This window comes from Stegostoma tigrinum, chromosome 43 (assembly GCF_030684315.1).
Source record: "Stegostoma tigrinum isolate sSteTig4 chromosome 43, sSteTig4.hap1, whole genome shotgun sequence".
Taxonomy (NCBI): domain Eukaryota; kingdom Metazoa; phylum Chordata; class Chondrichthyes; order Orectolobiformes; family Stegostomatidae; genus Stegostoma; species Stegostoma tigrinum.
In genome coordinates, this window is record NC_081396.1 from 111,619 (window position 1) to 180,860 (window position 69,242).

Below are 69,242 nucleotides of genomic sequence, written 5' to 3' on the forward strand. Positions count from 1 at the left end.
AGCTCAGAAGGGGGTTGGGAAACTGAGGTGTAGTCCTAGTACACAGGAGGATGAGCATAGGGACGACATGGTCAGGACCTCACCTCCAAAGGAGTGTGCTGGCAGACAGCAAGCTGGATTGAAGTGAGTCTACTTTAATGCCGGGAGTATCCGGAATAAGGTAGGTGAGCTTGCAGCATGGATAGGTACCTGGGACTTCAATGTGGTGGCCATTTTGGAGACATGGATAGAGCAGGGTCAGGGTTTAGATCTTTCATTGAGGTCTGGGAAGGTGGTAAAAGAGGGGGAGGTGTGGCTTTGTTGGTCAAGGACAGTATAACGGCGGCTGAAAGAACCTTTGAGGACTCGTCTACTGTGGTGGTATGGACTGAGGTTGCCGAGGAAGGTTTGTCGACTGAGTCAGTATGGGTGGAAGTTAGGAACAGCAAGGGAGCAGTCACCTCACTGGGGGTTTTCTACAGACCCCCAAATAGCAGGAGGGAGATTGAAAAACTCACTGGCCGGCAGATTGTTGAAAAGTGCAAACGTAGCAGGGTTATTGTTATGGGTGACTTCAACTTTCCCAACATAGATTGGAACCTCCTTAGTGCAGATGGTTTGGATGGAGCCGTTTTTGTCAGGTGTGTTCAGGAGGGTTTCCTTACTCAGTATGTGGACAGGCCGAGGGGGGAGGCCATTTTGGATTTGGTGCTCGGCGATGAGCCAGGACAGGTGTCAGATCTCGTGGTGGGAGAACACTTTGGCGACAGTGACCACAACAGCCTCACATTTACCATAGCCATGGAAAGGGAAAGGAGCAGTTACCAGGGGAAGATATTTAACTGGGGAAAAGGAAACTATGATGCTATCAGACAGGAGTTGGGAAGTAGAGATTGGGAGCAATTGTTCCACAGAAAGGGCACAGACATGTGGAGGCTGTTTAAGGAGCATTTGTTGTGAGTGATGTATAAATTTGTTCCTCTGAGACAGGTAAGAAGGGGTAAGATTAAGGAGCCTTGGATGACAGGTACAGAGGTGCTTCCTGTCAAAACGAAAAAGGCAGCGTTCGTAAGGTGGAGGAAGCAAGGGTCTAGCACAGCTTTAGAGGATTACAGCCTGGCTCGGAAGGAGCTCAAAAGTGGACTGAGGAGGGCCAGGAGGGGGCAGGAAAAAGGCTTGGTAGGAAGGATTAGGGAGAACCCGAAGGCATTTTACTCATATGTGAGGAATAAGAGAATGATCAGGGAGAAGGTAGGGCCAATCAGGGATAGCGTAGGGAACTTGTGCGTGGAGTCTGAGCAGATAGGGGAAGCCCTAAATGAGTTTTTTGCTTTGTTTTTCACTCAGGAAAGGGACCTTGTTGTGAATGAGAACTTTGAGAAGCAGGTAAACAGGCTTGAACAGATCAAGATTGAGGAAGTTGATGTGCTGGAAATTTTGGCGAACATTAAGATTGATAAGTCCCCAGGGCCAGATCAGATTTATCCTGGGTTGCTCCGGAAGCGAGAAAGGTTACAAAGCTGCTGGTGAAGATCTTTGCTTCATCACTCTCCACGGGAGTCGTACCAGAAGATTGGACGGAGGCAAATGTTGTTCCTCTTTTCAAGAAAGGGAATAGAGAAATCCCTGGAAATTACAGACCAGTCAGTCTTACGTCGGTGGTCAGCAAGGTTTTGGAAAGAATTCTGAGGGATAGGATTCATGACTATTTGGAAAAGCATAGCGTGATTAAAGGGAGTCAGCATGGCTTTGTGAGTGGCAGGTCATGCCTTACAAATCTTGTTGAGTTCTTCGAGGAAGTCACGAGACAGGTTGACGAGGGTCGAGCAGTGGATGTGGTGTACGTGGACTTCAGCAAAGTATTTGATAAGGTTCCCCATGGCAGGCTCATTGATAAAGTCAGGAGGTACCGGATACAGGGTGATTTGGCTGTCTGGATTCAGGATTGGTTGGCTGACAGGAGGCAGAGAGTGCTTGTAGATGGTAAGTATTCTGCCTGGAGGTCAGTGCTGAGTGGTGTCTCACAGGGCTCTGCTCTTTGTCATTTTTATAAATGACTTGGATGAGGAGGTTGAAGGGTGGGTTAGTATGTTTGTTGATGACACAAAGGTTGGAGGTGCTGTTGATAGTATCGAGGGCTATTGCAGGCTTCAGCGAGACATTGACAGAATGCAGAGCTGGGCTGAGCAATGGCAGATGGAGTTCAACCTAGATAAATGCGAAGTGATGCATTTTGGAAGATCGAACTTAAATGCTGAATATAGGATTAAAGGCAGGATTCTTGGCAGTGTGGAGATACAGCGGGATCTTGGTGTTCAAGTGCATAGCTCCCTCAAAGCTGTCACCCAGGTGCATAAGGTTGTCAGAAGCCATATGGCGTTTTGGCTTTCATTAACAGGGGGATCGAGTTTAAGAGCCGCGAGGTTATGCTGCAGCTCTACAAAACCCTGGTGAGGCCACACTTGGAATATTGTGTCCAGTTCTGGTCGCCCTATTATAGGAAAGATATGGAGGCTTTGGAGAGGGTGCAAAGGAGGTTTACCAGGATGCTGCCTGGACTGGAGGGCTTGCCTTATGAGGAGAGGTTGGCTGAGCTCGAACTTTTCTCTCTGGACAGAAGGAGGAAGAGAGGTGACCTGATTGAGATGTACAAGGTAATGAGAGGCATGGATAGAGTGGATAGCCAGAGACTTTTCCCCAGGGCAGGATTGACTGCCACGAGGGGTCATAGTTTTAAGGTGTTAGGAGGAAGGTATAAAGGAGACGTCAGAGGGAGGTTCTTCACCCAGAGAGTTGTGAGCGCATGGAATAGTTTACCAGTGGTAGTCGTGGAAGTGGAGTCATTAGTGACATTTAAGCGACTGCTGGACATGCACATGGACAGCAGTGAATTGAGGGGAATGTAGGTTAGGTTATTTTAGTTTTGGATTAGGATTATTCCATGGCACAACATCATGGGCCGAAGGGCCTGTACTGTGCTGTATTTTTCTATGTTCTGCATGTGAGTTTGCTCGCTGAGCTGGAAGGTTAGTTTTCAGATGTTTCGTCACCATTCTAGTAACATCATCAGTGAGCCTCCGATGAAGTGCTGGTGTTATGTCCCGCTTTCTATTTATCTGTTTAGGTTTCCTTGGGTTGGTGATGTCATTTCTATGTTCTATAAGGCTGTAAAGTGCTTAGTCTGAAGATGAGATGTTGCTTCTCCAGTTCGTGCTGTGATTCACTGGAACACTGCAGCATGCCAAGGACAGGCAAGTGGGCTTGCGAGCAGGACGCTGTATTAAAACGATCAGTTATGGGAAGGTGGGGGTCACGCTTGCACACAGATTGGAGGCGTTCCGCAAGCAGTCTCTCCAATGGATTCTCCACTGTAGAGAAAGCCACATTGGGTGCAGCGAATACAATGCACAAGATTGGAGGAGGTACAGGCGAAACGCTGCTTCACCATAAAAGACTATTTAGACCCTTGGATGGTGAACACAGAGGAGGTAAAGGGGCAGGCAACCCACCTTCTGCGGTTCCATAGGAAGGTGCTGTGGGAAGGGGGGGGGATGGTGGATGAATAGACTAGAGTGTCCAGGAGGGAATTAGCGTGTGTGTGTATATATAAGTTATATAACAGAGATAACTAAGTGCTAAGTGCATCTCCCTTTCCACAGAAACATTAGTTCTCACACATATTGTCCTTATTATCTCCCTGATGATAACAAGAGCTCCCCCTCTGGCCGCAGGCAGAATATACCACATCCCTGCCTCCAGGCACCGCCTCTTCACGCCCTCCCATTGCTGGAAGTGCGCGCGCGTTCCACGCTCTCCCCACCGCTGGAGGCCGAAGCCCTACGCTCTCCCATTGCCTGGAGGACTTCCCGGTCCTCCGAGGACTGCCCTCCAATTGGTTGGAGGACTCCTGTGGTCCTCCAGAAGCCGCCCCCCTCGCTCACGGCAATCCCATTGGATGGAAGACCGGCGGACCTCCGAGGCGGGTCCGCCTCCTGGTTGGTCGGTGGCCGCTGTCAATCAGAGACGGGTCACGTGGGCTCGGGGGGGGCTGTTGGTGGTCAGGAGGGGCTGGGGGGTGGGGAGGAGGGGTAGAGGAGACACAAGGCGCCGCCCGCCCCAGCGAAAGCGATCGGACATTCGCCGGTTTGTATTTCACCGCGATCGTACCTCCCTCAACCCGCTGACGTCCACTCACAGTATTCAGCCTTCATTGGCGGCTGCCCGATGAGCGGTTTCGGGGCCTGGGGGAACTGATTGGGGGCGTTTGCAGACGGGGTCCGTTACCGATCGAAGGAGGGAGGGGGGGAGGGGGAGATAACCGTCGCTTGGTGAGGGTCTGCACTGCGCCCGCGCAGATGTGAGGCCAGCCACGGGGGGGCTGACGATGCCTACTGAGCATGCACGGCTGCCGGCGCCTGCGCGCGTGTGCATTCCCACGGCCGCCCTGGTACAACGCGTGCGTGATTTGTCGCTGCCGCCTCGCCGGTGTTGCGCATGCGCACCGGATATATCACACCGTCTGTGCCGCGACTGCGCATGCGACTTTGTCCCCTTCGACCACCCCTCGCGATGGTGCTGGCAACGCACCTGCGCGCCTGGCCTCGCATCAACAATCCCCCCCCGCCTCCTCCACTACGCGCGCGGAGCTGTTGAGACCGCGTCTGCGCGATTGAACCCTTTAACCGCCTTTGGGGACAATGGAGCGGTCCCACCCGCGCGGGGCGGTCTGGGTAGAGGCGGCCGCCATTGTGGTTGGGGTCCTATCGACCGGGGAGGGAGAAGGTGGTGGGGAAGTAGTGCTATCGGGGAGTTTGAACCTGGAAAATAGTGTTTTCTGTGGCGAGTCAGTCCAGAATTTTGGAGAAGTGGTGGGAAAGTAAGACTTTGGAGGAGCAGGAGTCCATTCAGCCCATCAAGTCTGCCCCACTGTTCGTAAGAATGAGGTGTACGTCATTCATCCTCTCTCATCTGCTCCACCTTTTGATTCATTGAGATCACAGCCAATCTGATCTCCCTTGGCTCCACTTCTCCTGCCTTTTACCCCTCAGATTAAAAATCTGACCCTCTCATCCTTGACTACGCTTAATGACCCAGCCTGGACAGCCTAAGGGCATAGTCCCCTGTTTCGTGAAGACTTTGCAATAAGATGTAGGCGTAGAAGTCTGTTGCACTGATCTTGACTGATCTGATTGTCCTGAAGTCTACTTCCCTCCCTTTCCCCATAACCTTTTAATCTGATTAAAAACCTATCTCAGCGTTGAATATATGTCATGACCCAGCCTTGACAGCCCTCTGCAGTAAAGGATCACACATTTACTCCCTTTGGAGTGAAGAAATACCTCCCCATCTCTGTCTTCAATGGACAACCCCCTAGATGCCTGTCTGGTCCTAGACTCTCCCACACAAGGGGGAACAACCTCTCCTCATCTGCCTTGTCAAATCCAATCTAAGGATCTTGTACATTTCAATCGGGTGGTCAACCTAAACTCTAATGAATACAGGTCCAACCGACTCAACCTCTCTCCCCATGAGACAGTCCCTCCATCCCCGGGATCAGCCGAGTGAACCGTCTCTGTACTGCCTCTGATGCCCAGTCTATCATTCCTTAGATAAGGAGCGCACTTGCTGCTCTGCTCACGCCTTCTCTCTCTCTCACTCTCTCTCTCTCTCTCTCTCTCTCTGTGCGTCTATCAGGACCCAGGCTCTGCTCCCAATTCTGCAGGACGATCAGCGATGGAGGATCCACAGATGCCAACCCCAGAGGAAGCATCCGGCCCGGGGCTGGCAGCGGTAACCAATCCGGATGCCCCGGCTCCCACCCCCGAGGCCAAGGGCGGGGCTGAGAAGCCCTTCTCGTGCCCGGGCTGCGGCCTGGGTTTCCGTCGGGCATCCAACATGGCGCGGCACCGGTGCCGGCGGGATGGGGAGCGTCCATATCCGTGCGGGGACTGCACCAGGGCCTTCAACTACCCGTCAGAGCTGGCCATCCACCGGCGCAGCCACACACGGGAGAGGCCCTTCATCTGTTCGGCCTGCGGGAAGGGCTTCCTGTACTCATCCAACCTGCTGACCCACCAGCGGGTCCACACGGGTGAGCGCCCATTCGCCTGCCCGTTGTGCGGCAAGGGTTTCACCCGTTCCTCCAGCCTGGCGGCCCATCAGCGGGTCCACTCAGACGAGCGCCCTTACCCATGCGACGGCTGTGAGCGTCGCTTCAAGAGCGAGAAGGAGCTGAAGATTCACCGGCGCCTGCATCAGGGCGAGCGGCCGTTCCCCTGCGGTGTCTGCGGCAAGGGCTTCACCCAGCTGGCAGTGCTGCTGGCACACCAAAGGGGCCACACGGGCGAGCGCCCCTTTGCCTGCTCGCTGTGCGGCAAGGCGTTTGCCCGATCTTCCAGCCTAACGGCCCACGCTGGTGTCCACTCTGATGTGCGGCCCTTTCCCTGCGAAAGCTGCCACAAGCGCTTCAAGAGTGCCAAGGAGCTTAAGGTGCACCGTCAGGTTCATTCCGAGGAGCGGCCCTACCCATGTGGCGTCTGCGGTGAGCGTTTCCGCCAGGCTCGTAACCTCCAGGCTCACCGCCGTACCCATACCGGCGAGCGCCCCTTCGCCTGCTCCCTGTGCACCAAACGCTTTGCCCGCTCCTCCAGCCTGCTGGCCCACCAGCGGGTCCACTCTGATGACCGCCCCTTCCCTTGCCCGGAATGCCCCAAGCGCTTCAAGAGCGCCCGAGAGCTGGCCACCCACCGGCGGGTGCACAGCGGCGAGAGACCTTACGCCTGCCCAGTCTGCCCGCGCCGCTTCACCCAGCCCTCCATCCTTCAGACCCACCGGCGTGTCCATACCGGCGAGAGGCCTTACGCCTGCCCGGTTTGCCCGCGTCGCTTCATCTGTGCCTCCTCGCTGCTCAACCACCGGAGGGTGCACACCCGCGAGCGTCCCTTCCCCTGCCCGGTCTGCGGAAAGTGCTTCCGACAGTCAGCCAACCTGCAGACCCATCGTCGGCTCCACCTCTGACTTGGGGGGGCACTGTGCCACCTCTTCACCCAGCCCTCCCTCCCACAGACCCATCGCTGATCTTGGGGGGGGGGTTGGGGGGGCACTGTGGCACCTCTTCACCCAGCCCTCCATCCCACAGACCCATCTCTGACCTGTGGGAGGGGTTTGGTGGGGGGGGCACTGTGCCACATCTTCACCCATCCCTCCATCCCACAGACCCATTTCTGACCTGTGGGGGGGGGGGGGGTTGGGGGGCACTGTGCCTCGTCTTCACCCAGCCCTCCATCCCACAAACCCACCAGCAGCTCCATATCTGACCCATGCGGGCGCACTGTGCCAGGCTTCCAGCTTTACTGTCAGCCCCCCGCTGTTGGCTCTCATTGCTCAGCTCAGCTCTCGCCCAGTGACTCAGCAGATATGGTTGATGGGAGAGGAGGGGAAAATCTGGAGAAGGGGACTGACAGGGAAGGATGCAGAGGCTGGAGTTATTGTGGGCTCCAGGGGTTATAGCACAGCGAGCAACTCAGTCAGCAAGGTCAGAGTGGTGGAACAAAGGGGGCTGTTCCATTTGCGTAGGGGAGTGTGGTTTCAAGGCAGGAAGGTGGGGAACGTGCAGGAGCTGGGTGGGGAGGGTGTGTGGGGTGAAAATTGAGGGTTTCATATTCTCAGTGGAATGTAGGAAACTTGCCTCTCTCCCCTCCTTGAGCCTGTTACAGAGGAGCAGGAGGCCATTCAGCACCCCCCTTCTCAAGCCTGTTACACAGGAAGAAGAGGCCATTCAGCCTCACTCCTTGAGCCTGCCATTCTGTGCGGAGCATAAGTTAATGTTTGAATGAGTTGATGAATAATGAGGTAGCCATCAGTGAGCATGTGGCTGATGCAGCTGGTTTCTGGGTGCTGAACAAAAAGCCGGGAAGATAGGGTAAATTAAACATTTATAAATAACAAAGAGTGGTTAATGACCCCCTGGGGCAGAAACTGGCCAGAACTGCGGTGAAGACAATTTGCGTGTTTTCAGTGATGAGTGATTCTGCAGGCTCCTTGCCTGAACGTTGAGGGGTGGGATGACACTGGATGAGTCTGTCAAAGAGCCAGCATGGACAATGTGGGATAAATGGCCTCCTCTGCAGATGCTACAGAGGTTAGACAGTCACAGCAATGTACACCATCTACAAGATGTCCTGCAGAGACTCACCGAGGCTCCTTAGACAGCACCTTCCAAACCCCAGGGCCAATTCCATCCAGAAGGACAAGGAGCAGCAGGTACATGGGAACACCACCCCCTACAAGTTCCCCGTCTCTGAGCCACTCCCCATCCCAACTTGGAAATATATCGGCCATTCTTTCAGTGTGGCTGGGTCCAAGTCATTGGAATTCCTCCCTAAGGGACATTGTGTGTCTACCCTACAGCACATGGACTGCAGCGGCTCAAGGAGGCAGCTCCCCCCCCATTTTCTCAAGGGGGCAGCTAGGGACGGGGTGATAAATGTTGGGCCCAGCCAATGACCCATGCACCTGGTCTGTCTGGTACAAGCAGCAACGCGTGACCAAACAATTTTTAACACAAAAATGAAGAACTGGAGCCTTGAACTGAACCCATTGAATCTGGGAGATTGGGAACCGCTGACATAAAGTGTGGAGAAGCGACCAGCAGCTTGCGTCGGACAATGTGATTTTTTTTCAAAAGAAATGTATTACTGAGCATTAAATTGATCATTTAGTCTCGTGTCTCTATCCAATTATGATTGTGCTGTGTTTTCTGACTGTAGAGCACCATCTGGAAAGCCTATTAAACGTGAGATAAAGAGAAAACGTTTTGTGTCTTGTAGGAGGTTGATACATAGGCTGTGATGTTTTCATGATGCTTTTTCTCCACTGTCCCCTCATTTGTGAGGCTGCTTGGAACTCTTCTCTGATAGAATCTCGAGGGGGTTTTAAACAAAATTCTTCTGTTGGTTGTATGCCTGTCCCTAATTGGCCTTTGGACTGAGTGACCTGTTGTGGCCATTTCAGAGGCAGTCAAGAGTCAACCACATCGCTGTGAGACTGGAGACATGTTTAGGCCAGACTGGATTAAGGTGACAAGATTTCATCAGTGATAGTTGCTTGGCCTGCTGTGTTCATCCAGCTGTACACCTTGTTACCTAAGATTTCATCAGTGATGGGTTTTTACAATTACAATGGACTATAATGTTCGCCAGTCCTGAAACTGAGTTGAAACTTCTTTAAATCCAGAAGCCTTCCCTCATTACCCAGTCACTGTGTCCCAGCGCCCCCTCCTGCCATTTAGGACAATTGGCAACGACATCATTGATATTGATATCATTCAGCCTCACATTTTATTATCATTGATATTACAGCCAGGTTTTAATTGAATTGAAATTTGACCATCTGCTGTGGTGGGACTTAAACTCTAGTGCAGGACTCTGTGTTGCTAGTCTGGCGATATTACTCTTACACTGACATTACCCAGAGTGAACTAACTGGGTTTTGTAAAAAAAAATCAAAACAAATCATGATCTCTAAGACTAGTCTTACTTTTGGGATTTATTAATCGAATTTAATTGCAACCAAGTACAGATTATGAATTCATGTCTCCCAGGAGTGACATGACAACCAGTGCTCATGACTTTAATTGTATGCTGGTGATTTTTAAAGTTATTGATCCAATTAACTTTATGTTATTAGAGATAATGGGAACTGCAGATGCTGGAGAATCCAAGATAATAAAATGTGAGGCTGGATGAACACAGCAGGCCAAGCAGCATCTCAGGAGCACAAAAGCTGACGTTTCGGGCCTGGACCCTTCATCGGAGAGGACTTTATGTTATTGACAGCTCCTGGAAGTTCCTTTTGAATCTCTGTACATGCTCCTTCTGGCAGCATGTTCCTGGATCACAACAAATGGCAGTCCACATGAAAAGTGACCCATGTGTCCTTTGTTGGTCATTAAATATACATCTCATCTAATCCTATTTTCCAGCAAGTTGCACATGGTCTTGTATGCCTGTTTCAAGTGTCCATCTGAATACTTTCTCAATGTCTTGATGTTGCTGCTTCTGACACCCTTGCAGTCAGTTCCTTCCAGATAGCCACCTCCCTCTGGGCTCGAAACCTCAAATGCCCTCTAAACCTCCTCTGCCCTGACTTTAAAATTGTATTTATTGTTTGTTGACCTCTATACTAAGGGGAGATGTCCCTCCCTAACAAACACAGTCTGTGCCCCTCCGAACTCTGCACACCTCAATCAGATTGGCTTTAGCCTTCTCTGCTCTAAGGAAAGTAATCCCAGCCTGTGATCTCTTGCCATTGGCTGACTCTCTCCAGCCCTTTAAATAATCACTGAATCCAGCTCCACTATACACTCAGGGGAATGCACTGCAGACCCTGATCACACATGAGACGATAGCTTTCTTTGCCATTCGCTTTGAACTTCCTGCAATGGCAGATCTGCACACCTGAAATGCCACTAAATATTGAGAACAAAGGGCCTGAAATTGGAAAGCTATGGTGAATCAAACACCGAGAGAATATGTAGAGGAAGAGATCAAATGATAAACAGAATGCAGATCAAAGAGCAAATCAAATACAATCAGAGATTACAAATTTAATAAAAGGTACTGCACTTGAATGAAACAAAACATGAACTAGCCATAAAAAGTATAAATTGAGATAAACAAGCACAATCTAACGACTACAAATGAGACGGGCTTGCAGCATGATTTTGATAGTGACCTAAATATTCAAGGGTATGACGTATTTAGGAAGCAAGGAAAGGATGGAGGAGGAGCACTGTCAATTAATGATGATGCTAGCACAATAGAGAGGGATGAACTTAATTTGGAAACCTAAGACACAGAAGCAGCCTGGGAAGAGAGGAAGAATGATAAAGGCAAGAGGTCACTTCACAGAATCCCTACAATGCAGAAGCAGGCCATTTGGCCAATCAAGTTCATACCACCCCTCCACTCCCCTATATTTCCCCAAGGTCAATCCACCTAACCTGCACCTCTTTGGACTGTGGGATGAAACTAAAACAGACCCATACAGATGCAGAGAGAACATGCAAACTCCACACAATCACCCAAGCCTGGAATTGAACCCATGTCCCCGGTGCTGTGGGGTAGTAGGGATAATCATTGAGCTGCTGCGACACCATATCATTGGAGTTGTACGCAGGCCCTGACAGTAACCATATGGTACGTCAGGGTATTCAGGAAGATGTAATAGGACCTTATCAAAAATGTAAATCAATGATCGCGGGGGACTTGAACCCACATACAGACTGGAGGAATTCATTGATATCACAGTGTGGAGTGGGAGGAACACAACAGACCAGACAGCATCAGAGGAGCAGGAAGGCTGACGTTTCAGGCCTTTATTTCTGAAGAAGGGCCTAGGCCCGAAACGTCAGCTTTCCTGCTCCTCTGATGCTGCTTGGCCTGCTGTGTTCATCCGGCTCTACACCTTGTTATCTCAGATTCTCCAGCATCTGCAGTTCCTACTATCTCTCAGATAAAAGTAAGCATTGGTCTGATAGAAAATGAGTCTGTGGAATTAGTAATGGAAGATAAAGAGATGGCAGATGAATTGCACAGATATTTTCAAACCATTCACGTGAGACTCGATGCAAGTAACATCCCAGAAATAGCTATAAACCATGAATTGAAAAGGAGGGAGGAACTCAAACATTTATAATGGCAGGGAAGTAATTCTGAGTAAATTCTTGGAACTGCAAATTGACAGGTCCAGATGGTTTCCATCCTAGGGTTTTAGAAGAAATAGCCAGCAAAATATTTCATGCATTGTCTTCAATTCATTAGATTCAGGGAAGGTTCCATTAGATCGGGCAATAGCGAACGTAATTTCTCTATTCAAATAAAGGAGACAGAAAGCCAGCAAGGTTTATATTTTTCAAAAAGAAAATGTTAGAAGTTAATATTAAAGGTAGTATAACAAGGCACTTGGATTAGGGGAGGTGATGGCTGAGTGGGATTATCATGAAACTGTTAATCCTGAGACCTAGTTAATATTCTGGGGACCTGGGTTCGAATTCTGCCATGGCAGATGGTGGAATTTGAATTCAATAAATACCTGGAATTAAGAATCTAATGATGACTGTGAATCCACTGTTGATTGTCAGGAAAACCCATCTGGTTCACTCATGCCCTTCAGGAAGGGAACCTGCTGTCCTTACCTGGTCTGGTCTATATATGACACACAACAATGTGGTTGACTCTTAACTGCCCTCCAGGCAATTAGGGATGATCAATCGACAACCAGTTGGGTGTGAGGATTAGGGAAGCGTTGAGGAAGGAAGGCTGTGGAGAAACAATTGTTCACTGTCTTCCCAGGCAAGTTCCAGATACGTGATGCTGAAGAGCAGAATTAGAATAGACAGATGTTTGATTACAGACACAGAAATGATGGGCTGAAGGGCATGTTTCTGTGCTGCAAATAAAGAACTGTGACTCCGTCAGAACAGAACAGAATGATGCTCAGCCATTTTATTTTCTTTATGCAATCATGAAGCCTGGGTGTTGCTGGCTGAGCCCAGTATTTATCACCCCGGCCCTGGTTGTCACCTTGAGAAGGTAGGGGTGAGCTTCCTTCTTGAACCGCTGCAGCCCACGTGCTGGAGGGTAGACCCACATGTCCATTAGGGAGGAAATTCCAGGGGTTCGGACCCAGCCGCACTGAAGGAATGGCCGATATTTTTCCAAGTTGGGATGGAGAGTTGCTCGGAGGGGGATCATGCAGGGCTCTGGTGCTCCCATGTATGGGCTGCCCCTGTCCTTCTAGGTGGAAGTGGTTGTGGATTTAGAAGGTACAGTGTAAACAGCCTTGGTAGTTTTCTGCAGTGCATCTTGTAGATGGAGCAAACTGCTGCAACTGAGCGTCGGTGGTGGAAAGAGTAGATGTTGGTGGATGTGGTGCCGGGGGCTGTTTTGTCCTGCATAGAGTCGAACTTATTGACTGTTTTTGGAGCTGCACCCATCCAGGACAAGTGGGGAATATTGCCACACCCTCCTGACTTGTGCTGTGTTGATGGTGGACAGGCTCTGGGGAGTCAGGATGTGATGACCTGTTGCAGTCCTCTTGACTTTCTGGTCAAAGGTAATCCCCAGGATCTTGACGGTGGGGGAGTGAGTGATGGTGATGCAATTGAATGTCAAGGGGCAGAGGTTAGATCGCCTTTTATCAGAGGCTTTCATTGTCTGACATTTGTGAATGTTACTTGCTATTTCTTCCCCCGAGCCTGCACATTGACCAGATCTTGTTGCATTCGAACACAGGCTGCTTCAGCACCTGGGGAGTTGTGAATGGAGCTGAACATTGTGCAATCATTGGCAAACATCCCAACTTCTGGCCTCATGATGGCGGGAAGTCATTAATGAGATGACTGGCCTCCAACAACCACGACCATCTTCCTATCTGTCAAGTCTGATTCCAACCAGTGGAGAATTTGCTGCCTGATTCCAGTTTTGCTCAGGCTCCTTGATGCCACACACAGTCAAATACAGTCTTGATGTCAAGCGCTGTCACTCTGAGTTTTGCAAAAAGTCAAGATTTGTTGTTTGTTAAAGAGACCTGATGGCAGTTTATTTATTGCAAAACAGATAATCCACACACATAATAGGTCATATCATGAACACAGAACAAAGACTGCAGATAGAGCAGTGACAGAAGTGGAGAATGACAATGTCATGTTACATGGGGCCTTTAATGTAAAGAAACATCCCAGGGAGACATATGGCCAGATCACCAGTGCCTTGCTGAAACAGTCTTGTTTGAGCCCGAGAGATGGATTTTAACAAGGGCAGAGGGGGAGGTAACACCAGAGTTTAGGCCTCTTGTGTAGTTGAAGGCATGGCCACTTATGGAAGAGTGATCAGGAATCAGTGGATGTTCACACTGGGTGGAATTAGAATCATAGAGCTATACAGCACGGAAACAGGCCCTTCAGCCCAACTCATCAATGCTGACTAGGTTTCCAAAACTGAACAAGAATTAGGAAGAGCGCAGAGATCATAGAGGGTGATAGCAGATCACAAATGGAATGACTTCAAACTTGAAATGTCACTGGGCTGGAAGCCAATATAAGTCAGTGAGCTCCAGCTGTCTTGGGGAAGGTGATAGGGGAACAGAACCCACTTTGGATGACCTCAGATTTAGGGAGGTTGGGATGTAGAAGATCAGCTGGCAGCGATTGGAAGTTAGGCTGGTGGGAATGACAGTGTCATTGAGGAAAGCAACACCAGTGGGTAGCCAGGAGGGATTAACCTACCACCTGTTGACTCCTTTGGTAGCTTCTCTACGACCAACCCTCTCCCTTGAAGCCACCCCCAAATGGGTCCCACCAGATTATTAGGGTCATTCCTAACAGCACCTGAACCTCTCTTCTGAGCCGTTCACAAGCATCATACTGGTCTGACACTGAGACAATGCCTTCTTTGGTTGTATTTTCTACGAAAATAGATAATGCAGGAGAGTCCCAGCAGGACTAGCAGCATCTACGGAAAGGAAAACGTAGGGTTGTTCTTTTGAGTTCAGCATGACTACTCTTTGGGAAGCGAAGAAGTTCCGGAGTTCTGTGGAGGAGTCATACCAGACTTGAAGTGTTAACTCTGTTCCTGTCTCTAGCTGGGTTCTGCTGGACCCGTTGAGTTTCTCCAGCACATTTCCGATCTGCTTTCCAGTTCAGTTGTTCCTACCAAAACAACACAACAGAATGGGAAGTTCTGGTGGGCACACTATAGGAGGCTCTGGAGAGGGTCCAAAAGAGGTTTATCAGGATGTTGCCGGGATTGGAGTGCATTAGCTACAACAACAGTTTCGACACTGAAGTGCAAACCTCACAGAAGTGTATACAGTTATGAGAGGGATGGATAGGGTGGATTGTTTCGAGGTGAGAGACGGAAAATTTAAAAGAGAACTGTGAGCAGTCTTTTTTTAAAACAAAGGCAGTGGTTAAGTGCCTGGGATGCACTGTCAAATAAGGTGGCAGAAGCACACGCGACAGCAAAGTTTAAGAGGCATTTTCACAGAAAATGTGAACAGGCAAAGAACAGAGGAATATGGACCATGTGTAGGCAGATGGGATTACTTTTGAATAGCTTTACTGACAGCACAGACATGGTCGGCAAAAAGGCCTGTTCCTGTGCTGTACTGTTCTAGGGCCATGACCCAATCCAGGCACTTTTCAGGTCCTACCTGGAGATTTGCACTCTACACTTTCACACCAGCCTAGTCTTGTGCCTGTAAAATCCCAGCCACACTTCTCCTGGCACAGTCGCTGCCACCAGCAATCAGGAACTTTCCTTGTCCTTTGTCTGAGGCCGTTGGATGCTTTGCAGATTGGGTGTTCAGTAGCAAACATTGGCAAAAGCATGCAATGCAGGATCGACAAGCTCCTAACAGTAAAGGTGCATTGTGATAGAATGACACCAGATTTCCCTCAGCACTGACCCTCCGACAGTGCATTGCTCCCTCGGAGCTGACCCTCCGACAGTGCATTGCTCCCTCAGCACTGACCCTCTGACAGTGCATTGCTCCCTCAGCGCTGACCCTCTGACAGTGCATTGCTCCCCCAGCGCTGACCCTCCAACAGTGCATTGCTCCCTCAGCGCTGACCCTCTGACAGTGCATTGCTCCCCCAGTGCAGACCCTCCAACAGTGCATTGCTCCCTCAGCGCTGACCCTCTGACAGTGCATTGCTCCCTCAGTGCAGACCCTCCAACAGTGCATTGCTCCCTCGGTGCTGACCCTCCGACAGTACATTGCTCCCACAGCGCAGACCCTCCAACAGTGCATTGCTCCCTCAGCGCTGACCCTCTGACAGTGCATTGCTCCCTCAGCGCAGACCCTCCAACAGTGCATTGCTCCCTCGGTGCTGACCCTCCGACAGTGCATTGCTCCATCGGCACGGACCCTCCGACAGTGCATTGCTCCCCCGGCGCTGACCCTCCGACAGTGCATTGCTCCCCCAGCGCAGACCCTCCGACAGTGCATTGCTCCCTCAGCGCTGACCCTCTGACCGTGTGGTTTTCTGATTAAGGTGAAATGTGGACTCTAATGTCAGTCTCTGCAACGGTACAATTAACACAACAGCCTAACCGGCACACCCGTGCCCTCCTGGGAAGGAATTCTGCCGGACCTAACTGTGCCTGGCCTACATATGTGATTCAGACCCACAGCGAAGGTGGTTGCCCCTTAACTGTGGGCCTGGTGAGCCAATTGGTTGCTGGGGTGGGGGGGGGGGGGTGTGGTTTGGTAGTAGGCAGAAGCCTTGCCTTGCAACATACACTTTTCTCAACTGAATAACAAAAATACTTGACAAAATGCAGCAGAGGAACTTTTGCATACCTAAAACAGACAGACGTCACAGATACTGACGGGCAGTGGCACATTGTAGAATTTACCCAGGGCTAGCTATCCTGGGGCCTAAACTGAGTCTTCCGTCAGAGCTTTGTTGACATCACAGTTAGACATCAATGTTTGACCGAGCATTTTACTTGTTTGTAAATCACAGTTGGGGTTTAATGGTGTGAGAGTGAACAGAGGAAATCTTTTTGTTTTAACCTCACTGATGCTGAAGTGTAGATACTGACTGCAAGATATATTACTAACATTCAGCTAATTTATTCCAGACCAGCTGGCAGAGGGGGTCTCTCAGTTTGAATTTTCATCCGTAAGAAGGCAAATGACAATGTTGACTCCACGTCAAGGCAATCTGAGTTAACTGTGATTATATATGTACATTATATATAGAGACAGTGCTGTGTGCAGTACCTGTGGCAAGGTGGCAGCACCTGTGGCAAGGTGGCAGCCTGTCAGATTGGAGAGAGAAAGAGCAGGGAAAGCTAATGCTGGAACTGGATTGAAAATAAAAACAATCAGGGAACGTGGTTGTCACTGGTTAGGCCAGCATTTACTGTTCATCCCTAATTGCCCAGGGGGCAATTAAGGGATGTCCACATTCCCGTGAGTCTGGTGTCATGTGTAGGCCAGGCTAGACCATGTAAAGATACAATTCCCAAAAGGACATTGAATGAACTGGATGGGTTTTTCCAACAACCGATTCATAGTCATCATTGGCCGTGCGTTTCCATTTCTTTTTACTGAATTCCAATTCCCTCATCAGCCGTGGCAAAATTTGAACCCAGGTCCCCTAGAGCATCACCTGAGTATCTGGGTTAACACTCCAGCAACAATACCACTAAGCTATCGCCTCCCCAGTTATTAAGGGACTCAAAGTTCGGAGGGGCACAGACAGGGTAGTTTACTTTTGTTAAATTCATTTGTGGGATGTGGGGGCCACTGGCTGGCCAGCATTTATCATCCATCCCGAATTGCCCTTGAGAAGGTGGTGATGAGCTGCTTTCTTGAACCGCTGCAGTCCACCTGAGTGCATTGACCGATAATGCCATTAGAGAGGGAATGCCAGGATTTTGACCTGGCGACAGTGAAGGAACGGTGGTATATTTCCAAGTCAGTAAGTGGAGTGGCTTGGATGGGAACCTGAAGGTGGTGGTATTCCCATGTATCTGCTGGCCTGGATGGGGTGAGGGCTGGAGGTTGAGGGCTACATCTAAGTGGCTCAGTTTAGGGTAAAGGCCATTCGGCATTGAGTTGAGGAGGAATTTCTTCATACAGAGAGTGGGGAATCTCTGGAAGTCTGTGCCACAGACAGCTGTGAAGCTCAGTCACTGGGTGCATTCAAGAATGGTTGAACCCCAGACATTAAAAGCAGTGATGGACACGAGATAGCCTGGGAACTCATCCTCAACGGGATTGTGGGCTTGGCTATGGCAACAAGACAGCTTCAAAAAGGGAAGGAAAATACACTCTGGGCCAGCCAGCAGAACCCACATCCTGTGATTGCACCAACAAAAAACGAAAATGTTACTGAAGTGAATCAGCCATGTTCTCATTAGATGGCAGGACACATCCTGTTCCTAATTATTACCATAAGAATCAGGAACAGGATGAGGCAGTTCGGCCCCTTGAGCCTGTTCCACAGTTCAATAGGGCCATGGCTGATCTGAAACTCTCATGTCCACTTTCCTGCATTTTCTCTTTATCCTGCAATTCCCCAACTGATCAAGAATCTATTGATCTCAGCTTTAAATATCCACTAGGTTACTGTTCCCTTACCGCACAACTCATCTCAAGATGATGCCCCTAAATTCTGGGACTATTTCCTCTCTTCCTACACTCTCCCATGAGGGAACATCCTCTCTGAATTTACCCTGTCATGCCCCTTAAGACCCAAAGTTTCAATGAGATCACCTCTCATTCTTCCAACAGGTCCCAATCTGCTTAATCTGTGCTCAGAAGACAATCTCTCTAGGCCAGGGATCAGCCTCAAGAACATTGACTGAATTGCCTCCAATAAAATTAGATCTTTGCTCTTAAATAAGGGGTCAAAACTGCTCACATTACTCCAAATGTGGGCTCACCAGCACCTTGTATATTAGCAATGAATCTTCTGACTCTTACACTGCAACCCAGTAACGTGCTGGAGATTTTTGGGTAAATAACAAAGAGGATTGATGAGGGCAGAGCAGCAGAAATGATCTATATGGACTTCAGTAAGGCATTCGATAAGCTTCTGCATCGTAGACTGGTTAGCGAGGTTAGATCTCGCTGAATACAGGGAGAAGTAGCTATTTCGATACAGAACTGGCTCAAAGGTAGAAGATGGAGGGTGCAGTGGAGGGCTGCTTTCCAGACTAGAAGCTCGTGACCAGAGGTGTACCGCAAATATCGGTGCTGGGTCCCATTGCTTTTTGTCATTTAATTACTTAGATGTGACCGTAGGAGATATGGTTACTTCGTTTGCAGACGACACTAGTATTGGAGATGTAGTGGACAGCGAAGAAAGTTGACTCAGAATACAATGAGATCTTGATCAGATGAGCTACCAGGCTTAGAAGTGGCAGATGGAGTTTAATTTAGATAAATGTGGGGTGCTACATTTTGGGAAAGGCAAACCAGGGGCATGACTTATACACTGAATGGTAAGGTCCTGGGGAGTGTTTCCGAACAAAGAGGCCTTAGAGTGAGCTTCATAGTTCATTCAAAGGTGAATAGGACAGTGAAGGAGGGGTTCGGTTTGCTGGCCTTTATGGGTCAGTTCATTGAGTACAGGGAGCTGGGAGGGTCATGTTGTGGCTGTACAGGGACATTGGTTAGGGCCACTTTGGGAATACTGCATTCAATCCCGGTCTCCCTGCTACAGGAAGGATGTTGTGAAATTTGAAAGGACCCAGGAAAGGTTTACAAGGATGTTGGAGGGTTTGAGCGATAGGGAGAGACTGGGTATATTTTCCCAAAACCGTCAGAGGGTTTATAAAATCATGAGGGGCATGGAAAGGGGAAATAAGCAAAGCCTTGTCCCCAGGGTGGGAGAATCCAAAACCAGAGGGCATAGATCTAAGATGAGATGGGAAAGATATAAAAGTGGCTTAAGGGGAAATGTTTTCGTGCAGAGGATGGTGTGTGTGTGGAACAATCTGCCAGAGGAAGTGGTGGAGGCTGGGACAACATTTAAAAGGCAGATGGATGGGTACATGGATAGGAACGGTTTTGAAGGATATGGGCCAAATGCTGGCAAGTGGGACTAGATTTATATAGGATATCTAGTTAGCAAGGGCGACTTGGACCTAAGGATCTGTTTCCATGCTGTATACCTCTATGACACTATAAATGAGGGAAATATTCCATAAGCCTTCCTGGTTACCTGCTGCATCCAGTCTGCTAGTTTTCTGGGCTTCATGTACAAGTCACCCATGCCATTTCCAAATCTCTTGTGTTCATCTTTCATAAGTTCCTATCTACCTTAACAGTGCAACATTCCCTCAATACAAGCCCTGCGATAGTGCAATGCTCCCTCAGCACTGACCCTCCGACAGTCCCTGCTCCCACAGCGCTGATCCTCCAACAGTGCAGCACTCCCTCAGCACAGACCCTCCGACAGTGCGGTGCTGCCTCAACACTGACCCTCCAACAGTGCGGTGCTCCCTCAGCGCTAACCCTCCGACAGTATAGCGCTCCCTCAGGACTGACCCTCCGACAGTGCGGTGCTCCCTCTAAAACACGCTGCTGTGTCAGCCCACAGTTTTTAATTGCTGCTGGAGTGGGATCTAAAACAGGCTACACTGTCGCACTGGGCTGCAAGTGATGGCAACTGAGGCACACCTGAAGCTGGGAATGATGAGCCTGGAAAGTTGAGCTCAAATCCACCTGGAATGGTGGGCAATGTAGATGCAGTTCAGTAACTGAGAACTAAAATGGATTTAATCATATTTAAAAAATATTGGCCAAAGTGATGATGGCTGTGAGGTTTCCTGGAGGAGGCGATGGCCTAGTGGCATTATTGCTGGACTGTTAATCCAGCAGCCAGACAATATTCTGGGATCCAGGTTCGAATCCTGTCACGGCAGATGGTAGAATTTGAATTCAATAAATATCTGGAATTAAAAATCCAATGATGACCATGAATCCATTGTCAATTGTCAGGAAAACCCGTCTGGTTCACTAATATCCTTTAGGGAAGGAAACTGCCATCCTTACCTGGTCTGGCCTACATGTGACTCCAGACCCACAGCAACGTGGCTGACTCTTAGCTGCTCTCTGGGCAATTAGGGATGGACAATAAATGCTGCCTAACAAGCAACACCCTCATCCAATCAATGAGTAAAGGGGAAAACAAGCCACAGAACGGCCTGACACGTTAACATACACAAGCAAACCTGCTGTCCTTACCCTTTACGGGAACTCTGGAGCCACATTGATGGGGTGAATGCTGAACTGCCCTCTGAAATGGCTGAGTGTGACTCCCAATTCGGGGGAGCAAATGTGGGCAGGCAACCATTGCTGAACACATCCAAGTGAGGTTCAGCATTAGGCCACTCGAGACTTCCCCCGCCATTCCGAGGAGGGGTGGCTGATCTGACTGAGGTCATGGCTCCAGTTTTCTGTTACACCCCTCCCCAAAACTCCGTCTTTTTTCAAGGACGCACCCAGGCGAGGGATATTAAAGACGGATAGACGGACACACATACACACAGATATACAATATCGCTTCTGCTAATGCTTCCTTCATACAGATTGATTAGACAAGTTCAGTGTGTCTATTTTGTTCTCTCCTACTCTGACAAGTGTATCAAGTGCAGAAAAAGGCCATTCAATCCATCTGTCCTGTACCTGGTGCACCTGCACCACACGGGCCTCCTCCCACCCGATCCCTCCATCTACCCCCCAGTCCCTCATGTGTTCATCCAGCTTCTCCCTTCAGAACTTTGTTAGTTTTCACTTTGACCACTCCCTGCCAGGGCGAGGCGCACAATGTCACCCCTCTCGAGGTGAGGGCACCTCTCTCTGGAATTTCCGGCCGGTTTCACTTGGCCCCCACCACTATCCTGGCCCTTCTGAGCACCGGTGGGACAGAAACACCGTCTCCTCAACTCTCGAGTCTAGAGTTGTTTGAAGGTCTCCAAGTCGTCCCTTGCCTGGGAATAACATCACTTCGAAACACCCCGCCCCCAACCCTCTGCCGTTTTAAACGTGTGAAGTGCGAGGCAGACCCTGCGGACGCTGGAAGTTAGAAACGAGAACAGAAAAGTGATGGGGGGACTCGGCAGCATCTGCGCGCAGAGAGACAGAAACAGAGACAACCTCTCAAGTCCAGCGCCGCTCTCCTTCAGAAGTGAGGGGTGCTGAGCTGGAGCCTCCATAGGTTCCTAACAGTCCGCACTTCTGGGCAAGACTCAAACTGGACACAGGATGCTAACGAAAATCATCCAAAGTGGGAAAGGCTTCAGAAATCTGAAGCACAAAGGGACTCGGGAGCCCTGGCTGGCCCAGGTTTCTCTGAAGGTTAAGATGCAGGTTAGGAAGGCAAATGGAATGTTAGCATTCATTTCAAGAGGGGCTGGAATATAACAGTGGAGATGCACTGCTGAGGCTGTGTAAGGCCCTGGTCAGGCCCCATTTCGAATACCGTGAGCAGTTTTGGGCCCCGTATCGAAGGACAGATTGTGCTGTCCTTGGGGGGGGTCCAAGGAAGACACGAGAATGATCCCAGGGATTAATCGCTTGTCATATGAGGAGCGGTTAAGGACTCTTGATAGAGTTTAGAAGGATGGGGGGGGGGGGGTGTACGATCTGATTGAAACTTACAGAACACCGAGAGGCCTGAGTAGAGTGGATGTGGAGAAGATGTTTCAACCAGTAGGAGGGACTAGGACCCGAGGGCACAGCCTCAGAGTGAAGGGCCGAACCTTGGAGTAATTTGTTCAGCCCGAGAGTGGGGAATGTGTGAGACTTATTGCTGCCGAGGGCTGTGGAGGCCCAGTCACTGAGTGTCTTTAAGTCAGAATTAGACAGGGTCATGATTTGCAAAGGGGGTCAAGGGTTATGGACAGAAGGCAGGACAATGATAGTTGAGAAACGTACCATGAACGAATTGTGCAGCAATGAGCTGCATGACCTAATTTTGCTTCTGTATCTAATGGTCTAACTCTGCTTTTCTCTCCTCAGGAATCGTTGATACAGCGGTTCTCTCTCCCCACTTCCCGGTCAGCCGAGTTATATCTCCACAAATCCTCAGGTTCTATGATAGTGACGCAGGATCAATTCCCGACCACCGTCAGAGGATCAGCAGTTAAGGAATGAAAGTGCTTGGGGAAGGGGAGGGGGAAGGTGGGTTGGTTCGGGGGTGGGGGGGGTGGTTAGCATTCAGGACGCTGGTTCCCCGGCCGCTTCCTTGGCAAGGTGCACCCGCTGGTGCTTGAGGCGGGCGGAGGACTGGGAGAAGCCCTTGCCGCAGACGGTGCAGGTGAAGGGCCTCTCGCCTGTGTGGCGGCGTTGGTGTATGGCAAGGGTGGAGGAGAGGGCAAAGCCGCAGCCACAGACAGGGCAGATGTAGGGCCGCTCGCCAGTATGCACCCGGTGGTGAACCAGGAGCGCCGCCTGCTGCACAAAGGCCTTGCCGCACACAGTGCAGGAGAAGTCCCTGGCGCCGGTGTGCAGCCGGCGGTGGGCCTGCAGGTTGCCCGAGTCCACGAAGCGCTTGCCACACAGTGGGCAGGGAAAGGGGCGCTCGCCGGTGTGGGTGCGCCGGTGGGTGCGAAGGTTACAGAGCCAGCGGAAGCGTTTGCCACAGACCGGGCAGGCGAAGGGGCGCTCATCAGTGTGAACCCGCTGGTGGGTGAGCAGCGAGGAGGACTGGGCGAAGGCTCGGCCGCACATGGCACAGATATAGGGTCGCTCGTCCGTGTGCAGGCGGCGATGAGCCACCAGCACCGAGGACTGGGTGAAGGCCTTGCCACAGTCTGGGCAGACATAGGGCCTTTCGCCGGTGTGTACCCGCTGGTGGGCCAGCAGGGTGGAAGAGTGGGCGAAGGCTTTGCCGCATTCGGCGCAGACGTACGGCCGCTCGCCAGTGTGGCCCCGCTGGTGGACGCTGAGGCTTGATGGGTCGGTGAAGCCATTGCCGCAAATGGTGCAGGTGTAGGGTCTCTCTCCAGTGTGCACCCACTGGTGGGTCAGCAGGCCCGACATGCGGGAGAAGGCCTTGCCGCATTGGGGGCAGGAGTGGGGCTTCTCACCGCTGTGGCCCAGCATGTGAGTCTTCAGCTGTGAGGGGTATAGGAAGCCCTTACCGCACACCTCGCAGGTGCACGGCCGCTCAGCGCTGTGGCTCCGCTTGTGCCGTGACAAGTTGGATGACTGGGTGAAACCCCGGCCGCACAACTGGCAGGTGTAGGCCTTGCCCGTGCCTTCGGCACCTCCTCCTCCTCCTCCGGTGGCCATGTTGCCTCCCCCTGGCACGTCCAGCCTTCCCCCTGGCTCCTCATGCTCTGCCATGCTCCGCTCCCGCTCTGGGCTCCCTGTCTGCCCCGGGCCGTTAATTGCAGGATCCCCTGAAAGCCGGAAAGCAGCACATCAGATCGGTAACAGGGTGCCATCTATGGGGTTGGGGGGGGGGGATGGCAGAGGGACAATGTGAATCGGTACCAGAAGCCCAGGGATTTACCAGAGGTTAAGTGGAGATCCTCACACAACCATCAAGGAATCTAGCAGAAACCCGAGGCCAGCCCTCGCACTGACACCACCATCTCTAAATTTTAAATGGGTTCTGGCAGTTAACTGTCGATCAGCATCAGCATGCACCCTGCGTCCACATTACCCCCACCCAAAACTAACAATGCACTCCTCTCTCACAGTGCGAAGCACTGCAGTGCCACCACGCAGCAAATACCACCTCCCTCCCGTCCCACAGACACACAAGCCTAAAGTTCCTCCACGAACTGGCCATCTGATTTTGGCAATCTTGCCAAAGGGTCCTGACTCGCATTCCGCGCATGCGCCACACGGCACGGCCGGCCACGCCCATTGCCGTCGGTGCCCCAGCGCGCGCGCGCGCCAGCCGTTACCCCTCCCCCACTTCGCCCCTTAAGGGAGGCGGGTCCGCGGCGCCTCGGCGGGGAGAGAGGGAATTTGCAGAGAATTTTATTTTTATTTTCCAAAAAACAGATACCGGGCGAATTGCCGCCCGAGGCGGTAAAAGGAAGCCGTACCTGAAGCAGAGCCTGTGACAGAGAGACGGTGCCCAACGATCGGCGGCCGCGGCGGCGGGCGACACGTGACCACCCGCCCGCTGATGGACGGGCGGCCGCGGCCAATGGGGTGAGGGCGGAGTTCGGAGGACCGGTCTGGTCCTCCAACCAATCGGGCGGACACTGGCGGGGTGGGGCGATGTCTTGCCTGCCCAGCATGAGTGATCGACGGGGAGCCCAGCGAATGGGATGAGCGGGTATCGGGAGGGCCGGCCTGTTCCTCTAACCAATGGGAGACGCTCTGGAGTGGAGGGCGGGACTGGCTTCCCTTTGTGAGGTCAGCTTTCAGATGTTCCCACAGTCTTCAACGTTCCGGGGAGCTGTCATGTGACTCTCCAACATGTGTGTCTCCTCCTGTGGGTTCCCTGACCCCCATATGACACTCCCACCTATGTCTTCCCCAATGGGTGCTCCTCCCTGTCCCTATCCCCCATGTGTGTCACTTCTCCACTCTCTACCCCTTTTGTGTGTCTCTCCTCAATGTTTGTCTTTGCTCGCTCCCATTTCAGGATCCCTCTTCCCCTTTATGGCCAAAATTGGTGATTACTGCAGAGAGGCGACATTAAAACGTTTTCAGCGATAATGGGAACTGCAGATGCTGGAGAATTCCATGATAATAAAATGTGAGGCTGGATGAACACAGCAGGCCCAGCAGCATCTCAGGAGCACAAAAGCTGACGTTTCGGGCCTAGACCCTTCATCAGAGAGGGGGATGGGGTGAGGGTTCTGGAATAAATAGGGAGAGAGGGGGAGGCGGACCAAAGATGGAAAGAAAAGAAGATAGGTGGAGAGCAGACTGACCTATCCCCTCCCTACCTCCCCACCTATACTCTCCACTCCACCTATCTTCTTTTCTCTCCATCTTTGGTCCACCTCCCCCTCTCTCCCTATTTATTCCAGAACCGTCACCCCATCCCCCTCTCTGATGAAGGGTCTAGGCCCAAAACGTCAGCTTTTGTGCTCCTGAGATGCTGCCGGGCCTGCTGTGTTCATCCAGCCTCACATTTTATTATCTTATAACGTTTTCACTGCATTCAATTGAGCCCGTGTCAATAATGTCTGCTCCATTCTTGAGTCCAAAACATAGATATTCCCACTTCTGCTGAGTTTGTTCCTCCCTTCCTTTTCCTGCTTTCTCTAGCAAGGGCATTGGACGATGGTTCGGATAAAAACAGAGTTTACGGATGTGTTGGGAACTGGGGAGCAAGAGGTTGGTTGGCCCTCAGTAATGACACTCATTTCACAAGGTGGTGCAGATATGATGAGCTGAATAGTCTCCTTTCGAGCTGCATCACTTCTGTAACAGACAGCAATTCTGAGGAAGGGTCAGCAGACCCAAAATGTTAGCAGATTTTTAACTTCACAGATGCTGCCAGCTAAGTTTTTTCCAGCAACTTCTGTTTTTGTTGCAGTTCTGGGACACCACTTTACTCTCCACAATGATAACCAATGTGAGATGTGGAATGCTCCCCTCTTGCCTTGGATCATGCTGTAAAAGCTCAACACCATCCAGAACAAGGCAGCCCCCATTTGATTGGCACTCCCTCCACCACTGACAGTCAGTCGCAGCAGTGTGTACTGCCTTCAAGATGAACTGCAGAAATTCATCATCAGAAGGGATGGTCAACAGGTTAAATACAGGAATGATGGAGGGTGGCAGAACTGCGTGGCGGGGGGGGGGGGGGTGGATATGGGGTAGGCCATTTAGGACTGAGATGAGAATTTGCCTTACCCAAAGAGCAACGAGCTTCTGGAGGTCCCTGCCACAGAGATCGGTTGATGCCAAAATATTGCTTGTTTTCAAGGAGTTAGGTATCATTTTGAGTCCTAAAGGGCTCATCTTGTTCAATGCTACTGTTGGAAAGGACCCATGAGACAGAGCACAGTCTCAGGAAACAAAGCTGAGCCAGGTGGAGGAAGGGGTAGTGGATGAATATATTGGAAATAGTGATCATAATCATTACATTCAGCATCATTATCAAAAGGGATAAAGAGCAGGAGTAAGAATTCTAAATTGGGGGAAGACTTTTTTTTAAAACAAAGCTGAGAGGTAATCTGGCATAAATGGATTGGAAACAGTTCACTGTAAGAAGCTCAGTGACATATCAATGGGAGGCATCCCAAAGTGAGAAACTATGGGCAGATTCAATCACACAAAGCAAAACTGTAATGCTAACAAATCTGGAGCTCCCTGGCTATCTGTCTCTTTTCCAAATCGCTTTAAATCTACATCCCCTCAATCTTGTTCTTCTTAAGAGCGGGAGCAGCTTCTCCCTATTCCCACAGCCCCCAGCCCTGCTCATGATTTTGAAAATGTCTCTCAGATCTCACCTCAGCCTTCTTCCTAACTGAATTCCCACATCCCTGAAACCATCCTTGTACATCACTTCTGCACACTGTCTCCAATGTGTTCCTGTTTTTCCTGTATTTCAAGTGTTCACAGCTGTGCTCAGTATTGCAGCGAAGGTTTAACAAGTTCAATATGACCTCCTTGCTCTGGTACTCTATGCCTCGACTGTACAGCCAAGGACACTGTCTGCTTTATGAACTGCTCTCTCCACCTGTCCTGTCACATTTATTGACTTATGTACATACAGATCCAGTTCTACCTTCTCCTGCAGCTGGTATATTCACCTTGTACAGGCCTGATGAATCGAATGGTTTCCTGTGCTGTTATCTTTCTGTTGTTCTACACAGAGTGCCTGCTGTGTCAGATTAAGCGAAGGGACAACTGGTTGCCACATGAAGTATAGTCTGGGAGAATGAGATATTGTCCACACTTTAGACATAGAAACTGTTATTAGGCCATTTGATCATGGCTGATGTGTTTCCCAACCCAAAACTCCTGCCTTCTTTCCATAATCCTTGATCTCCTTACCAATCAAGAACCTATTTATCCTGGTCTTAGAGACACACTCAATGACTTGGCCTTCACAATCCTCTACAGAAATGAGTCCCGCAGATTCCCTCCTCATCTCAGTTCTAAAGAGTTGCCCCTTCACTCTGAGGCTGTGCCCTCAGGTCCTGGTCTGTCCTACTCGTGGCAATGTCTTCTCCATATCCATCCTATCCAGGCCTCTCAGCATTCTGTAAGTTTCAGTCAGATTCATACTTCTAAACTCCATCGAATACTGACCCAAAGTCATCAACCGCTCCTGATACAACAAGCCCTTCATCCCCGGGATCGTTCTTGTAAACCTTCACTGGATCCTCCCCCAACAACAACCTTGACCAGCACATCCTTCCACATATAGGGTCCAGAACGGCTCACAATATCCCAAATGCTGTCTGACAAGAGCCTTACACAGCTTCAGCAGTACATCCCTGCTTTTTCACTCTAGCCTGCTTTGGTCTGAAGTAGAAAACTCAGGTATTTCCCAAAGGCGTGAACATTGTAAGTGTTCGTATCCGATGTGACTTTGGGAGGGGGAAATGGAGGGTATTCTTTGTGTGCATGAAAATGCAGCAAGTCAGTACACAGGTACAGTGAGAAATTAGGAAGGCAAATGCCACGTCAGGCTTTATTGCAAGAGGTTTGGAGCACAGACATACAGAAATTGTGTGCAGGTCTGCTCTCCATAAGTTAGGAACGACAGTTGTCTATTGGAGGCAATACCAGGAACTTCACCAGATTGGTCCCTCAAGTGAGGGGTTTATCTGGAGGACAAAGAGCTGATAGCCTCTGGAGTGTAAAGGAGCAAGAGGGATCTCACTAAGCCATGCCTGGGAGGAATGCATTGGGCAGGGGAGACAGTTTAAGGGTGACCTGGCAGCCATTTTAAACTGAGATGAGAAGAAATTTTTTCACTTGACGCTGGTGAATCTGCGGAATTCTCACTGACAGAAGGCTCAGACGATAAATGGTTTGGGGGGGAGGGGCTAAATAGGACCTCCTTCTGCCCCTGTGTAACAGGCTCATGGAGGTGGCTGAATGGGCTCACGTTCCTGTGTAACACGCTCCACTCAGACTCCCACCTCCTGGCCCTGTTTCCTGTTGCAGGGATTAAAGAGACCCCGAGCTCCAGGTCTCTGTGGCGCCAGCTACCTCCCCGTCCCGAGCACCTACTCCCCCGCGGTGGCTTTCCTGGTGCCGGCGCAGGTACTTGGCTAGCTTGAAGCTCTTGCCGCAGGCCAGGCAGCTGAAAGGTCGCTCGTCGGTGTGGATCCGCCGGTGCGCCCGCAGTGCGGAGGGCAGCGTGAAGGCCTTGCCACACACTGGGCAGGCACAAGGCCTCCCCCCATCCATGTCATGGCCGGCCTGGTGCTGGCGCAGGTACTTGGCCAGCTTGAAGCTCTTGCCGCAGGCCAGGCAGCTGAAAGGTCGCTCGTCGGTGTGGGTCCGCCGGTGCGCCCGCAGGTTGGAGGAGCGGGCAAAGGCCTTGCCGCACACAGAGCAGCCAAACGGCCGCTCGCCATCCTTCTCCTGCAGGTGCCGCTTCAGCTCCTGGCCGCTCTTGAAGGCCTTGCCACATTCGAAGCACTCAAAGGGCGTCTCGTCGGTGTGCACGAGCTGGTGCCGCAGCAGGTGGGAGGAGCGGGCAAAGGTACGGCCGCAGACGGTGCAGGCAAAGGGCCGCTCGCCCGTGTGAACCCGTTGGTGGGCCAGCAGGTTGGAGGACTGGGCAAAGCCCTTACTGCACACTGAGCAGGTGTAGGGCCTCCTCCCTGAGTGGAGCCGGCTGTGTCGGCGCAGCTCCTGGGGGCTCTTGAAGCTCTTGCCACAGTCGGTGCAGCGGCATGGCCTCTCCTCGGTGTGTGCCAGCTGGTGGACCCGCAGGCATGAGGGGTAGGCAAAGACTTTGCCACACACGAGGCAGGGAAACGGGGATCTGGGCACCTGTCCTGTGTTCCGCAGGTACACATGGCTCTCCAGGGTAGTCTGGGAGTAGATGGATGCTTTGTCCACGCTGTTGTTATCATCGCTGCTGCTTCCACCTTCCATGCCCAAAGGTCGACCAGTGTCAGTTTCCAATGATATGGAAAAGTCCCAGCGTGTGTCTGCTCAGAGCTCGACTACAGTTCCTCCACACCGACATCCCCTGCAAGACAAGTTCAGAACCAATCAACCCATATCCAAACCAGAATGCCTGATCAATAGGATTCAGCTGAACAAATCCAAGCATGCGTGTAACATTCACGCCACCCAAATGCAAGGCAAAAACCATCCCCCACCCGCCCCTAGACATTCAATGGTGTTACCATCACTGAATCCTCCCACTATCAACATCCTGGGGCTTACCATTGGTCATAATCTCAACTGGTTTTGCCACCCAAAGTAGCTACAAGAGCAAAGCAGAAGCTCACACTCCTGCAGCAAGTAACTTACCTCCTGATTCCCCCCAAAGCCCGGCCCTCCATTATGTCAAGTAATGGAATACTCCTCACTTGTCCTGGATGGGTGTAGCTCCAACAACTCTCAAGAAGCTTGACACCATTCAGCACAAAGCAACCCCCACTTGACTGGCACCACATCTATAAACATGCAGTCTCTTCACCACCGATGCTTAGTAGCAGCAGTGTGTATCATCTGCGAGATGCACTGCACAAATTCACCAAAGATCCTCAGACAGCACGTTCCAAACACATGACCTCTTTCATTAAGTGGACAAGGGTAGCAAATACTTGGTAACTCCACCCCCTGCAAGATCCCCTCTGAGCCACTCACCATCCTGACTTGGAAACATATCACTATTCCTTTTCCTTTGCCGGGTCAGAATCTTGGAATTCTCTCCCTAAGGGACACTGTGGGTCAACCTACAGCATGTGGACTGCAGCAGTTCAAGTAGGCAGCTCACCACTGTCTTAAGTGGACAACGAGGGATAGGGCAATAAATGCTGGTCAATCTGTGATGCCCGTATGCCAACAGTAATTTTTATTAAAAGCTGCACCAACAAACAAATGAATGTATTCAGTCATTACATGGCTCATTTTTGCTCCCAGGTGATGGTACTGTCTGAATAGGATCTGCTCCTGTTATTATAGTCTAATGATGATGCAATCTGAACGGGCCTCCTGTTCCTGTAGTGTTGGGATGGTCTAATGGTGGTGCAGTCCTGGGGAGGTCAGCTTTTGTGGTAATATAATGGTTTAATGGCGGCATACGTTACCCAGACTGCCCCGCGGCTTGGAATGTGCTCTTAGGCATCGAAATGGGATGGCTCTGACGCATGCGCTGAAGGCACTGCATGCTGCTGAACACCGAGCCCGGACTTTCCCTTTTCCCGACTACACCGCCTGTGTGTCTGTGTGATTGCATCTAACGGATAATATCACCGAAATAAAACACGTACCCGAACATACCGGTGTCGAACGAGAGCCTTCTCCAAGCGCCGCACCCCGAACACACGTGACCCTGGGAACCGACCAATCAGAGAGGCGGCACCCTGGAGGGCCGGCAAGTCCTCCATCCAATGGGAGAGTGCCGGGGCATCCTCCAATCAAGGATAGGGTAAGCCGATTTATCCAATCAAAGGGAGGATGTCTCGTGGTCTCCCCAGCCAATGGGGATGGATTGATATATGCAGCCAATGAGCGAGTGTGGCGACTCCTCCAGCCATTAGGAGAATTGTTCGATTTGTCTAGCCAATGGGGGAGTGGAGCCGTGTCTTCCCGCCAATGGCAGAGTGACCTAGAGGGCTCCCGCCAATGGGAGAGTGGTGCGGTGCCCACCCGCCAATGGGAGAGTGGTGCGGTATCCTCCCGCCAATGGGAAGGCGACGTGGGTGGCTCCCGCCAATGGGAGCGTGGTGCGGGACACTCCCGCCAATGGGAGAGATGGAAATAGGGAGGGGAGATGATGGGAACTGCAGATGCTGGAGAATCCGAGATGTGGGGCTGGATGGACGCATCAGGCCTAGACCTCTTTGTATTCTGCCCGCGGCAGGAGGGGAAGCTCTGGTCACCAACAGGGAGCAGAGTCTGCCCAGCGCCATGTAAAAGCGTAGGGGGGAGATCCACTCAGCAGCTTATATATCAGAGATAATGGGAACTGCAGATGCTGGGGAATCCAAGATGATAAAGTGTGGGAGAGATAATGGGAACTGCAGATGCTGGAGATTCCAAGATAATAATAAAGTGTGGAGCTGGATGGATACAGCAGGCTCAGGAGCACAAAAGCTCCTGTGCTCATCCAGCTTCACACTTTATTAGCCTTTATATTATCCATGTTAACGTATACGTACCGAGAGGGGCATCAGTCATCGTCATTTATATTAGCTTTATTAACGTAGATGTAATAGAAGGTGCTTCAGTCAATGCTATTTATAAGAGTGTGAATATAAATTTTAAGGGGAGCTTTACTCTGCATCTAACCCCTTGCTGTCCTTGTCCCTGGGAGTGTTTGGTGGGTGATAGTGCAGAGGAGGCTTTACTCTGTATCTAACCCCATGCCGTCCTGGGAGTGTTTCATGGGGGCACAGTGTACGGAAAGTTTTCCCCTGTATCTAACTCCATGCTATCCATGTCCCTGGGAGTGTCTGATGGGGGCGGGGGGAGAAACGGACGGACAGTGTAGAGGAAGCTTTAGCCTGTATCTAACCCCGTGATGTCCCTGTTCCTGGGAATGTTTGATGGAGGGATCAGTGTAGACGAAGCTTTACTCTGTATCTAACCCCGTGCTGTCCCGGTCCCTGGGAGTGTTGATGGGGCGGGGGCGGGGGCGGGGGGGGGGGCACAGTGTGGAGAGAACTTTACTTGACCCACGAAGAAAGACTGAGGGACTTGGGTGTGTTCTCATTGAAGAGAAGGAGGCTAAGAGGGAATATAATAGAGATATACAAGATAATGAGAGGATTAGACAGGGTGGACAGTGACAGTCTTTTTCTGAGGATGAGGACTTCAGCTTGTACAAGGGGGCATAGCTACAATTTGAGGGGTGATAGATTTAAGACAGATGTCAGAGGCAGGTTCTTTACTCAGAGAGTGGTAAGGGGGTGGGATGCCCTGCCTGCCAATGTAGTTAACTCAGCCACATTAAGGACATTTAAACAGTCCTTGCATAAGCATATGGATGATGATGGGATAATGTAGGGGAGAGGCTTAGATTAGCTCACAGGTCGGCGCAACATCAAGGGCCGAAGGGCCTGTTCTGCGCTGTATTGTTCTTTGAAAGTCAAAAGGGGGTGAGCAGAAAGGTGGGGTTAGCGCCACAATCACATTAGCTACGACGGTGTCAAATGGAAAAGCAGGCATCAAAGGGACAAATGACCTCCTCCTGATACCCACTCCCCATGTCCTCCACCAGTGCATTTTGGAAAGAATGACTGAAAATTTGCTGTGTTTAAAACAGATAGTTTATTGACAGAGGATGTTAATATCCAGCACAGCTCGTGAAGTTAGCTGTCCAGCTGGGATCGAACTTTCCACAGACACAACGTAGACACTGTAAGATGGCAGCAGCTGGGTCATGCCAGAGAAACACTTTCCACAAGCTGTGAAGCTGAGGTGAATGATTTAGAGTCCCAGTAAATCTCACAGGAACACATGTCATCTCTCCAGGATTCAGTGACATTAACTGTTCGCTGCAGAGATTGAACAGTGGCTTCAGCAGTTTGGAGACGGTCATACAGCAGCTTGCAGGAAAGCATATTGAGAGCTTCTCCAATTGACAACAGTTGTCTGCACTGCAAGTGAGTGTCATTAACTGGGCCCAGCATTTATCGCCATTTCCTAGTTGTTCACCCCTTGAGACGGTGGGGGTGAGCTGCCGCCTTGAAGTACTGCAGTCCATGTGCTGTAGGGTCGTCCCACAATGTCCCTGGGGGAGTGAATTCCAGGAATTTGATCAAGCGACACTGAAGGACCGGTCAATATATTTCCAAGTCAGGATGGGAAGTGGCCCAGAGGGGGAACTTGCAGACGGCTGGTGTTCCCATGGACCTGCTGCCCCTTGTCCTTCCAGATTGAAGTGGCTGGGTTTTGGAAGGTGCTGTCTAAGGAGCCTTTGTGAATTTCTGCAGGGCATCGTGTAGCTGGTACATGCTGCTGCGACTGGTGGTGGAGGGAGTGGATGTGGTGCCAATCAAGCGGGGGATGATGTCGAGCTTCTTGAGTGTTGTTGGAGCTGACCCCATCCAGGGCAAGTGGGGAGCATTCTCTCACACTCCTGACTTGTGCCTTGTCGATGGTGGGACAGGCTGTGTGGAGGGGGATCAGGAGGGGAGTTACTGTGTTGAAATTGCTGAAATCCTTGTGCCATAATTGAGACAGACCTTCAAGATGGAAGGTGCCCTGAATTTACTCTGGTTTAATGGGGTCTGAGAGGAGCTGCTATGCCAGATAGTGTGATCCTCAGACTCTGCTCCACATGGGACTGGGATCGAGGGGTCGTGGCGCTCGAAGGGCCAGGTAGACGGGTTACTTGGACTGCATGCACTCCCCCTCCTGTATCTCACTCCAGTCCATACATTCCCTGCACCGTGTACAGAGATGGAAGAATTTCTTCTCTCCGAGGGTAGTGAATCCATTGGAATTCTTTACCGCAGAAGGCCTGTTGATGATGGGGCATTAAGTGTATTCACAACTGAGAGAGAGGGAGAGGAATCGAGAGGAAAAGGCAGGAAAGTGGCCTTCAGGATGATCAGATCAGCCTCCACAAATGGCAGTGAGTTATATGTGCGAAGCAGCCACTTCGGTTGCAAAGACAGATTGAAGAAGTTGGGGACTGTTCTCCTGGAGAGAAGGCGCTGAGAGGGAGATCTGACAGAGGCTTTCAAATTGATGAGAGGGACATCGACAGAGTAGACAGATTGAAGCTGTTCCTGATCATAAAGTATCAAGAATGAGAGGGACAGAGGTTTAAGGTGAAGTGGAAACAAAGTAAAGGTGATGGGGGAAAGAAACCCCTCCACCCAGCGAGTAGTTAGGGTGTGGAATGAATTGCCTGGAAATATGCAGGAGACAGGTTCCATTGAGGCATTGTAGAGGGTCACGGGATGGTTATTTGAATAGAAATGGAGTACAGGGATTGGGGGGAAAAGGTGCAGGAGATTGGACCTTATGGGGATAGAATTGGTGCAGGCATGATTGGATGATTCTGTGACTGCATCTGACCCAGTGACAATGGGTTTGGGAGGGGGCTGCTGACTTTCTGAAAGGTGGCAGTGATTGGAAAGTTGAGGGAGGTGAGAGCTCGTGGTTTGGGATCTCTGACCGGCTCCTCGGCAGGAGCAGCACCCCCTACCCCTTGGGAGGGAGCGGGGCAGGAGGTGCCGTCGGCCTGTCCCCAGAGTGGAGCCGGCGATGAGCTTGCAGGTTGGACAGGTAGGTGAAACCCTTCCCGCAGAGCGGGCAGGTGAAGGGGCGCTCGCCTGTGTGTACCCGCCGGTGCCCCAGCAGGCTGGATGAGTAGGTGAAGCCCTTACCGCACTCCGGGCAGGTGAAGGGGCGCTCCCTGGTGTGTACCCGCTGGTGGGTGCGCAGGCTGAAGGACTGGGTGAAGCCCTTACCGCACAGTGAGCAGGTGAAGGGGCGCTCGCCGGTGTGTACCCGCTGGTGGGTGCGCAGGCTGAAGGCATGGGCGAAGCTCTTGCCACAGAGCGAGCAGGCGAAGGGGCGCTCGCCTGTGTGTACCCGCTGGTGGGTCAGCAGGCCCCCGGCGCTGACAAAGCGCTTCAGGCACAGTCGGCAGCCGAATGGCCTCTCGCCGGTGTGTAGCCGCTGGTGTTTCATCAGGCACTGGGCACTCTTAAATCTCTTCCCGCACTCGCTGCAGCCATAGGGGCGCTCCTCGCTGTGTACCCGGCGGTGAGAGCACAGGGCAGAGGACTGGGTAAAGCCCTTACCGCAAACCGGGCAGGTAAAGGGCCTCTCGCCAGTGTGGGAGCGTCGGTGGGCCTCTAGCACCGAGGGGTGCAGGTAACCCTTCCCGCAGTCAGCGCAGGCGTACAGCCGGGCTTTGTCATGGGTACGTCGGTGCGTGTTGAGCTTGGCCAGGTAGACAAACCCCTTGCCGCAGTCCTCGCACTCGTACCACGTGCCGCCCACGTGGCTGCTCTTGTGCCTGGACAGCGAGGAGGTGTAGGCAAACTGCTTCCCGCACACATCACACTCGTGCCGGCTCTCCCCCGGGCTGGGGCCACGGTGGCTAGCTTCCCCTTCCATCCAGCGTGCTGCCCTCAACCCGAAGGCGGTCTCGAGCTTCCTGCCTCCACCCGCTACAACCCTGTAATGAGGAAGACGAGACCGGCTAAGAGGGAGCTTGTTTTAAAAAAAAACAACATTTGCTAAAGAGGACAGGCTCGCTGTGGCAGGTTTTGCACCTCGCACCCGTGAGGACAAAGACTGTCAGGACTTCGAAAGGAGCGACAATTTACACTGCATGGGAAGCGGTGCTGATTTTCGGGGAAAGCAGGCGCCACCTGTTTCTAAAACACAAAGTATCGAGCAGCATCGAACACAGCGTCCAATACTGGCCACGAATCCTGGTTCGGACAGCACTTATCCAACAATCCCAGGTACACTAAGCATCAGGCTAACAACCATCTTAAGCAACGTACTGGGCAGATCTGAAATAAAGAGTGAACAGGAAGTGTCAGAGAAACTCAGCAGCTCCAATGATGGAGAGAGAAACGGAGTTAACATTCAGTATCTAGCATTCTGATCTGGCAGCCTGCTGTGTGGGTGTGAGGGGAAATGGTAGGCACAGTGACACCGGGTGTGGGGGAATGGCCAGTAGTGTCATTTTGAGAATGCGGGGCGGGATGAGTGGTATCCAGTCGAGAATAAATATTGCCTCTTCACTCTTATCCTCCTTGCTTGTGAGTAGAGTTTTGGACACTGTCCTTTATTGAATGCTCCTTCCCTCTGACCTGCCATCTTTGTCAGTTTGTGCACATACACACCCTTTCACTGGGGTCCTTGTATGTTCTTTTGTCTCCCCCTACCTTGCAGCCAAAATGATTGATTCACACGTTGTCAGCACTAAACTTTATCGGCCACTTCTCTGCCCAAGCCAGCATTTTGTGGACTTCTGCACTTTCCTGAAGAGTTCACTATGCTTCGTGTTTCCTGCATCAATCAGACGTTTAGAAATTATAGCCTCCGTACCAAGATCTGGGTCATGAGTAAATATGAATTATTCCACCCGCCTCCGAGCTGGAACCTGTTCTCCTTTCAAGTGTGTACAAACAGGTTTTCTTGCCTGTGGGTTCTTGAAGAGGAAGCATGGAAACTAGGAGCAGGCCATTCAGCCCTTCCAGTCTGCTCTGCCATTTAACAGAGTCATGGCTGATCCTTGATCTCAATGCCATATTCCTGCTTTCTCCCCATAAGCCCTGATATCTTTAGTATCTCAATCTCTTTCCTGAATGCATTTCAGTGACCCAGCCTCCCACAACCTTCTGTGGTGGAGAATTCCACAGGTTCACAACTGTCTGAAGGGGAAATGTTTCCTCATCTCAGTCACAGAGTCACACAACAGGGAATGGAGTCTTTGGTCCAACTTGTCTGTGCCGACCAGACATCCCAATCTGACCGAATCCCACTTGCCAGCATTTGACCCATATCCTTCCAAGCCATGTACCCATCCAGATGCCTTTTAAATGTTGTAAATTGTACCAGCCTCCACCGCTTCCTCTGGCAGCTTGTTCCATATACACACCCACCTCTGTGTGAAAAAGTTACCCCTCAGGTCATTTTCAAATCTTACCCCTCTCTCCTTAAACCTACACCCTCTAGTTTTGGAGTCCCCTACCCTGGGGAAAAAGACCTTGGCTATGCACCCTATTCATGCCCCTCATCATTTTATAATTCTATAAAGGTCCCCCCCTCAGCCTCAAATGCTCCAGCCTATTCAGCATCTCCCTTTAACTCAAACTCTCTAGTCCCAGTGACATTGTTGTAAATCTTTTCTGTACCGTCTCAAGTTTAACAACATCCTTCGCGCAGCAGGGAGACCAGAACTGTGTGCACTATTCCTAAAGCGGTCTAACCAATGTCCTGTACAGCCACAACATGACCCTCCCAACTCCTCTCCTTAATGCACTGACCATTAAAGGAAGCGTACCAAACACCTTCTTTACTATCTTATCTAGCTTTATTCCACTTTCAAGGAGTTATGCACTGCGTCCTCAGCCTCTTTGTTTGGCAATACTTCCCAGGTCCTACCGCTTACTGTACAAGTCCTGCCCTGATTTACCTTACCAAAATGCAACACCTCACATTAATCGAAATTAAACTCCGTCTGCCACTCCTCAGCCTATTGGCCCATCTGATCAAGGTCCCGTTGTACTGATGATCCTTCTCACTGTCCACCACGCCACTCTTTTGGTGTCATCTGCAAACTTACTAACTGTGCCTCCTAATTCACATCCAAATCATTTATATGAATGACAAAAAGCAGTGGGTCCAGCACCGATCCTGGTGGCACACCTCCAGTCTGAAAAACATCCCTCCACCACCAGCCTCTGTCCCCTGCAGTCCCAACCAATATCCTGAGACTGTCACCTTTCGTTCTAGACTCCCCAACCAGGGAGGGGAAGCATCCCCCCAAATCTGGTCTGTCCAGCCCTGTTAAAACTGTATACATTTCAATCAGAACCCCTCTCATTCCTCTGAACTGCAGTGAATACAGATCCGGATGAACCTGGGACAATCCTCCTACTCTGATATTGCTAACATCCTCCTCGTGAACCTCCACTGCACTCCCTCTATGCCAAGAATATCCTCTCTCAGATAAGGAGACCAAAACGATGCACAATACTCCTGGTGTGGTCTCAACAGACTGGTGCACAAGGATACTCAGACCCCGTTTTACATCCATACGTCCCAACATGTCACTATTTAAATAGCACTTCACCTACCGTTTTAAGCTTTATTTGAAAGGGAACGGAGTATAAACATATGGGGTTTTGCTAAAACTCTACTGGTCAGACCACAACTGGAATACTGCGAACAGTTTTGGGGTCCCGTAACTAATCAGAGGTCGACTGTCGTTGGAGGCGGTTCAGAGCTTGGGGGGTGATTCTGGGGATACAGGGATTGTCTTATGAAGAGAGGTTGAGAGGGCTGGCTGTGTACTGTTTGGAGTTGAGAATAATGTGAGGTGAGCTTATTAAAACACACAACATTCTCGGGCGGGGGAATCCTGACAGGGGAGATGTGGACAGGTTGTTTTCCCCCTTGTGGGAGAGTCTAGTACCAGAGGGTGTAATCTCAGAGTAAGTCGTGGTCCACTGAAGATCGCACTAAAGGAAGGATGTGATCGTTCTGGAGAGAGGGGTTTGCAGAGGAGATTACCAGGATGTTGCCTGGAATGGAGCATATTTGACGATGAAGAGTACTGGATAAGTTCAGGTTGTTTCCTTTGGAGTGGAGCAGACTGAGAGGGAACTTGATAGAGGTGGGTAAGATTATGACAGGCATGAACATGGTGAATAGAAAGCAGCTGTTGCCCCTCTTTGAAGGGTCACTAACAAGGGACATCATTTTAAGGTGGAAGGCAGGAGATTTAGAGAGAATTTGAGGGGGGGGGATCAGGCAGGAAACTGCACAACCTTTAAAACAAGTATCCGAGTCAGTACTTGAAATGTCAGAACATCCCATTATGGGCCAAGTGCTGGAAAATGGGACTCGGGTAGATAGGTCAGCACAGGCTCGATGGGCCGAAGGGTTTCTTCTGTACTGTATGATTCAATGGCTCTGTGGAGGTCTTGCTTCAGTTGTACAGGGCCTTGGTGAGACCACACCTGGAGTTAGGCCCCTGTGCCATGTCGAACAAGGGGACGACCCTGCAGCATGCCTAGGGCTGTGGTTCAGGGGAAAGGATAGAGGTTGTGGGGCAGGAGAGTCTTGCTACAGGTGTGTTAACAGATAGAAAAAAGCAGCTAATCTTGGATAACTCCCTGGATGCAATCCCAGCAAAGCCTCACAAGAGACTGGGGAAGGGAACACAGAAATTGCTGGGGAACTCGGCAGACCTGCCGAGAGAGAGAGAGAGAGAGAGACAGAGGTAATGTTTTGAGTACTCGGGTCCTGAGAAAGAGTCTAACCTCGTCTCGAAATGCTAACTCGGTTTCTCTCTGTGCAGATGCTGCCTGACTTGAGTTTCCCCTGCACCTTCTGTTTTTATTTAATCTGCAGTGATTTGCTTCTGCTGGGCCCTGAGATGAAGGGCTGAATAAAGTGGGCTGATAGTTTTGGAGGACAGAAGGTGATCTTTTGGAGGTAGACGAGATTCAGAAGCAGCTTGACGAGGATAGACACCGAGAGATTATTTCCCCCCAGGTCTCTGGGCTGGGGAACCTAGAACACAGAGGGGCCACAGACTCAGGGTAAGGGGGTAATCACCTCAGACTGAGAGAAGGAATACGTGTATGGAATGAGCTACCCGACGAAGCAGTGGAAGTTGGAACAATTACAACATTTAAAAGGAATCTGGATGGGGAAACAGGAATAAGAAGGGTTTAGAGGGATATCGGCCAAATGCTGGCCAATATGATTTAGGATATCTGGTGGGCATTAGATGAGTTGGACCCAAGAGTCTGTTTCCATGCTGTACATCTCTATGACTCTGTAATTCGTTCACTCGAGGGCTGGTGAGTTGTTGGAATTCCCTGCCTCAAAGAGTCACGGATGATCTGTTGTTTGGAGGCCGGGACAGACGTTTTCTCTTACGGATTTGAGGGATACAGGGAAAGGGTGTGACACTGGAGTTCAGACTCAGTGTTGCTCATATTGACAGGTGAAGCAGATTCGATTGCTCCTACACCTTGTGTTTATGCTGTTGTAGGTTCGGGGAATCAGAGAAACAGCAAAGGGACTTCACCCATTCGGGAAGCTGATGGACAGGGGGTGCTTTTTCCTATTCGTTCATCGCTGGCTGGACCAGCATTTACTGCCCATCCCTAATTGCCTGGAAGGGGTCAACTACATTGCTGTGAGTCACATGTAGGCCAGACCGAGTAAGGATGGCAGTTTAATTCCCTAAACAACATTGATGGACCAGATGGGTTTTTCCAACAATTGACAATGACTTCATCATGAGACTTTTAACTCCAGATTGTTACTGAATTGAAACTCCACCATCTGCTGTGGGTGGATTCAAACACTAGACCCCAGAATGTTACCTAGGTCTCTGGATTAACAGTCCATCGATAATACCATTAGACCATCACTTCCCCTCTCCCAGGTGCAAATTGCGACGCTGGTATAAGCCAATGACAGAGAAGGGGTAGTCCCTGAGCAGAGTCCAGAAAAATCACGACATGTCTCTTTCTGCTTCTCGCTCTACACCTGTCATGCTTAGTGCCCAACAACCTGAAACACATTTAGTGCAAACTCTGGACAGTGATGGAGAAACGGAGATTATGAACTGAGATCATCATGACATAGGAGCAGAATAAGGCCATTCAGGCTGATTGAGTCTGCTCCATCGTTTGATATGTTTCTCAACCCCATTCTCCTGCTTTCTCCCCACAACTTCTGATCCCCTCCCTTAATGAACAGGAAGTTCCCTAACTCTGTCTTAGTGCCATTTAATGCTTTGGCCTCCACACTTCTTTGTGGCAATGAATTCCACCGTACTGAGTGTCTGTGCACTGCTGTGTGTGTGTGTGGGTTAATTTTGTACTGAGTCTGTATCGAATCTTAATTCTGCACTGAGATCGTCTATGTATGTAGGAGAGCTCTTAATTTTGCACTGAGAGTCATAGAATTACACTGTGGAAACAGACTCTTTGGCTCAACTTGTCCATGCCGACCCAGTTTCCCCAAGATAAATTAGTGCGATTTGCCTGTGTTTGGCCTATATCCCTCATACCTTTCCTTCTCTTTCCAGTCCATGTACCTGTTCAAATGTCTTTTAAACGTAATTCTTGGTCACCTCTTCGAAAAACTTAATCAACTTTGTGTGATACAATGCCCCAAGCACAAAGCTGTGCTGACAATCCCTAATCAGTTCCTGCCTTTGCAAAAGCACGTAGACCCTGTCTGTCAGAATCTCCTCTCACAACTGCTGTCAGCCTCACCTCGCAGCTTTACTTCAATATAGGGACAACATTAGCCAGTGTCCAGTATTCTGGCAACTCAGCCGTAGCTGTCAATGATAAAGAAGCTGTCTGTTCGGATCCTGCGATTTTGAGAGTGTGTGTGCCTTTCAACATTTACTTTGTACAGGGACAGCAGGAACTGCAGATGCTGGAGATACTGAGATAACAAGGTGAAGAAGGGTTTAGGCCCGAAATGTCAGCTTTCCTGCTCCTCTGATGCTGCTTGGCCTGCTGTGTTCATCCAGCTCTACACCTTGTTTTCACATTTATTTTGCACAGAGAGTTTGTCGGAGGGGGTGGGGGGGGGGAGATTGTGTTAATTTTGCACTGAATGTGTGTGTGGGGGGGGAATTAATTTTGCACTGTGTGTGAGGGAGAATTAATTTTGCATTTTGTGTGTGGGAGGGGTAGCTTTACATTGAGTGTGTGTTGGGGGAGTCAATTTTGCATTGACAGTGTGTGTATTTTTGGGGTGGGGGTAATGTTGCACTGACCGAGGAAGAGGGCGTTAACTGCGCATGCCCCTGGAGCCGGCACCGCGCATGCTCAGAGTGGTGGGGAAACTGCCCTTCTCCAGATGCCGCCCCGTGAATAACGGTCGGGAGAGGGGACGGGTTAAAAGTCAAAACTGGACAGCGCTCCTGTAATCGTAGGGCCTGTGCACGGGTGAGGGAAAGGAAATGGAGAAACGGGGTGGCGGGGGTGGAAAACAGCAAGAAATACAAGATACAGAATCACGAACCTACCGGACAGCGGGCGACCTCCTCTCAACACGTGACCCTGGCGCGGCGTGTGATTGATGCCTGCCTTCGCCAATCAGGAGCAAAGGTCATCGTTCAACCCACGGGATGAGGACGATTGATGTCCCTGTCCGCCAATAGGGAGCGGGGGCGTCGACTCGAACCGGTACTGCCTGATTGACGTCATCCTTCCCCAATAAGTTCCTCGATCCGTCCCCTAACCATGTAGATGTGTGACGTCGCTTTCCGCCAATGGAGATGTGGCAGGCAGCCGGCATGTATGATTGGCGTGGCCGCCTGCCAATGAGTTGAGTGGACCGCGGGAAGGCGGCCAATGACATCGACCTCCCCTACCGACAAGAAAGGGCTATCCCACCCTTGAAATAGTGATTGACATCCACCGTCACCAATGGGAACCCCGGGACCGTAGTACCGCCCACAAATCATAAAGATTGACGTTAACACCCGCCAATGGGAAACCAAGGACTGTCGTCTTCACGCACCCCCCCCGCCAATGAGGATCCAGGGCATTTTTTCCTTTGTCCAACTGCTTCCTGAAATCTGGCCTGAACACACTGGCCCTGATTCTCAAGAGCATTACCCCAACTTCCAGAATCCACAGCCACCCTGTACCTTGCTGTTATTACCTGGCAGGTATATTTATCGCCCCGTCCCTAGTTGTCCCCCTTCAGAAGGTGGGGATGTGCTGCCCTCTTGAACCACTGCAGGAAGGTGAGGGATGTGTTGGAGATGGCCCAGGTGAACTTAAGGTTGGGGTGGAAGGTGTTGGTGAAGTGGATGACCTGTTCGAGCTCCTCATGGGAGCACGAGGCAGTGCTGAAACAGTCATCAGTGTAATGGAGGAAGAGGTGGGGTTTAGGGCCAGCGGAGGTACGGAAGAGGGATTGTTCCACGTAACCTACAAAGAGGCAGGCATAGCTTGGGCCCATGTAGGTACCCATGACCACCCGCTTTGTCTGTAGGAAGTGGGAGGAATTGAAAGAGAAGTTGTTGAGGGTGAGGACCAGTTCGGCTAGGCGGATCAGGGTGTCAATGGAGGGGGACTGGGTGGGACTGTAGGATAGGAAGAAGTGGAGGGCCTTTAGGCCATCTGCGTGGAGAATGCAGGTATATAGGGACTGGACGTCCATGGTAAAGATGAGGTGTTGGGGACCGGGAAGTTCTGGAAGAAGTAGAGGGCATCGGTGGTGTCATGTACATAGGCGGGGAATTCCTGGACCAAGGGGGAGAAAATGGAGTCAAGATAGGTGGAGATGAGTTCGTGGGGCAGAAGCAGGCAGACACAATGGGTCTTGTTCTATTGTATTCAGGACAGTTGCACCCACTCAAACTTTAAAAGTCACCAGTCCTATTCTCATGTTGATCATGCCTCTTATCCGTGCCAGGCCATTTCCATGGTTTTGGCACCAATATCCCTATATCATACTGTCCTTTGCTTGGAAGAGTTTTGTGTTTGGCATTGGAGTTCCTGATGCTGCTTCACCCTGGGAAGATCAGACTTAGCCTGGTGTGAATTCTTCTCCCCCTTAGCATCACTGCTGGAGCTATTCCTGTAGTTGCATGTGGGGTGGTCTCATAATCAAACAAGAACTGTGACAGTCTGGTATCTAGTGAGGCTACAGTCCAACTTTCAATGTTTGGACTGCTTTTTCCGCCAGGCCGTTGGATAATGAGTGGGAACTGCCCTAAAGTTGAATGGGATTCGATGTATTAAGAGATAAGTAAAGTTTCTGCTGGTGAACGATGGCCCATTATCCAAGCCCAATACCGCCAGTACTCTGCGTACAAAAGATGTGTGCAGTTTTACTAACATTGCTCCAGACAAATGGACTCTATGTGCATCTGACCACTGTTAATGTGTGTCTACAATGACTAAAAACATTGAATCTACGAAAGGACCACCATTGTCGATGTGTAACTGAGTTCGGGGTTCACGCAGCCATTCCCAGAAATGTGGGAGAGAGCTGCTTGTGGTAATTTTTGTCCCCATTGACATTCTGGGCACTGTCCCCACCAACGCGGCCATGTCTGTGTCCAAGACTGGCCACCTGACATAACATCTCGCCAATATCTTCACTTCCTTTTCAGGGAGACCCCTGAATAGACCACATGGAGTTCAGCCAGTATTTGTCAGCATTTTTTAATCGGGACAGTCACTCTTGCTCCCCATAACAATGTGCTGCCCCCCCTACTGTCAGCTGGTCTTTCCAGGTCCAAAAAGGTTTCAGTTTGGATAGGACAGCATCCTTCTGCGTCGAAAGTCTGATAATTATCAGCGAGTGTTGAGTGGTAAATCTGCTAACTCTCCCGGCCGGTGTTCAACTAATATTGGAGCTAGGACTCTGTGGTCCGTGATTGTCATGAATTTTCACCCATAAAGCTATGAGTGGAACTTTCTCACTCCAAATATGACCACCAATCCTTCTTCTATGTGGCCATATTTACCTCCGCACTAGCTATTAGGTGGCCCACTGGAGGGGAATGCCCATGAGCTAATACCACCCCGATGCCCTACAGGGGAGGCATTGCACATCATTACCAGATATTCTCGGGATCATAGTGTTGCAACCCATTCAAGGATGATGGTTGTTAGGGCCTGCCTATGAGACCATTTCCAAGGGTGACCGGGTTTTAGGAGTTGATGCCGTGGTGCCAGGCTGGATACCAGTTTGTGTATGAGCTGCCCATAATTATTTACCCGACTCAGAAATGACCTACGCTCCTGGACAGACTTGGAGACACAGCATCTTTTCCAATGGGTGTAACCTAGTCTTATCGACACTGGAGCCTAAGTAAGCCACTTGGAAGGCCTGGAACAGACATTTTTCCCTTTTTCAGTGTACACTGGCCTTGGAAAAATGGCTTAGGGCTATATCCAAGTTCTCCAAGTGCTCCCTATTGTGTAGGGGAAGGGAAACCTAAGGAAGACCTTGCAAAATGTTTACCATCATCTGAAAAATTGAACATGCAGGTGATACACCAAATGGTGATCTCGTGTATTGATACAATACCTTTTGGGTATTAATTGTGGTATAATTCTTGAAATCTTGGTCCAAATGCAATTGCAAGTAAATGTGGCTGATGTCCAGCTTCATTAGGGACAGCACCCCCTGCCTGCTTTGCACATACAAACCTCTGTGCAAGGGACTGGGTTTTTAATCCAGCTGCAAAAACCAGTTTGCTATTTGTTTAAAATCCCCACAAAGGTGAACTGACCCATCTGGCGACAAAATTGGTCCAAATGGTACTGCCCATTCTGCTGATCGGACTGGTTTGAGGATTCCTTCACTTTCCGGTCTTCTGACTTCTGCTTTTACTTTTTCCCCAAGGGAAATGGCACCGGGTGGGCCTGGCAGAATCACGGAATTGCTTCCCGGTCAATATGCAAAGTCACTTTGGCTCCACTGATAGTCCCCAGATCTTCCTGAAAACCTTCCGGATACTTAGTTAGGATTTAAGGCAGCCATTTCTTTAAAACTAAAAAATGTTGAGCCAGTCGAGGTGAATCCCTCAGAACCAATTTTGCTCCATTAAGCTTGGGGCCCAGGCCTCCTACTACAATCACTGGTAACCGAATTAGCTGCCTTTCATGAGACAGCGAAATATAGATTGCTCCCTCCATCTGCCATGGCTCCTGGTATAGGTTCTCAGCCGAGCTGAAGTCTTGTGCAAATTTAAAGGTTGGAATCCAGAGCGAATTTTAATAAAAACTGGTTCTGCGATCACAGGTAAAGCCGCACCAGTATCGAACTCCGTTTCAAACGGGTGACCATCTAATCAGACATTTATCCTGACTGTTGCTGAGCAATTTAACTGTTCCAAATTGGATACTAGTGGGATTTCCTGTGTAAGAATTCTCCTGGACACCCTCTTGGATACCGGTCTATGAGTTATCTTACTCCATTTAAGTCTAGTAAGGCTCTGCTGCTGTCCTGAATCTGCATAATTTCTGCTCCTATGTCTTATAGCAGGAGAATGGGGTTGAGGAACTTATCAGCCATGATTGAATGGCAGAGCAGACTCGATGGGCCGAATGGCCTAATTTCTGCTCCCATATCTTACGGTCTTAACAATTACAATGCCTTAGTGGGCAGGATCATGAAGAAAGCTGTAATGGTTTGGCAGACACTGTGGACTGACATAGAGTCCGTCTGATCAGGAGATTTCCTGAGTGAGGCTATGCAATTGCTTTCACTCAAGTGGTGATGCCCAAGCTCAGTCGGACTGGCGAGGGTGTCCAATTCCATCGGAATGCCCAGCAACTCACTTGCTCCACATGCTATACATTCCAATGATAAAGCTAGTTGTAGTGCCCGTTTGACGTCTAGCTGAGTTTCAGCGAGTCGGCATTTTTGCACAATCATGTCATTAATCTCACATACTGTATGATCTCTAGACATCTCATTAAGAGTTAAACAAAATTCACAGACCTCTACCAGTCATCTTACCCTTATCACGAATCCTGATATGATTTCCCTGGCTCTCGAATTGCCAAGTATAAGCAACAGTGTCTCTGAATTACAGGAGGCTTGGGGACATAATATTTTTTAGCTATGTACATTAATTCTTGAAAGTTTTTAGTATCTGGTGCGTCAGTGCATGTTGGGCTCCTAATGACAGAAAAAGCTACAGACCCACAGGATTTCAGGAGAATTACTTGCCACAATGTCTGGAAAAAGTAAAGCATTCTTTCCACATACTGGGCCCAGTCCTCAATGACAAGGTTGAACAAGTCAAGTTTTCCAAACGGAGGCATGATGTAAGAAAATGTTTACCCTCTACTTCAAAATGACTGCTGTGAGCGAGTTTCTTCAGGATCATGCATTACTCTCACTGTCAAAAACTCTTCAGACGCTGGCATCCCATTCCTGATCACCCTTTATTTACAAATGCATAACTGTTGTCAATAGCACAGCCTCTCACTGCGTCAGGCATCCAGGGGATCAATATCCCTGACATTTATCCTTTTATGTCAGTCAGGGCTCCCTGATTGGACGAGATTGACAACCACCTCAGGGAACTCTTATTTTATGAGGTTCAGCCAGCTGACCCCTTGTTATCAGCATCACTGGTGTATTTCCAAGTCAGGATGATGAGTGGGTCGGGGGAACTTGCAGGGACTCGTGTTTCCATGTATCTGCTGCTTTTGTCCTTTTAGATGCAAGCAGCTTAGCTCCACAGTACCAGCCTTTGGCCCTTATCATTCAATACATTTGCTTAATAAAAAAATACCTATTTCAGATCTAAAATGACCAACTAATCCTGCATCCAGTGCTACTTGTAGAAGATAGTTCCAAACATCTAGTCTCTTTCTGTCTCAAAGTGCTTCCTAACATCTCTCCTGAACTGAAACAGAAATTGTAGGCGAAACTCAGCAGGTCTGCCTGTCTCTGTGGGGAGAAAGCAGAATCAACATTTTGAGTTCATTGACTCTTCATCCAAACTGCTTCTCAGACTATCCCCTGGGGAGGCCTCTCGGCCCATTGAGACTGCACCCGCTGTCCAAATAATTGTTATGATCCCGTAAGTCTAACTTGCTCCTCGGTCCCCGGTACAGATGAGCTAAGTTTAAATAGGTTGCAACTGTACTCGCTGAAGTAAATGCTGAGAGAATGCTTCCCTATCATGGGAGTGACTAGGACCAGAGCATCATAGTCTCAGGATAAAAGGGCGCCAAATGAAGACTGAGATAAGGAGGAACTTCTTCTCTCTGAGGGTTGTGTATCTCTGGAACTCCTTGCCACAGCAGCTGTGTGGGTAGAATCCTTGTGGTATATTTTCAAACAGATTCTTGATCAGCCCCTCAAGCCTGCTCTGCTATTCAACAGGATCATGGCCGATCATTTAACTCTGTCCCCTGTGTCCCCCATTCCCTTTAACTCTAAGATCTGTTATCTAACTTCCTCCGGGTGCTCCGGTTTCCTCCCACAGTCCAAAGATGTGCAGGCTAGGTGGATCGGCCATGCTAAATAGCCCATAGTGTTCAGGGGTGTGTGGGTTATAGGGGATGGGTCTGGGTGGGATGCTTCAAGGGGCAGTGTGGACTTGTTGGGCTGAAGGGCCTGTTTCCACACTGTAGGGAATCTAATCTAATCTAATCTAATCAATGCTTTGGCCCTGAACGCTTCCTGTGACAGAGAATCCCACAGGCTCCCCCACTCTCTGGGTGAAGCCATTTCTCCTCATCTCAGTCCTACACCAGTCTCCTCTAGACTGTCACCCCCTGGTTCCGGATGCCCCAACCCCTCCACCTCGAACCACCCCAGTCATCGGGAACATCCTTCTGCGCTGACCCTGTTTAGTCTTGTTGGAATTCTATAGGTTTCTATCAGATTTCACGCCCTCCCTTGCTCATTTCTCCCCTATCATGAATACTCATTTAAAACTTAATGTATGTCTTTTGGCTCCATCCAATAAAGTCCATCATGGGCCACACTCTGTTCTCTGCTTATCCCTTTGCCCCTAATTTACTTATGAAATGCCTATCTTATGCGTTAACATTTTCTCATGCTTCCTCTTTGTATAATTCTCAAAACTTTCTTCTGCAACCTCTCCAGTTGTTTGTATCCTTTCTGAAAATGGTCCACAGTCTTCCAGTTGAAGTCTAACCAGTGTCCTGTTCAGCTTCACCACAGCCTTGCTGTTGTGTTCTACTCCTCTAATAATAAGGCCAAGGGGTACTGAATGATTTATTAACGGCTGTCATCTCCTTTAGTCTTTACCTCATCCTGTTTTTTGACCAAAATGTGTCATCTCGCTGTTCTCTGTGTTGAACTTCATCTGCCACCTGTTTGCCCATTTCACCAACTCACTGATGTACTTTTGAACTACACTGTTCTCCTCAACAAATGACAATGCTTTGGATCATCTCCAATCTTCAAAACTGTCCCCACCAGGGTATAGATCAGTGATATATCAGGAAAAGCAATGGTCCCAACAACTGGGGACCTCCACTTCAAACGTTCCATCCAGTCCAGGAATGACGCACTGACCACTGCATGTTGTTTCCTATCCCTCAGACCAGTTTATATTCATGTTGCTACTGTCCCTTTTACTCCATGGGCTCTGACTTGTCTCACAAATCTGTTGCCAAACTGCTGCCTAAGGGCCAAATGAGACATCCCTGACTGGATGTGGCAGGACTCCAGAGCTGAGCTAAAAGTGCCAAGTGGTACACAGATCTAAGCTCTGCAGTCCAGCCACATCCAGTTAGGAATGGTGGTGGAAATTAAACAGCTCACTGGAGGAGGAAGCTCCCCAAATAGCCCCCTCCTCGAGGATGGACAAGCCAGAACGTCAGTGCAAAAGATAAGGCAAAACTTTTTGTAGCAATCTTCAGCCAGAAGTGCCGAGTGGATGATCCATCGCAGCCTCCTCCAGTGGACCCCAGCATCACAGATACCAGTCTTCAGCCAATTTGACTCACTCCACATGATATCAAGAAACAGCTGGAGGCACCAGATACTGCAAAAGCTATGGGCCCTGACAATATTCTGGCAAAGACTTGTGTTCCAGAACTTGCTGCTCCCCTAGCCAAGGCATTCCAGTACACTGGTGTCTACCCGACAATGTGGAAAATCATCCAAGTTGTGTCTTGTACACAGAAAAGCAGGGCAAATCCAACCCGGCCAATTACTGCCCCTTCAGTCTATTCCTGATTGTCAGGAAAGTGATGGAAGGTGTTACGAAGCAGCAGCTGCTCAGTGACACCTAGTTTGGGTTCTGCCAGGGCCACTCAGCTCCTGACATTAGTTCAAACGTGGACAAAAGGGCTGAATTCCACACGGGAGGCGAGAGTGACAGCCCTCAACATCAACGCTGTATTCAACCATGTGTGGCATCAAGGAGCCCCAGCAAAAATGGAATCTGGAGGCAAGCCCTCCGGTGTTTGGAGTCACACCTGACACATAGGAAGATGGTTGTGGTTGTTGGAGGTCAGTCATCTCAGCTCCAGGACATCTCTGCAGGAGTTTCTGACGGTAGTATCCTAGTCCCAGCCATCTTCAGCTGCTTCATCAATGACCTACCTTCCATCATAAGGTCAGAAGTGGGGATATTCGACAATGATTGCACAATGTTCAGCTCCATTTGTGATTCCTCGGATACTGAAGCAATCCATGTTCAAATGCTACAAGATCTGGACAATATCCAGACATGGGCTGAGAAGTAGCAAGTGACACTGTCACTGCACAAATCTCACTCATTGACCATCTTCAACAACACTTTGTCTTCACATTCAATATTACCATCCTCCTAACTCCCCAAAGCGTGTCCCACCATCGACAAGGCAGGAGGATGGTAATGGGATCCCCCCAACTATCAACACCCTGGGGTTTACCATTCAGAATCTAACCCTTGCCCACATGACATTCAATGGTGTTATCACCACTGAATCCCACCACCCTGCACCCCATCAACATCCTGGGGGGGTTACCACTGACCACAAACTGACGCAGACCCAGCCACATAAACAAAGTGGCTACAGCAGCAGGTCAGAGGCTGGGAATCGTGCAGCGAGTAACTCACCTCCTGACTCCGCAAAGCCCTGTCCCACCATCGACAAGGCACAAGGCAGGAGGGGGAGGGAACACTCCCCACTTGTGTGGATAGGGGCAGCTCCAACAGTACTCGAGAAGCTTGACAATATTTAGGACACAGCAGCTTGCTTGATTGACACCACATTCACAATCACCCGCTCCCTCTACCACCGATGCTCAGTAACAGCAGTGTATACCATCTACAAGATGCACCGCAGAAACTCACCAAAGATCCTCAGACAGCACCTTCCAAACCCTAAGGCCGCTTCCATCGGGAAGGACAAGGGCAGCCCACACATGGGAACGCCAACCTCCAAGCCGCTCACCATCCTGACTTGGAAACATACCGTATCACTGTTCATTCAGTGTCGCTGCATCAAAATCTTGGAATTCCCTCCCTGACACAAAATGGATGACTGTTTAAGGGTCGACTAACGTCAGGCAATAAATATTGGCCCAGGCAGCAATGCCTCGGTCCCCAAAATGAATTAAAAAATGCAAATTGTAATAGATGGGATCTTTTCTTTTTTGGGACAACAACTTGTAAGTTAGACTGATACATCTGGAATAAACGGGGTATTTTTCACTTTGAAATCAAGTCATAATATTACCAAGCAGGCAATACAATTTGATTTTGGGCTCTTTTGGTGCACTGGTTGTGCCCCTACCTCTGAGCTGGAAGGCCTGGGCTGAAGTTCTACCTGTTCCAGAGAAGCCTCACATCATGTCTGAAAGCTTGATGGAAAAGCATTGACAGTGTTGCGCTTTGAAGCATTAACAGGGAGAATTCAGAGACTGAGCATCACTTGATGGTCTTTTGAGTTTAGGAAATTTCACCAGACAATAGCCCTCTGGTTGGGCTGAACTACAGGACATTAAAATGCCAAATGTTTCAGGAACAGCAGTCGAGAAGAAACCTTCAGAGCCTGTAGGCAGAAAGCATCTATCTCTCTCCTCCTCTTCTCCCTCCCTGCGTGGAGAAAAAAAAACAAAAACAAACCTTAAAAGAATGAGTCACAAAATGAGCAACACTGAAATTCATCTCACCAACCACTGGATCAAAAATTGGCTGTCACCCTACAATGCAACTGCACATCATCATTGCAAAGAAAAACCACAAGGACACAGAGAAATTAACTCTTTACTTTGTAGTGCTGGCCTCTGACCTTCAGAATCTTGTTTGATCTCTCAATATTTTAACACCCACAGTGTATGTGTTAAACCGTTGAGATGTTATTGGGATAACATCCCATTGATTTCTATATTTCTATAAATCAATGTCCTTTATCTGCCTACACATAAGTATGCAGACACTGCCTTAAAACTTCCTGCCCAACTAGAATTAGGTGTAAAACTTTGTAACTCCTTATCTTCCTACAGATCAGTATGCAGACACTGCCTTAAGCTTCCTGGCTGAATAAAATTAGAGTTAAACTGTCTCAAATAAGGTTAAGTGAGGAATATTTTTAAAAGGTGTGAGACTTCTGATGTAACTTCTGTCCCTGACAAAGGGGCCAGGGCACTGACTTTGTTCAAGCCAGACACATCGGCAACTTGAAATTACAATCTGTCTTGTTAACAACTTGAAATTGCCTCCTGCCATGAGCAGCCATTTCACGAACGATCGATACTATATCCTAGTCTTTTATGTTCTTGATGTAATAATTATTTTGTATCCTGTCTTCGTCTGTTGTAATAATTGTTTCATGTATCATGTTATTGTGAGATGTGAAATTGTTTTATGTATTATGTACTTAGTAAAGTATAAAAAGTGCGGACTGTCCGCTGCTCAGGGAGAATTACTTACGAGACTCTGCACTCTGTGCCGGGTGAAGTACGGTGATTCTTCACAGCTTGTACTTGCTCTGTAATAAAAGGATTTGTGTTTTTCTAAACAGGTCAGTGTCTTGTTATTGCATCAAGTCCATGAGGGTCTCTGAAAACGAACCTAACACCATGTGTCTTTTTTCTTGTCTTAATCATGATTGAGTGTGCATGTGTGTATGTATCTGGGGCTTTGGAAGGATATTATTGTTTAAGGGACATAGTGACAGATTGAGAATCCTTTCAGCTCATGCTCTTGTTTAAGATTAAGAGAGGGATAATATTATTTATTTTTCTATTCCTAACAAAACCTGGTGTGAATTGCTTTTGTCTTCAGTAGCAGTAGACCAGGCAAATGAGTCATTTGGATGGTCTGACTGGGGTTTTATACAATCTGTGGCAGTTTACACAACAGTGGGGCACAATTATCAGCTCACTCCAAGTCGTTACTATATATATGCCAGTAAATAAAGAACTATGGAGGCTGGAAATCTTAAACAAAAGCAGAAATAGCCAGAATGACTCGGCAGGCTGGTGACATCGGTGGAGAGAAAGCACAGTCAACAGCGACCCTTCTTCAGCACGAAATGGCAAAGGTGGTATATAAATTGAAAATGGTGGTGGGAGAGTAAAAAGAAGGTGGGGACGGAGCCCAAAGAGAGAGACCACGTGGGGGGTGGGGGGGAGAAAAAGAAAGCGAGAGCAAGAGCTTGCAGGGTATGGGGGGGGCGGTGGGAAGAGAGGAAGGGAGAGAGAAAGAAGAGCAGTTGTTGGGCCAATGAAGGAATGTATAATGGGAGAAAAGAAAGCTGCTGATGAAGACTGTCAGTGGATAAAATAACTTGGCTGTTGGTAAAAGCAGCCCGAGTGATGACAAGACCTGGTGAGTGGGAACAGGAGAAGGAGATACCAAGGGTCCTGGGCAGTTTTGAAACACAAAGGATAAAGTGCTCACCAACTGGCCTTGAACTAACATATAATCATCAGCTGTACACTCATTCCATTTGGTTTTAGGAATTTCTGCCAGGCCCTACAAGACAATATGCTGTTTATACAGAGTACAGGTTTTGCCTGAAATCGTGTTATTACGATGACCATAAATAAAGATACGTATCAGAGATAATAGGAGCTACTAATGGGAACTCCTCATGCAGATGGCCTCTCCATTGGGGAAACCAAGCGGAGGCTTGGGGACCGCTTTGCAGAACACCTCCGCTCAGTTCGCAATAAACAACTGCACCTCCCAGTTGTGAACCACTTCAACTCCCCCTCCCATTCTCTAGATGACATGTCCATCATGGGCCTCCTGCAGTGCCTCAATGATGCCACCCGAAGGTTGCAGGAACAGCAACTCATATTCCGTTTGGGAACCCTACAGCCTAATGGTATCAATGTGGACTTCACCAGCTTCAAAATCTCCCCTTCCCCCACCGCATCCCTAAACCAGCCCAGTTCGTCCCCTCCACCCACTGCATCCCAAAACCAGCCCAGCCTGCCTCTGCCTCCCTAACCTGTTCTTCCTCTCACCCATCCCTTCCTCCCACCCCAAGCCGCAACCTTCGGGTGGCATCATTGAGGCACTGCAGGAGGCCCATGGTGGACATGTCGTCTGAAGAATCTCTAATTCTATTCAGGCAGGAAGCATAAGGCAATGTCTGCATACCGATCTGTAGGAAGATAAGGAGTTACAAAGTTTTACACCTAATTCTAGTTGGGCAGGAAGTTTTAAGGCAGTGTCTGCATACTTATGTGTAATCAGATAAAGGACATTGATTAAGGGTCTAGGCCCGAAACGTCAGCTTTTGTGCTCCTGAGATGCTGCTCGGCCTGCTGTGTTCATCCAGCCTCACACTTTATTATCTTGGATTCTCCAGCATCTGCAGTTCCCATTATCTCGGACACAATGAGGATCAGTAACTTGCTTGTAATGGGAGTAGGAGCACGGTGACCCTCCCCTAGAGGCTGGGATGGGGGACGGGGGTGTGGGGGGCGCAGAGAGGACACTGCAACATTGAGTGTGAGGGGCAGGAGCAAGATCATGTGACATTTCCCCCCAATCACAATGGAGGAACTGCGCCTGCGCGTCCGGCCCGCCCGCGTATGGATAGACGCATGCGCACTGGCACTCCGCCACTGAATCCCATTTATACCTTGATCCTTTTATTTCCCCTCCTTCCGTCCGCGGTCTCTTTATTCCCTCATTCCCGGTGGAGAGTGAAGGCCGCAGTGTCTATCACCACCGCTCAGATGTTTTTAGTGGAGGACGCTTCTCCCCTCCCCCCCAATCCGCCACCGCTTCGACCGTTAGCGCGTTGACGTCACTTCGCGCCGTTGACGGCCCCTTCCTCGGCGTTCATTGGCGCGCTCCTCCATCCAATGATAGAACGTCGCGGCCAATCACGCTGATGGGCGTGGCCATTTTGTGTTGGACCGAGTGTGTGACCAATAAACTGGCAGAACCGTCAGCGGATTGCGCGTGACGTGATCCGACACCCCACCACTGGCGACAGGTACGGCGCGAGCAGGGCGGGGATTGCATGATTGATGGGAACTGTGACCGCTCATTGACGGACTCGCCTTCCGCCCACTCTACGCCCGCGGTACGTCACGGAGGTTCGTCCTACCAATGGCATGGCGCCGCTCGAAGGCGGTGCCGTTTCCGATTGGACTGGTGGTTGAATGGTACGCCCGCACCAACCAGTCGTTTGCCCGGATCTGCAGTGCGGACGCTCCAATCATTGGTTCACAGGGGCGGGCTGTCCCTGTGGTTGGTTGTTCGTTTCGAAACTTCCGTTGGGGAATGGGGGGGTCAATGGTTTGATTGACGTGCTGTCTGTCCATTTGGAATCTCATGTCACCGGCCTTGTGTCTTCTGGACCAATGGTGGATCGTGAGGCGCGGTTGTGGGTGGGAACTATTCCCCGAATGACGTCGGGGCCTGACCAATGGGAATTGGCAGCCGTCCGCCCCCCCCCCCGCCATTGACGTACGGAACCTTCGCACCTGTGAGCGGTTCTCCTTATGATCGACGTGCGGCCTGACCATTTAGAAACCGGAGCCTGGCGAGGCGGAGCCAGCAGCCGCATTCGCACCTCCAGCCAATGGTGGGAGTGGGCGCCGCCGCGTGGGCGGGCGCCTTTGTGACCGACGTGTGTTGCAACCAGTGGGGTGTGTCGACGTCACCGGGTTTCCAGCGGACCCGGGTCGGTCCTCCAACCAATGGCGGCGGATGTGAGGGGCGGGCTTTGGGCTGCAGAGCCTGTCTGCTTGCAGGCCCCTTGTTGCAATCTGACTCCTGGGGTTTGCATTGTCCGGGTTTGCCAAGAAAAAAAGAGAAGCCCCGAGGAAGGGAAAGGGTGCTGTGATGCGTGCATCTGCCTGTTTCTTCATTGATGCATGTGCCTTCCCCCTTTTTGTTGCTTTTATTTGGGTTTGCACGAGCAGCTATTAGCAACAGGGGCATCAGAGGTGCCCTCCCCCCAGGCAAGCCATCCACCCAGTGCATGAGGGCGGCCTGGCACATCCCAATGCCTTTTGTGACAGTTTAAGTGGAACCCTGCCTCCTGCCCAGCAACAAAGACCTGGAGTGTGGGCAAGCCAACCAGCCTTAAAGGGACAGACAGCAGAGCGCCTCCTGCTGCTCCATGTGAGTATCTTGTGGGTGTGGAGGGGTGGGAAACAGCTTTGCAATCCCCCCCCACCCCCCCAAATGTACGTGCACAGGCACTGTGGGAGACAACCCCTCCCTCACGAGGGGAGGGCACCTCAGCTCCAGCCTCTGGACAGGGGACAGTGCCCGGGCCATCTGGCGCAGGCTGGGCGAAGCAGAGCCCGGCCCGTGGGATGGGGGCGGGGGTATGGAGGGTGGAGTGGTGGGCTGGGCACGGGAGGGGATGATGCTGAGTGGCCTGCTCCCACTCGCCGTGCGTCGTTCCCTCAGGTGGGTCTGCGGGTCGTCAGCCGGGACGCCTGGCGGTGGGGTAAAAACGGGAGATCCCAGGCACGAACGAAACGGGCTGTGCTGCCTGGATTGTCAAAGTCGAAAATGCTCGCGCAGGGATTTCAAGTGAAGCCAGGACTTCAGGTCAGGCAGGTGGAAGGAAACTGTTTGAACTTGTTGGGTGAGCGGTGAAGGTCTTTTAACAGAAGTTTCTAGTGCAGCAGTTTGATTGCAATTTTCCAAACTCCCCTAGACTCAAGGACAGCCCCGTTGTATTGCAAAATAGTGGACATAAATCTTTTTATTCACACCAGGTAAGGAGGGAGACAGAAAATTGGAAAGCACAAGCCAGATGCCTTAACACCTGTCCCGGAAACATAGAAAATAGGAGCGGGGGAGGCCATTCAACCCATCGAGCTTGCTGTTGCATTCAGTCACATCCTGCTTGATCATTAACTCAGTCCCGAGTTCCCTGCTTTCTCCCACCCCCTGCATACACTTTAATCACAGCCAGAAGGAAGTGGTCAGAAACTATTATTAAAGATACATGTGTTCCTTACATCAGGGGGACTCAGAAAAGTGCCTGATTATTGGGCAAAGGCATTGAAGTTTTATGAAAGAGAAGTCGTGTTTAACCAATATGTTGGAGTTCCTTGAGGGAACGACAAATGTGATGACTAATTGGATCCAATCCTTTCTTACGAGAGGAACTGAACATTGAAGGAAGGAATTTAAGCTTCTGATATTTGGGGCATTGGTGAGATCACAGCTTGTAAACCGTGTGCGGTTTTGGTCTCCTTACTTAAGGAAAGATATAAAATGCATTGAAGGTGGTTCCCTGGTGTGAGTGAGTTCTCTCATGAAAATTGAATGGACTGAAATAAAACAAAGAACTGCAAATGCTGGAAATCTGAAACTAAAACAGAAACTGCTGGGGAAACCCATCGGGTTTGATAGCGTCTATGATGAGAGAAAAACAGAGTTAATGTTTTGAGTCCAGTGGCCCTTCTAAAGCAGTCATTATTGTACAGCATAGAAACAGGCTTTTTGACTCACCATGTGTATGCTGGCCAACAAACACCAAACTACATCGTACAGGTTGCAGGAACAGCAACTCATATTCCGCCTGGGAACCCTGCAGCCTAATGGTATCAATGTGGACTTCACCAGTTTCAAAATCTCCCCTTCCCCTACTGCATCCCTAAACCAGCCCAGTTCGTCCCCTCCACCCACTGCACCACACAACCAGCCCAGCTCTTCCCCTCCACCCACTGCATCCCAAAACCAGTCCAACCTGTCTCTGCCTCTCTAACCTGTTCTTCCTCTCACCCATCCCTTCCTCCCACCCCAAGCCGCACCCCCAGCTACCTACTAACCTCATCCCACCTCCTTGACCTGTCCGTCTTCCCTGGACTGACCTATCCCCTCCCTACCTCCCCACCTATACTCTCCTCTCCACCTATCTTCTTTACTCTCCATCTTCGGTCCGCCTCCCCGTCTCTCCCTATTTATTCCAGAACCATCACCCCATCCCCCTCTCTGATGAAGGGTCTAGGCCCGAAACGTCAGCTTTTGTGCTCCTGAGATGCTGCTTGGCCTGCTGTGTTCATCCAGCCTCACATTTTATTACCAAACCACATCATTCCCTTTTGCCTGCTCTTGGTCCACAGTATTTTAAATCTAGTCCAGATGCGAGGGTCCCTGCCTCCACCACCCTCTTGGGCAGAACATGCCATATTTCTACCACTCTCTGGGTGTAAAATTTCCTTTCTTTGATCTCCTCTAAATGGTTTGCTTCTCACCTTACACTGAGGCAGCCTGGATCACGATTCACCGTATTGTTGGCCCCTCATGATCAAATAGATTCCCCTGCCTCTGCTCCAGGGAATACTAACCCAGCCTTATCCAGTCTCTGCTCACAACATTTTCATCTCCGGCACATCCTGGCGAATCACCTCCGCGCATTCTCCAGTGCAGTCACACTTGCAATAGTGCAGCGACCAGGACCGCACGCAGCATTCTATCTGCGGCCTCACCAATATTTCATAAGGTTTTAACTAGATTTCTTTGCTCCTATAATGTATGCCTTGGCTAATGAAAGCTAGCATCCCACATGCCTTCTTCACCACCCAGTGCTGACATCTCCAGCCCCAAATGCTATATCCAGCTCCTTCTCGAAAACATTCTATATTTCCGGCCATCCCGCCTCCTTGACCTGTCCGTCTTCCCTGGACTGACCTATCCCCTTCCCGCCTATATTCTCCTCTCTACCTATCTTCTTTTCTCTCCATCTTCGGTCGCCTCCCCCTCTCTCCCTATTTATTCCAGAACCCTCACCTCACCCCATCCCCGCTGTCTGATGGGTCTAGGCCCAAAACGTCAGCTTTTGTGCTCCTGAGATGCTGCTTGTCCTGCTGTGTTCATCCAGCTCCACACTTTGTTATCTCGGATTCTCCAGCATCTGCAGTTCCCATTATCTCTGACCACAATGTTTCAGGCCTGACTGCCTTCTCTGACAGGGAATCCCCACAGGCTGCCCCCCCCCACCCACCAACCATTCTCTGGATGAAGCTATTTCTCCTCAGGTCTGCCTGAAATGGGTTACCCCATATTGTCGCCCCGTGTTCTGTTCCACCGGCACACCCCCCCCCCCCCCCCCCCAAAACACTCCTACGTTGGGAATGTGCTTCTTGTGTTTACCAGCTGTTGTCCTGTTGGAAGTTTATAGATTTCTATGCGATCCTACTCCCCCCTCTCATTTCCCTGTCACAAGTAGATTATTTACTTGAGGGATGTGGGAGTCACTGGCTGGGCCCAGCAATTATCACCCCCATCCCTAGTTTCTCCCCACCTTGACAAGGTGGGGGTGAGCTGCCTTCTTGAGCCGCTGCAGTCCATGTGCCGTAGAGGGGAGACATACACCATCCCTTAGGGAGGGAATTCCAGGGATTCGGACCCAGCCCCACTCAGGGATCGGCCGATATATTCCCAAGTTGGGATGGGGAGTGGCTCAGAGTGGGGAAAGCATGCAGGTAGGGCGCTGGTATTCCCATGTACCTGCTGCCCCTTGTCCTTCTGTAGGTTTGGAAGGTGCTGTCTGAGGAATCTTGCTGAGTCCCTGCAGGGCATCTTGTAGCTGGTACACACTGCTGCAGCTGAGCATCGGTGGTGGGCGAGTGGATGTCTGGATGTGATGCCACTCGAGCGGGGGGCTGCTTTTTCCAGGATGGAGTTGAACTTGTCAAGTTTTGTCGGAGCTGCCCCCCGATCCAGGGCAAATGGGGATTATCCCCTCCCACTCCTGCCTTGTGCCTTGACGATAGTGGGACAGGCTTTGGGAGGCAGGGGAAATCGGGAGCGGGGTTAGTCGCTGCAGGATTCCCAGCCTCTGACCTGCTCCTGTAGCTCCTGTGCTTATGTGGTGAGTCCAGTTGAAATTCTGGTGTTGATAGTGTGGGGATACAGTGATGGTAACGCATTTGAACCTCAAAGCACGATGGTTACAGTCTCTTTTGTTGAAGATGGTCATAGCCTGGTATTTATGTGGCGTGAATGTTACTTGCCACTTGTCAGACCCGAGCCTGGGTATTGTCCAGATCTTGTTGCATGTGAACACGCACTGTTTCAGTGTGTGAGGGGTCGCGAATGGAGCTGAACATTGTGCAACATCCCCACTTCTGACCTTATGATGGAGGGAAGGTCATCGATGAAGTAGCTGAAGATGGTTTGGGGGCTGAGGACACGACCCTGAGGGACCCCCGCAGAGATGTCCTGGAGCTGAGATGATTGTCCTCCCAAAACCATCTTCCTATGTGCCAGGTAGTTTTGCCGGGGCTCCTTGATGCCGCGCTCGGTCGAATGCAGCCTTGATCTCAAGGGCAGTCACTCTCACCTCTGGAATTCACCTTCTTTGTCCTGTTTGAACCAAGGCTGTCATGAGGTCAGGAGCTGAGTGGCCCTGGCAGAACCCAAACGGGGTGTCACTGAGCAGAGACAGCTTGATAACCCTGTTACTGATACCTTCCGTCAATTTACTGATGATTGAGAGGAGACTGGTGGGGTAGGAATCAGTGGATTTGTCCTGCCTTTTGTGTACAGCACATGCCTGGGCAGCTTCCCACATTGTCGGGCAGATCCCAGTGTTGTACCTGCCCTGGAACAGCTTGGCTAAAGGGAACGACAAGTTTTGGAGCGCAAGTCTTCAGTGCTATTGCGGGAATGTGGTGAGGGCCTGCGGCCTTTGCAGTATCCAGCACCTCCAACCTTTTATTGACACACTGCAGATGCCAGTGTGCGTGCTGTCGCTCTGCACTGCCATGGATATAGGCCCATCGTGTCCCAATCCAACAGCAGTATGTCCCAGCTTCAGAAAGAGTGAATGGGAGAGCATTAGGCAGAGAAAGGGACAGAAGGCAAGTTCAGCAATTTCCTGAGCGCACTGTGCTCTATAACCAGTATTCAGACCTGAAAACGGAGTTCTTACGGAGGTGCGGTGGGGGGTTTTGGTCAGGGGGATGCGGAGAGGTTCTTTTCCCTAGTGGGAGAGTGTAGACCGGGATCGGGCGTCATCTCGGAAGGTCACCCGTTTGGAACAGCGGTGAGGAAAAGTTTATTCTCTTGGGGGTGGCATTGTGGAATTCTTTTGCAGTGGAAGCTGGGTCATTTCAGTGTCTTCAGGGCTGAGACGGAGAAGGCTTTTCACTTGGTGAGGCTGGGAGTAGAGGGCTGTGGGGAGGCTCGGGACAGTGGAGCGGAGTATAAGATCAGCCACGATGTCGTGGACAAGTGGACTCCATAGGCTGAGTGGCCTATGTCTGCTCTTACAGTCGCAGAGATGGCACATTTCACATTTCCCTCCCTGAAGGACATTAGCGAACCAGATGGGTTTTTACAACAATCGGCAATGCATTCATAGTGATTGTTAGACTGTTAATCCCAGATTTTTAATTGAATCCAAATTCCACCATCAGCCGTGGCGGGATTCGAAACCAGATCATTACTGGGGTGTCTGGATTAATAGTCTTACAGTGACACCACTAGGCCGTTACCTCCCCTGTAGTGGGATTAGCAACAGACTCACTCCCCTCTGAGAGAAACAATTACTCCACGTCTCTGCCTTACCTGGTTGACTCCTTATTCTAAGGTTATTGGGCCTTCGATCTTACACATTTCAGCCGGGTCGCCTCTCATTCTTTCAAACTCCAACGAACACAGGCCCCAGCTGACTCAATCACTCCCTCATCAGACATCTCTCTACCCCCAGGATCAGCCAAGTGTCCCCGATGTCCAGTCTGTCACTGCTTGGATAGGGAGCCCCAATCACAGAGTTCCAGCTGGGGTCTGACAAGTGCCTTGTACCAGTTTTAGTCAAACCCCTCCCTGTTTTTACCCTCCGTTCCCTTCAAAATAAAGGCCAGCGCTCCGTTTCCCTTCCCTACGGCCCACTCGTGTCTGACACCAGCTTTTTGTGATTTAGGGACAAAGTCCCTCCCCAAATCCCTCTGTGCTGCAGCTTCCTGCAGTCTTTCCCTGTTTATGTAATCTCCAGCCCCTCTGTCCTTCCTGCCAAAGACCCTCACACTCCCTCCCCCGCCACGTTATATTCTGTTCCTGTAACGTCCCGCAGTCTTTCCCCGTTTATATAATCTCCAGCCCCTCTGTCCTTCCTGCCAAAGTGCAGACCCTCATGCAGTAGTCACAAGGACAAATGGGGGTTAATTAAGGAGAGCCAGCATGAATTTCTTCAGGAAAAGTCATGTTCAGCTGACTTTCTGGTGTTATTTAACAGGGCGCACGAGTTGCTAATGGTGTATGGACGTGCGAAAGGTTCTTTGTACACTGCCAAATGTCAGACTTGTGGGAAGTTAGAGTTCGTGCCATTAAAGGGCCAGAGAAAAACGGTCTACGGATATTTTTCTGGTCAGATGGAAGTTTGTAGGGTGAGTTCCCCACACATCAGTGCCGGGATCTTTTATCTAATATGTGTTAGCAATGCAGACCTCGATGTGAAGGGTATCGTTTCGAAGTTTGGCGATGATTCCAAACTTAGTGCTGTAGTTTGTGACAACGATACTGTAGAACTTTGAGGATATTGAAGTCTGTGTTGTTGGAGTAGGCAGAAACGATGCAGATGAGGTTCAATGCGGAGATGTGTGGGTCAATACATGTTGGTCAAAAGAACATGGAGAGGATAATATAATATAAAGTTTAGTACTGTAAAGGGAACTCATGTCAATTACTAAAGATAGCAGGATGGGTGGAACAAGCATGTGGTATTCTAGTCTTTGTTATTGAAGAGGTGATGGCTGAGAGCGGTATTATGGTCGAACCTGTTAATCCCTAGCGACCGGTTAATGTACTGGGGACTCGGGTTTGAATCCTGCCAAGGCTCGTGGTGGAATTTGAAATTAATGGGGAAAGAAATTCTGCAGTTAAAAGTCTAAGGATAGCTCACGGGAACCATTGATTGTCAGAAAAACCCCTTTGAGCCATCAGCCATGGGCAATAAATGCTGGTTCAGCCAGCCGCGCCCTCATCCCATCAGTGAGTAAGGAATGAAAGCGAGAGGACAGCAAAACGCTGACGTTACAGAGCAGAGAGGAGAGGAGGTTGATTTGACACGTGTGCGCTCTGACCTGAAGTACTCACAGTTTTCAGGATGGATGTGAAAACACCTGGAGAGGTTCCAGCAACAGGAGCTTGGAGAGATTTCACAAACTGGGACTTGTGTTCATGGGAGAGGAAGAGATCAGTGTCAAAACCGCTGGGACCTGGACACGGTGTGGACTAGTAATGCAGAGTTAATGTTCATCTCCTCCAGCCCCCTGCGCCCCCTCCCGATCTCAGTCACCCCCTGCGCCCCCTCCCGATCTCAGTCACCCCCTGCGCCCCCTCCCGATCTCAGTCACCCCCTGCGCCCCCTCCCGATCTCAGTCACCCCCTGCGCCCCCTCCCGATCTCAGTCACCCCCTGCGCCCCCTCCCGATCTCTGTCAGTCCCTCCAGTCCCCTACACCCCCTCCCTATCTCAGTCACCCCCTGCGCCCCCTCCCTATGTCAGTCACCCCCTCCAGTCCCTACACCCCCTCCCTGTATGCTCCAGTACCCTGTACAGTGCCAGCAGTCTATCCTTGTCCTTGTACTCTAGCCGTGTTGGGATGAAAACCGATGTTGCATTTGCCTTCCTCCCTGTGAAATGAACCCGCCTTCGTGTTAACCTGAACACCATCCTGAGCTTGGACTCCTCGGTCCCTTTATACTTTACAGTCTAGTCTTGGCCTCGATTCTTCTGAGCAAAGTGCATCGCCCCCCCACCCCCTCTTTCCCACTCTGTACCCCACCTGCCTCATCTTTGCCCACTCCCCGAGCTTGGCCCTGTCCTTCCGCAGTGCCCCCCGCCCCCCCGGCTCCCTCTGCACTAACCTGTCCCTCCGCCTGTCTGTTTCCCGTCTGCAAACGGAGCAGCGACAGAGCCGTCAGTTTCTCCGCGCTGATCACAAATGTAGAACATGGAACATTGTGATCCCTGGCACTGACCCCTGTGGGACACCGCGAGTTACTGGCTCCCATTCCTGATAAAGGTCCCTCTATTACCCCCCAACCCCTGCCTTGCCTTCTGTCAGTCATTCACCTATCTGTCCCTGTATCATGCACCAGAATGTCTTGGGCTGTAATCTTGTGTAGCAGCCTTCTGAAGGGTATCAGTGAAGCAGGCAGGCTCCTTATGACAGCCAGTGGTCACTGTCACCGAGACTGGATTTCAATTCCGCGTGTCCTCAATTGAATTTAAATTCCACCGTCTGCTGCTGCCCAGATGGGATTTCAAACTGTTTTAATCTTGAGCGGCCCAGAGAGGGTTCACTTGGCTGATCCCGGGGATGGAGGTACTGTCTGATGAAGGGGGTTTGAGTGGGTTGGGGCCTGTACCCTGTGGGGTTTAGGAGAACGAGAGGCAATCCGATTTGAAATGTGCAAGATCCCTGTGGGATTGGGTTTGCAGGGCAGCGGGGGGGGGGGGGGGGGGTGGTGCTGGGGGGGGGGGGGGGTTGCAGGGGAGGGAGCCTGACAGGGAGAGATGTGGAGAGGGTGTCTCCCCCCTTGTGTGGGAGAGTGTAGGACCCAGAGGGGTGTCATATCAGAATAAGGGAGTCAGAGACGGGGGGGATTCCCTTCTCCCAGTGGCAGGGCGGAATCTGTAGGAATCTTTGCTGCAGAGGGGTTGGGGGGGGGAAATGTGTGTCGGGTCTGGGGCATTGAGGATGTACAAGGCTGAGATAGATAGGGAGGGATTTTTAATCAGGGAGGGGAATCGAGGGGGAGAAAGAGGGTGGCAGGAGAGGATCAGATCAGTCATGATCACATTGAATTGGGCAGCAGATTTGATGGACTGAATGGCATACATCTGCCCCTCTGATGCTGTCAGACTGGTAACTGAGCAGGCTTGGGGTGATCTAGTGGTGGTGGGGTGGGGTCTCAGTCGGAAGCTGTTCGATTGTCATTGACTTTTCTCTCTCCCGTCTGTTCCTGCGCAGGATGCTGCGGACGGAGGACGCACCAGCGGCCAGTTCGGGGCGGCCAGAGTGCGGTGACTGCGGGGAGGTGGAGAAGCTGTACATCTGCTCGGGCTGCGGCCTGGCGTTCACCTCGTCGTTGGAGCACCCGGGCCACAGCTGCGTGCCATCAGGGGCTTACCCACAGGGGCAGCAGGAGCAGCACCGCCTCCCGCTGTACCCGCCGCCCGAGGAGGGAGGCGGAGCGGGTTCCGTGCCTGACCGGCCCTTCGCGTGCGGGGTCTGCGGCCTGGCGTTCGCCCAGCCCTCGGAGCAGGAGTCCCACGGCTGTGACCCGCCACCTCGGGCGCCCCTGCCACTTCGTCTACTCGTCCACGCTGGCCCCCCAGGCTTCCACCCCCGGGCCGCTGCCCCTGGGCAGGAGGCACGGCGGGCCGGGCCCGGGCAAGCTGTACCCGTGCCTGGCCTGCGGTAGGGTCTTTGGCCGCTCGTCGAACCTGGCCCGGCACAGGCGCAGCCACACGGGGGCCCAGCCTTACCAGTGCAGCGACTGCGGTAAGCGCTTCAACTACCCCTCGGAGCTGGAGACTCACCAGCGGGTCCACACGGGCGAGCGGCCCTTCACCTGCGCCGTCTGTGGGAAGGGCTTCACCCAGTCATCCAACCTGCTGACCCACCAGCGGGTCCACACGGGCGAGCGGCCCTTCACCTGCTCGCTGTGCGGGAAGGGCTTCACCTGCTCGTCCAAGCTGCTGACCCACCACCGGGTGCACACCGACGAGAGGCCCTTCTGCTGCCCGGTCTGCGGCAAGCGCTTCAAGAGCTCCAAGGAGCTGATGATGCATCAGCGCATCCACACGGGCGAGCGGCCCTTCCGCTGCCAGCACTGCGATAAACGCTTCACCCGCTCGTCCGACATGCTGACCCACCAGCGGGTGCACACCGACCGCCGGCCCTTCTGCTGCCCGGCCTGCGGCAAGCGCTTCAAGAGCTCCAAGGAGCTGATGCAGCACGAGAGGGTGCACACCGACGAGAGGCCCTTCCTGTGTGGCCTGTGCCCCAAGCGCTTCATGTACTCGTCCAACCTGCTGCGGCACCAGCGTATCCACCTGGAGAGGGCTGAGCCCCAGCCGCTGCCCACTCCTCCAACACAGCCCGCTGGCGCCCCAGCCCCCCGCTCCCCGCCACACCTCGAGGCACTGCTGCGGCCCAACTGCTGAGGGTGCACTGGGGTGGGGGCACACACACAGAGAGAGAGAGGACCTGAGGAGTAGGATGGACGACAAGAGACAGACAGAGAGAGAGCACGTGCCATGATATGGTGAGGGATGGTGTGAGGGGGTGTGAGAGAGGGCGAGGGGAGGGGGCTGTGAGGGGGCGTGAGAGACAGAGCAGAGGTGTTAAAGGGGGTGTGTGTGGTGTGTGAGAGAGAGAGAGAGAGAGAGAGAGAGAGAGAGCTGTGAGGGGACGAGACGGAGAGAGAGGGGTGTGTGAGGGGACACGAGGGGAAGGAGAGGGAAGAGGAGGGTATAGTGGACGAGCGTGAGAAGGAGGAGGGAGGAGTGTGAGTGAGAGGAGGGAGAGGATGAGTGAAGAGGGAGGGAGGGAGGGATGAGAGTGAGGGAGGGAGGGAGTGATGGAGAGTGAGGGAGGGAGGGAGTGTGAGGGAGGGAGGAGTGTGCGGGAGGGAGTGTGCGGAGGGAGTGTGCGGGAGGGAGTGTTGCGGGAGGGAGTGTGCGGAGGGAGTGTTGCGGGAGGGAGTGGTGCGGGAGGGAGGTGCGGGAGGGAGTGTGCGGGAGGGAGTGTGCGGGAGGGAGTGTGCGGGAGGGAGGTTTGTTGAGGGAGGGAGGGAGGGAGGTAGGGGGGAGGGAGTGGGTGTGAGTGAGGGAGTGAGGTGAGGGAGGGTGAGTGAGTGAGGAGGGTGAGTGAGTGAGTGAGGGAGGGTGAGTGAGTGAGTGAGGGAGGGAGAGTGAGTGAGTGAGGGAGGGTGAGTGAGTGAGAGAGGGAGGGTGAGTGAGTGAGAGAGGGAGGGAGTGAGAGAGGAGGAGGAGTGAGAGTGAGGTGAGGGAGGGAGTGAGAGTGAGGGAGGGAGGGAGTGGAGGGAGGGAGTGTGCGGGAGGGATGTAGTGCGGGGAGGGAGTGGGTGTGAGTGAGGGAGGGTGAGTGAGTGAGGGAGGTGAGGAGTGAGGGAGGGTGAGTGAGTGATGGAGGGTGTGAGAGGGAGGTGAGAGTGAGTGAGAGGGAGGAGGGAGTGAGAGTTGAGGGAGGTGAGGGAGGTGAGGGAGGGAGGGAGAGGGATGGGAGGGAGTGGGAGGGAGTGTGCGGGAGGGAGGGAGGGAGTGTGCGGGAGGGAGGGAGGGAGGGAGTGTGCGGGAGGGAGGGAGTGTGCGGGAGGGAGGGAGTGTGCGGGAGGGAGGGAGTGTGCGGGAGGGAGGGAGTGTGAGGGAGGGAGGGAGTGTGAGGGAGGGAGGGAGTGTGAGGGAGGGAGGGAGGGAGGGTGAGGGGGGAGGGTTTGTGAGGGAGGGAGGGAGTGTGAGTGAGAGAGGGAGGGTTTGTGAGGGAGGGAGGGAGTGGGTGTGAGTGAGGGAGGGGGTGGGTGTGAGTGAGGGAGGGGGTGTGAGTGAGTGAGGGAGGGGGTGTGAGTGAGTGAGGGAGGGAGTGGGTGTGAGTGAGGGAGGGGGTGTGAGTGAGTGAGGGAGGGGGTGTGAGTGAGTGAGGGAGGGGGTGTGAGTGAGGGAGGGGGTGTGAGTGAGTGAGGGAGGGGGTGTGAGTGAGTGAGGGAGGGGGTGTGAGTGAGTGAGGGAGGGGGTGTGAGTGAGTGAGGGAGGGGGTGTGAGTGAGTGAGGGAGGGGGTGTGAGTGAGTGAGGGAGGGGGTGTGAGTGAGTGAGGGAGGGGGTGTGAGTGAGTGAGGGAGGGGGTGTGAGTGAGTGAGGGAGGGGGTGTGAGTGAGTGAGGGAGGGGGTGTGAGTGAGGGAGGGAGGGAGGGTTTGGGAGGGAGGGTTTGTGAGGGAGGGTTTGTGAGGGAGGGAGGGAGGGGGTGTGAGTGAGGGTTTGTGAGGGAGGGAGGGAGGGGTGTGAGTGAGGGAGGGAGGGAGGGTTTGGGAGGGAGGGTTTGTGAGGGAGGGAGGGAGGGGGTGTGAGAGAGCAGGGAGGGAGGGGGGTGTGAATGAGAGGAGGGAGGGAGGGTTTGTGAGGGAGGAGGGTTGTGAGGGAGGGAGGGAGGGGGTGTGAGAGAGCAGGGAGGGAGGGAGGGGGTGTGAGTGAGGAGGGAGGGAGGGGGTGTGAGTGAGAGGAGGGAGGGAGGGGGTGTGAGAGAGCAGGGAGGGAGGGAGGGGGTGTGAGTGAGAGGATGGAGGGAGGGGGTGTGAGTGAGAGGATGGAGGGAGGGGGTGTGAGTGAGAGGAGGGAGGAGGGGGTGTGAGTGAGAGGAGGGAGGGAGGGGGTGTGAGTGAGAGGAGGGAGGGAGGGGGTGTGAGTGAGAGGAGGAGGGAGGGGGTGTGAGTGAGAGGAGGGAGGGAGGGGTGTGAGTGAGAGGAGGGAGGGAGGGGGTGTGAGTGAGAGGAGGGAGGGAGGGGTGTGAGTGAGAGGAGGGAGGGAGGGGGTGTGAGTGAGAGGAGGGAGGGAGGGGGTGTGAGTGAGAGGAGGGAGGGAGGGGGTGTGAGTGAGAGGAGGAGGGAGGGGGTGTGAGTGAGAGGAGGGAGGGAGGGGGTGTGAGTGAGAGGAGGGAGGGAGGGGGTGTGAGTGAGAGGAGGGAGGGAGGGGGTGTGAGTGAGAGGAGGGAGGGAGGGGGTGTGAGTGAGAGGAGGGAGGGAGGGGGTGTGAGTGAGAGGAGGGAGGGAGGGGGTGTGAGTGAGAGGAGGGAGGGAGGGGGTGTGAGTGAGAGGAGGGAGGGAGGGGGTGTGAGTGAGAGGAGGGAGGGAGGGGGTGTGAGTGAGAGGAGGGAGGGAGGGGGTGTGAGTGAGAGGAGGGAGGGAGGGGGTGTGAGTGAGAGGAGGGAGGGAGGGGGTGTGAGTGAGAGGAGGGAGGGAGGGGGTGTGAGTGAGAGGAGGGAGGGAGGGGGTGTGAGTGAGAGGAGGGAG

At 51.3% G+C, this 69,242-nt stretch overlaps 5 protein-coding genes and 1 long non-coding RNA gene across 7 annotated transcripts in view; 2 read left to right on the plus strand and 4 right to left on the minus strand.

The window, feature by feature from the left end:
• The first annotated feature begins 4,052 nt into the window (after positions 1–4,052).
• Positions 4,053–8,790, plus strand: LOC125449178 (zinc finger protein 135-like). Its single transcript, XM_048524854.2, has 2 exons — positions 4,053–4,122; positions 5,674–8,790. Exon 2 carries the CDS (start codon positions 5,713–5,715, stop codon positions 6,994–6,996), a length of 1,284 nt encoding a protein of 427 aa, XP_048380811.1. The 5' UTR covers positions 4,053–4,122; positions 5,674–5,712; the 3' UTR covers positions 6,997–8,790.
• A 4,743-nt stretch (positions 8,791–13,533) lies between these two features.
• Positions 13,534–27,845, minus strand: LOC125448976 (endothelial zinc finger protein induced by tumor necrosis factor alpha-like). Its single transcript, XM_059641717.1, has 5 exons — positions 27,742–27,845; positions 27,240–27,359; positions 24,567–24,907; positions 22,441–23,909; positions 13,534–14,689 (listed from the first exon to the last, which is right to left on the minus strand). Exons 1-4 carry the CDS (start codon positions 27,843–27,845, stop codon positions 22,723–22,725), a joined length of 1,752 nt encoding a protein of 583 aa, XP_059497700.1. The 3' UTR covers positions 13,534–14,689; positions 22,441–22,722.
• A 254-nt stretch (positions 27,846–28,099) lies between these two features.
• Positions 28,100–31,005, minus strand: LOC125448982 (gastrula zinc finger protein XlCGF64.1-like). 2 transcript variants are annotated; one of them, XM_048524507.2, is made up of 2 exons: positions 30,897–31,005; positions 28,100–29,644 (listed from the first exon to the last, which is right to left on the minus strand). In XM_048524507.2, exon 2 carries the CDS (start codon positions 29,545–29,547, stop codon positions 28,609–28,611), a length of 939 nt encoding a protein of 312 aa, XP_048380464.1. In that variant the 5' UTR covers positions 29,548–29,644; positions 30,897–31,005; the 3' UTR covers positions 28,100–28,608. The 2 variants fall into 2 exon arrangements, with proteins under 2 accessions (XP_048380464.1, XP_048380465.1); XM_048524508.2 differs by having other exon boundaries at positions 30,907–30,964.
• Positions 31,006–32,885: 1,880 nt separating this feature from the next.
• Positions 32,886–42,418, minus strand: LOC132206809 (gastrula zinc finger protein XlCGF8.2DB-like). The gene is made up of 2 exons (XM_059641863.1): positions 42,338–42,418; positions 32,886–35,767 (listed from the first exon to the last, which is right to left on the minus strand). Exon 2 carries the CDS (start codon positions 35,704–35,706, stop codon positions 34,783–34,785), a length of 924 nt encoding a protein of 307 aa, XP_059497846.1. The 5' UTR covers positions 35,707–35,767; positions 42,338–42,418; the 3' UTR covers positions 32,886–34,782.
• Positions 42,419–46,850: 4,432 nt separating this feature from the next.
• Positions 46,851–55,043, minus strand: LOC132206811 (uncharacterized). Its single transcript, XR_009443171.1, has 3 exons — positions 54,864–55,043; positions 52,697–52,754; positions 46,851–51,859 (listed from the first exon to the last, which is right to left on the minus strand). It is a non-coding gene; the product is annotated as an uncharacterized LOC132206811 (long non-coding RNA).
• An 8,268-nt stretch (positions 55,044–63,311) lies between these two features.
• The window catches only part of LOC125448977 (zinc finger protein 696-like), a 22,474-nt gene continuing 16,543 nt past the window's right edge, over positions 63,312–69,242 (plus strand). The window contains exons 1-2 of the mRNA XM_059641718.1: positions 63,312–63,432; positions 65,184–66,483. Of these exons, the coding sequence (XP_059497701.1) occupies positions 63,312–63,432; positions 65,184–66,382 (1,320 nt within the window). The 3' untranslated portion in view covers positions 66,383–66,483. The remainder of the gene's footprint in view (positions 63,433–65,183; positions 66,484–69,242) is intronic.

Excerpts from the sequence above, each read along its gene's own strand:
- LOC125449178 (XM_048524854.2), top strand. The coding sequence starts at position 5,713 with ATGGAGGATCCACAGATGCCAACCCCAGAGGAAGCATCCGGCCCGGGG.
- LOC125448976 (XM_059641717.1), bottom strand. The coding sequence starts at position 27,845 with ATGTGCTGGTCAAGGTTGTTGTTGGGGGAGGATCCAGTGAAGGTTTAC. Across the intron at positions 27,360-27,741 it reads GGAGCGGTTGATGACTTTGG|ACTATACTTCATGTGGCAAC; the intron begins GTCAGTATTCGA and ends TCATTCTCCCAG. Across the intron at positions 23,910-24,566 it reads TGTCACAGGCTCTGCTTCAG|GGGATCCTGCAATTAACGGC; the intron begins GTACGGCTTCCT and ends TCCGGCTTTCAG.
- LOC125448982 (XM_048524507.2), bottom strand. The coding sequence starts at position 29,547 with ATGGAAGGTGGAAGCAGCAGCGATGATAACAACAGCGTGGACAAAGCA.
- LOC132206809 (XM_059641863.1), bottom strand. The coding sequence starts at position 35,706 with ATGGAAGGGGAAGCTAGCCACCGTGGCCCCAGCCCGGGGGAGAGCCGG.